The sequence below is a fragment of the Eschscholzia californica genome, unplaced genomic scaffold, assembly GCF_041429995.1.
Source record: "Eschscholzia californica isolate CP2 unplaced genomic scaffold, dmEscCali1.0.p SCAF_5, whole genome shotgun sequence".
Taxonomy (NCBI): domain Eukaryota; kingdom Viridiplantae; phylum Streptophyta; class Magnoliopsida; order Ranunculales; family Papaveraceae; genus Eschscholzia; species Eschscholzia californica.
The window spans coordinates 12,778,717-12,850,805 of NW_028238472.1; the positions used below are offsets into that span (position 1 = coordinate 12,778,717).

At 35.1% G+C, this 72,089-nt stretch overlaps 4 protein-coding genes and 1 pseudogene across 5 annotated transcripts; all 5 read right to left on the reverse strand.

The window, feature by feature from the left end:
* Positions 1 to 19,336: 19,336 nt before the first annotated feature.
* Positions 19,337 to 22,587, reverse strand: LOC147537188 (serine/threonine-protein kinase PBL36-like). The gene is made up of 6 exons (XM_086640577.1): positions 22,128 to 22,587; positions 21,199 to 21,518; positions 20,969 to 21,104; positions 20,409 to 20,542; positions 20,203 to 20,326; positions 19,337 to 19,944 (listed from the first exon to the last, which is right to left on the reverse strand). The coding sequence occupies exons 1-6, from the start codon at positions 22,246 to 22,248 to the stop codon at positions 19,490 to 19,492; spliced, it is 1,290 nt and encodes a 429-aa protein (XP_086496703.1). The 5' UTR covers positions 22,249 to 22,587; the 3' UTR covers positions 19,337 to 19,489.
* Positions 22,588 to 31,668: 9,081 nt separating this feature from the next.
* LOC147537189 (serine/threonine-protein kinase PBL34-like) lies at positions 31,669 to 34,853 on the reverse strand. Of its 2 annotated transcripts, XM_086640578.1 has the most exons (5): positions 34,615 to 34,853; positions 33,694 to 34,013; positions 33,470 to 33,605; positions 32,613 to 32,917; positions 31,669 to 32,209 (listed from the first exon to the last, which is right to left on the reverse strand). In XM_086640578.1, exons 1-5 carry the CDS (start codon positions 34,745 to 34,747, stop codon positions 32,201 to 32,203), a joined length of 903 nt encoding a protein of 300 aa, XP_086496704.1. In that variant the 5' UTR covers positions 34,748 to 34,853; the 3' UTR covers positions 31,669 to 32,200. The 2 variants fall into 2 exon arrangements, with proteins under 2 accessions (XP_086496704.1, XP_086496705.1); XM_086640579.1 differs by lacking the exon at positions 31,669 to 32,209 and having other exon boundaries at positions 32,699 to 32,952.
* A 7,494-nt stretch (positions 34,854 to 42,347) lies between these two features.
* Positions 42,348 to 43,746, reverse strand: LOC147537190 (uncharacterized; annotated as a pseudogene).
* Positions 43,152 to 46,536, reverse strand: LOC147537191 (uncharacterized). Its single transcript, XM_086641763.1, has 4 exons — positions 46,084 to 46,536; positions 45,514 to 45,788; positions 43,900 to 45,313; positions 43,152 to 43,602 (listed from the first exon to the last, which is right to left on the reverse strand). Exons 1-3 carry the CDS (start codon positions 46,319 to 46,321, stop codon positions 44,057 to 44,059), a joined length of 1,770 nt encoding a protein of 589 aa, XP_086497889.1. The 5' UTR covers positions 46,322 to 46,536; the 3' UTR covers positions 43,152 to 43,602; positions 43,900 to 44,056.
* Positions 46,537 to 49,727: 3,191 nt separating this feature from the next.
* On the reverse strand, positions 49,728 to 57,645 carry LOC147537192 (phragmoplastin DRP1C). Its single transcript, XM_086639781.1, has 16 exons — positions 57,136 to 57,645; positions 56,968 to 57,031; positions 56,319 to 56,426; positions 55,519 to 55,620; positions 54,127 to 54,177; positions 53,947 to 54,008; positions 53,541 to 53,631; positions 53,348 to 53,412; positions 53,039 to 53,233; positions 52,809 to 52,928; positions 52,629 to 52,699; positions 52,090 to 52,315; positions 51,850 to 51,900; positions 50,969 to 51,200; positions 50,695 to 50,834; positions 49,728 to 50,130 (listed from the first exon to the last, which is right to left on the reverse strand). The coding sequence occupies exons 1-16, from the start codon at positions 57,265 to 57,267 to the stop codon at positions 50,005 to 50,007; spliced, it is 1,836 nt and encodes a 611-aa protein (XP_086495907.1). The 5' UTR covers positions 57,268 to 57,645; the 3' UTR covers positions 49,728 to 50,004.
* Between the last annotated feature and the right edge of the window lie 14,444 nt (positions 57,646 to 72,089).

Genomic DNA, 72,089 nt, shown 5'->3' on the forward strand with positions numbered 1-72,089 from the left:
GGTTGGTGAACTTTAAAAGTTATAGGATAGAGATTATTCACCATGGGACCCTCATTCAGAACCTTCTCAGACCATAAATCCCTTACTTTATAACCCCATGGTGAGAATTGGATTATACATTGATTATCTCTTGTAAACTGAGAGATAAAAAGTAAGTTCCTTTAAATATGAGGAACTAGTAGGACATTTTGCAAATGAAAATTATGTGAAGAGGTGTTAAGATTAGCATCTCTAGTGCTCTTGATAGGAATACACATTCCACTACCCACCATGACTGAATCCTTTCCATTGTACTCTTCCTATTTGACATTGTTGTAATATCGTGTGTCATATGACTAGAGGCACCTGTATCAGCTAGCCAAACTGATTCAGAAGTGAGCTCAGAAGAAGAAGAGGTATCCCCATGATTTGAATGGACTACAAAGGCCATATGAGCTTCTTCATGCTCAAATTCTTCAGCCATAGTACCAAAATTTACCCCATATATATCTTCCTCAGTATTTGAGAATGGATTCAAATCAATTTTATGATGATTTTTATCTGAACATTCTCCTTCTTCAAACAAATGAAGACCAGCAAAGTTTTGCTTATTCTGATTGCTATAGACCATTGCCTTCTTGAATTGAGTTTGATCATTGCTATCATGATTATTAGACTGAACATTGTTGTATTGATTATGATTATTGTTGTATTGGTTATGATTTTTGTTGTATTGGTTATGATTATGGCTATTTATGATTATATTTAATATATGGATTATGGCTATTTGGTGTTTCATCAGAAGTTGCATACCTAAATCTGCACTTTGAAGCAGAATTCCCCCACTTTCGACAAATCCCACAAGGTATGGTTGTGAAATTAAATTCACCAGCCTTAAAACCAGGCTGATATGATTTAGAAGCTGAAGTATTCATATAGGATTGATTAGGAGGAAGAAATTGCTGAGATTGAGAGAAATTACCTCTATGAACTGAAGGTGATCGACCTAATGGTTGAGAGTGAGAATAATTGCCTCTTTGACCTGAGTATCTCATTTGTTCTTTCTTAGCAAAATAGGCAGAATTCACTTCACCTCCTTCTTGTAAAGTTAGCCATTGTTCATGATGAAGAAGTCTAGTTCGTAATTCAGCAAAGGATATCTTCGAATCTCTATTATGCATGATGATTACAAACTGATTATATTCTTTACTTAAGCCTTAAAGAGCAATTCTACATAATTCTTTGTCTGACATCATTTCATTTACTGCCATTAGAGCATCAGAAAGAGATTTAATTCGTCGAAGATACTCATTAATGGATGAATCTCCTTTTCTAACATTTTGAATTTGATGTCTCAAAGTTGTAATCTTCGATTCATACTCTTCAACAAATGAAGAAGCAAGAAAATTCCAAATCTCATGAGCAGTTTCAAGTCTAAGAACATCACCTGAAACGGATCGGCTGAAAGTGGATTTGAGACATGATTTCACATAACTATCAGTCTTTCACCACAAGAAAAACTCAGGATTAGGTATTTCTCTTCCACCTTCAATCAGAGTTGGTGATGGAGCAACAACAGAGCCATCAACATAACCAAATAGATCAGCTCCTATCAAAATTGAAATAAACTGATCTTTCCAGATAAGATAGTTTGAGCTATCAAGTTTTTCTGATACGTAATTTGAAAGATGAGTAATTGAGGAAGTTGAACTTGACGAAGATGATGAATATGCCATGATAGAATTTTAGAGAGAGAGAGAATTACAGTAGAGAGAGAAAATTGAAGAAGATGACTAATTAAATTCCCGCTCTGATACCATGAAAGGTAAAATGAAATGAAATTCTCATTAGTCTGAACTATTACAAGACATTGAGTATTTATAGACTTTGAGGGAGCTAAACCAGAAAAGTAACTAACTTCTAACAACATTCTAACAGACTTGCTTTCATAACAAAATTCCTAACAGAAAACTTCTAAAGGCGCCCTCCATTTCTATTTTCCCTTCTCAGTGTATATTCATTATTTGTAAACTAACACCACAGTTACATCACTTGAATCAACTACTCTAACATCCCCCCTCAAGATCAGGAACCGAGAGGGACATGAGCTTGGTGCGAAGGAATACAAACTGACTTGGAAGAAGACCCTTAGTGAACAAGTCAGCAGGTTGATCCTCAGTCGGAATGTATTTGATAAAAAAAAAAAAGACAAAGAGGAGAGAGAGAGTGGACACAAGAACAAAAGAATAGTAGTATAAAATATGGCCAACGTTTTAGGGAAAGCAGAAAAGTTTCCGGGGAAGACGGTGGAAACCCTAAAAAATCAAACCAAACACTCCTCTATCTGCCTCTCTCTCTCTCTCTCTCTCTCTCTCTCTCTCTCTTCTTCCCCTTCCCCCTTTTTTTTTTTACATTTCCGGCAAGGGGGTTTCCCTTTGCCGGAACCCTTCGTCTGGTTTCCAGACAAAGGCGGGGTTCCTTCTCCATCATTAGGTCTCCATCTCCATTTCAGATATTCATCGTCAGGTCTACCATTTCCTTGACAGTTAAAAGCTTCATCAACATAAGGACAAGAACCAGGTTGATAGATCAGATACTCTTCATCCCTTACCCATTTCCCTTTAAAAAATCACATTTATTCAACATACTCATTTCCCCATAAACCCCCATTAAGAAACCATTCTTATGTTGTGTCTCAATATCAGAAATCAAATTAATTGATGTTGTTCCAAAATCAGAAAAGAAAGTGGGGGTTTGTTTCTGTTGTTGTAGTTAGAGGTGGTGGTGGTGGTGATGAAGGTGGGTTTGGAGATTGGTTAGAGATGGGATTAGGTTATCTTCATAGAGTATAAGAGAGGGTTGATAAGTTTTTTTGTTGAAGAAGAAGATACAAATGAGTAAAAATAAAAGTAGTGATGATAAGAAAAGGGTTAATGCTAATGAGTCTCTATTGATGTTGAGAGAGGGAGAGGAATAGGGAGAGTGGATAAGAGGGGAGAGGAGAGAGAGAAGAAAGGAGATAAAAGAGAGAGGAAAGAATAATGTTGATGGTGATTGCCGGTATTAGTGGTTGAAGTCGCCGGAATCCGGTAGAGGTCGCCGGAGTTCTAGTTGAGATGACAGGAGAAGAAGAAAGAATAAAAAATTAAAAGGGTGATGTTTGGAAGTAACAAAAAAATTTTGTTTCCACCCAAAACATATTGACCCAGAAACTTTGCTTATTTCCCCAAAACACTGGCCTAAAATATCAAAGCCACAGTTTCTAAACAAACAAACCCATAACTTTCCTAAGAATCTACTTCTCTCTTTAAGACGCACATATACTTTCTCTTTCTAGTGAAAACATCCAAAAGCTTCTTCGGACCTTCAACAATTTCAGAAAAGAAATATTGAAGTTGTCAAATAATAGTTTCACTATTAGATTTCAGAATTTCAACAATGCTTCAATCTTATTTACTAATTCATAACCAATTAGCCCTTAATTACTAAAAAATAAAATTGTCTTTTAACTCTAATCTTAATTAATCCATGGCATTCTATCTGTTTTTAATTCTTAAAGCAAAAAACGGATAACTCACTTCTTCTTTACATGTTAGGAAATAAAGTTTAAAGATCTAGCTAACTAATTGGTGATGATCGTGATTCTAGCTCCTGCATCTTACGTAAATGAGTTAGAGTTGGACATCTTGGATCTTTACTAGAATATCTTATCTAAGGAGCGATTCACGGTTTCTTATTCTAGTAACATACTAAGGTATCGTTCAACGCGATATGTTTCCAAAACGTTCAAATTAATTTGTATTAGATTTGTTCATGCAATCCTAAGTACCAAGTGTTAGATGTCTAACAGTTGAAATTCCGCTAATAGTTGTACATTATGTTGGAAAAGGAGCCGATTTTGACTCGACCCGGCTCGTCAAACTTAGAAACGGAATGTACCATTGGGTTCGTCTCGTCGAACTCTTCAATTTAAAGTGAAGAATCACTCAAATCCGATTCTGGATGAATGAGAAATTCAAGGTTAAAGTTTGGACGAAGATCGGTTGAAATAGGGACTAAATCGTCAAACAGGACAAGTCAGATTGGGGACCGTTTGGGCAAAGCACGCGCGTCCACATCTGGACGGCTGGCGTTCGGTCCACGGGAATTCGCGAGAGTTGACGGCCACGCATTATGAGTAGTGGGACCGTGTCGGTATGACGCTAGGCGCGTTGGATCAGCAAGATCCAACGACTTGCGATTACTCCGTGTCGGGACAGATTCGGGATTTCGCGAGATCCCTCATCTAACGACCATCTGGCTTGCGCCGTGGGCAAATTTCGGGATTGATCTAACGGATCACGTCCTGGTCGAGTTTTTTAGCGAAATCTGATGGCCCAGAACTCAGGCAAAAATTCCAGTTAATTAACCAACTCTTCTCAAAGAGTTGTGTCCCAAAAATTAAGGGTTTTGTCCCCAAAAGTCAAGAGATGTGTCCCAAACTAATGTGCCTACTCGATTCCTATATAAATCACCTAAACACATTTCATTTCTCATCAATTCAATTCATTCTCCTCTTCTCTTCTCTTCTAACAATTAGTATTCTGTGTGTCTGGAATACTTATTGGGAAGTAATTCTAGTATAATCTAGAAAAATGAAGAAAGAAGTTCGAGTGAAGTTTGAATTTCCAAAGCGTCTAGAAGATCATCCGCATTAGTCCAAGAACTCATAATATTTACAAAGGTTCGTCCGCTTTCAGAATATAGAAGTACCATCTTAAAACTCTGAAAGGAAAGTCGTTGTATCTGAAGGCATACACCTTAACGTTTGGTACGGTTACATGGGTGTAAAATGTCTTAAGGAAAGAGAACTTATTCTCGCCTCGACTCCATTACACTTGTCTATCTCAGTTAATCCAAAAGAAGGAATATTGATAAATTATTATTCTCTAATAGTCTATCTTTCTATACTTTAGAGAAAGGAAACTCTGTCTAAATCAAGCCAAGACATAGAGAAATCGACTTATCAATTGATAACCAGATGAACAACACATTACACCATAACCTAACATATATTGGGTAGTGACTTAAGGAATGATAAAGTGTTTTGTGTGGTTAGCACCACGCATATCGTGCACATGCACGTGTGGTGTGTGTGTGTGAATGAACCTTTATGGCGCATTGGACGCTTATGGGGCATTGGACGTTTTAGTGGCGCACTTTGCATCGACGAGAGGAGTGATTTGAGCATTTTTCGTTTCGAAACTGAGATTTTATCAAACGGTATATAGATGAGGAGGGATCAAGGCCCGAGGTGGTTAGGGTCACGCGATCCGACCGTCCAAATCACGGATGCCATTCACATAGATACGTTAGAGATCCAACAGTGTAGATGGTGGTTGTTGTTCTCGAAACTCGTTTTTTCAAATATTATTTCATTCGAGAACCGTCCGTTTTCTTCATAACTTTTTTTTCGAGAATCATTTTTTCAATTTTTTTCGTAAATGATATATATATATATATATATATATATATTAAATAGTTTTTCCCCAAAAGCTGTTTTCCCGAAATCATTTTTTTTCAGTAACTGAAATTTCATTAATCTTTTTTTTTTCACGAAAATCGTTTTTTTTTCGAAAACCGATTTTTTTTTTCGATACCCATTTTTTGAAGAAAAAATAATTCAGGAAAAACAGTCTTCATGAAGTAAAAAGGTTTTCAGTTATCTAAAAACGATTTTCGAGAACAAAAAACTATTTTTCAGTGAATAAAAGGGCTTGGAGAATAAAAAAAATTTCAAAGAAAAATATGTCTTCGGCAAAATAATTTGATTTCGGGGAAAATAGTTATTTGGAGAAGCATTGATTTTCGGGGGGAAAAAACAGTTTTCGGAAAAATCGGGTTTTGGGAAAAAAAGGCTTTTCAGGAAAAATGATTTTAAGGAAAAACATTTTTTTGAATAAAATCAATTATTTTGTAGAAGAAAATATTTTTTGTTGATTTTAAGTTTGAAATATAGATTTATTAATCCAAAATCCTAGCAAATTCTAGGGGGTAGGGTGAGATTTTAGTCCAATACAAAATTTTGAATTAAGAATCCTTTGGATTCAAGAGCTCTAGGATTCTTGGTAGTCAAATAGACAAAGAATTCTGGAATCCTACCAAATCTTACTTTTGATAGGAAACCTACTTAGGAATCCTTCAACCAAACACACCATCTTCTATGTTGTTTCAACAAAAAAAAAAAAAAAAAAACACCATCTTCTATGTTTTTGGATAGAAGTGCATTTAAGTATTTGAGAGTTCGTTCACACCTTTTTTTTTTTTTTTGTTCACGCCACCTATTTGAAGTCCTCCCCGAAATAAACCTCTAGCTCATTAAGTAACATGAGTAGATTAATTATCTAATAGGGTTTCACTAGTGAACTTACATAGAGGTTAAAAATGAAAAGAAGGGGATTGAAGAATGGACCCACCAGGAGTAAACTAGTCCTGTTTATAAAGCATTGATGTCTCTTTGTCTACCTTCTCAGTAATCCAAAATTTGACCTAGCTTTCCATTCACTCTCTTTTTCTCTCTCTCATAAGAGTGAGTTCGAGTCTCCTAGGATCTGGTGAGGAAGGAAAAGAAAGCAGAAGAGGGGAATTGAAAATGAAAGAGTGGGAGGGGTGGGTCTTGAGGCGTGGGAGAATCTATTTGGGTCATGGGCACGCCAACTGAGCCATGTAAATCATAAGAGAGAGATGGAGCAAATGAAACTTTATTTATTAAAAGCAAGTTCAAAGGCAGTGTTTTGAATCAAATATATAAACTTGGTCATTAATAACATAATAGAATTACCATAAATGTTATGTTATTTTTGTAAAATAACAACTATAACTGACAACATCAAACTGTTAGAACTCGTTGAGATAACTAATTAGACTGGCACAGAAATGACTATTTGAGGAACTTATTTTTACAATGTATCCAGACGATGTTGAATAATAAACATAAAACAATTATTATAAGGTAGTAGTTAAAACTTTTGATTAGCCGTTATGCAATAGAAGTATCATTTTCATGTTGCAACATTATGTCTTGTTTGAAATGTTATTTGAAATTTGACCGGAGTCTGACGAAGACGTCTAGATTTCGCCCAAGAGACAGAGAACATTTGAGCTATATTTAGCCGTTTAAGGTTTATGTGTTGGGTTGGATTTTGATTATAAGTGGAGTAACATTTTTTTTTATATTGTGATATCATTTTGGAAGTTTTTTCAAGGGTAGAAGAAGAGGAGGAAAAAAGAGTAATTAAAAGTGGAGTTTTGGGGGTTCACAAAATGACCTTTGATCGAGAAAGGCTTGAATAAATTGAAGGGGAAGCCCTTAAAGAAAGAAAGTAAAAGTGGAAGTAAAGAAAACCAATGTGTATGTTCCCTAGTGCAGATTCAAGGCAGAGCTCTTTTAACTCCGGTGTCTCCGCCTTGGGTTCGACATAATCAATTGCATATAGAGATAGAGAGAGAGAGAGACAGAAAGCAAGGAAATATTATCTAGAGAGAGAAAGAGAGAGTTGCATCCATCCACTTGTGGGTTTGTATACAGGTGAGAGAGAGAGAGGGAAGAGGAGATGGACGTTCGTTCCCAAACTTCCTTCAAGACAATCCCTTCCCTAAAGCTGACATTCTGCGTTTCTGTTCCCAAGATTCTCCCACTTACCCACTTTTTATTTCTTTTTGTTCGTCTCTTTCAATATTAATCTTTCTGCTTTGTCTAGGGGAAAAAGAAAATACATATTACCCCCAAAAATCATAGTATATAGTTTAATACCATGAAATTTGCTTGAGGGTCAAATTTTAAGTTTGTTTTAAGTTAGAAAAAATAAATTATATTTTGATTGGTTAAATATTGAACATCTGTATTTTGTGTACAATTCTTTTTGCAAGTAGTTGAAGTAATCGTTTCTGTAAACTTGTAATACTCCTCTTGCAAACCGTTAAAATTTTTGGTAATAAGTTGCAAATTACAACTTAAGGAACTGAAGACTAGATAAAACCAAATTTAAATGATCTGTTCGTCAAAACAAGAAATATATAACGAATTTTGACCAGATTTTCATATACATATCACCACACCTGAAGTTCATAAACTTATAGGATATACTGAGGTAGGGTTCGTGGTGCACTCGGCAAACTCATGATAATGATGATAATTAAACCGTTGATACACTGTGTCCAGTAGTAGGATGTCGATTGCCCCCTTGGGCAATTTCTTTGTTGGAATAGGTTGGCTGAATGGCTAGGATACAAGCTATAACAACTACCGGGCAGGGGTGGATTCCGGGGGTGCGACTGTGACATATTTACGTATATTAAGTATTATATTGTAGAAGAAAAAAAAAGTGAAAAATACCTATTTTTGTGGTAAAGCAATTCCACATCAGTGGGGAGACGGAGTATGGTGCTCCTCTTAAGAAGTTAAACATCCCTAGTGAAACCTTTTAAAACTATGAATCTCAGGTGTGCCGAAGCAGACAATATCACTAGCAACCCAGAAGCCGCATCATCTTATAACACGTTATCAGCACGATTTGCTCTTTTGTGATGTGGTCTTGAGAGGGTGTGTTGTAAAGCAATCCGACATCAGTGGTGAGACGGAGTGTGGTGCTCCTCCTAAGAGGTTAAGCACTATTTCCTAGTGAGGCCTTTAAAAACCATGAGGTCAATTCAAGGTGTGCCAAAGCGGGCAATATCACTAGCAGCACACGAGGCTGGTCCGCATTATCTTATAACATTTTCTTATTTTTCTTCTCGCTGTTTAAACTTCTTCCCTTTTTTGTTTATTTATTTTCGGTTGCTTGTTTATAGATACTTTATTTTCTTTATCGGTTATCATCCTAGCTTGTCTAACTATCAATTAATGTTTTCAAGTAACATGATTTTAAACAAAGTTATGAAGTAAAATCTTGGCTCTACCCTTAATGTAACATACATCCATAATACTCTATATTATATAATGTATCAGTGTTGATAACTTTCTTTTGTTAATCATTGTGTCTGCGAATTTTTTTCGATTCAGTACATAACTTCGCTTCTCCTAAGTCGAAATTTTGGATCTGCTACTGGAAGGGACTCAAATGTGTACTTAGAGCATCTCCAATGGGACACTCTAACCAACACTATAAATCCTAATTGTCAAGTGTCAATAGAGATTCTCTTTCTTAAATGTTAATATAAAGACACTCTAATTTTTGTTGGTCTCCAATGGAGATCTCTAAAGTCTCTATACTTAATGCACACGTCCTTCTTCAATCCAATAGATAAAAAGTAGTTGAAAAACAAAGTCTTCTATTGGTTGGAATTTTATAGTAACACTTAGAGAGTCTCAAGTAGACACTCTCATTTTAGAGTTTCTCTCTCTAGACACTCTCATTTAGAGTGTCTAACAAAGTGTTCCATTAGGGATGGTTTTTTAACAAAAATTTCAAAAAGTCATATGTGGCACTCTAAGTGTTGAAAATTGAGTGTCCCATTGGAGATGCTCTTAACATCCCGATACTTTGGCCAGACCTGATAAAATAGACTGACCTATCAGGCAAGGGGAGCTCGGACTTTTTTCTTTTGTTCACAAAGGGGAGCTTGGACTTGAAAAATTAAATAAGCCCAAACTAAACGTGGCTCACAATTAATATACAATAATATGTAGAAAAATGTGAAATGCATGAAAGTAAGAGAGAACAATGAAAAGGGGATGGTGTTTCAATAAAATTTAGAGGGTTAGTTTTAGTGGGAGAATATTGCAGGTGCATGCGCAAGAGCAAAGTGTAGTTAGTTTTTATGAGTACAAATTAAGCATGAGAACAACCCCAAAAACCCTTCACTAAAAGTAACTCTTTTTTCTTGTTCCCTCTTGACATCATTTCACTCACCATCTTCACCTTACCATCCCGAGACAACCCTTTCCTTCTACCTCATTATTAGCAACCCTAAAATCTCATACCTGCTTAACCTTATATATATACTCTTTCCATTTCATCTAGAGTGAGAATGTCAGATTTTCTTCTACCTATATCTCCACTCCATCTACAAGTTGATGAAATCTTAGCTAGCTAGCTAGTTTTCTTCATATACTTGGAACTCTAAAAAACCAAACCCTTGAATATCATCTTTTAGAAATCCTAGTTTCCATACAGCAAGATTGGAAACCCTAGTCTTTCACTGTATGCATTTAGTATACATTACATCACTAGAACCCATTGATAGATAATGTGTATGTACATACATAAAATGTAGAATTAGGTCATCCTAATATCTCTTTATTTTCATATGCTCATTTACCTTGTCATCTTCCTCCAGAAATCAAGATGGCTGGAGATAGAGAAATAGAGGTGAGTTATTTACCATTAGGCCATATAATATATCGCGACGGTTTTGTATAAGTGCGCCGTAAACGTAAAAGGTTTTGATTTTGGTTTGTTTGCAGAAGTTTCTTCTCATTGACTGATCCGAAGAATGTAATTGATGAAAGCGATATTGGTGAGGTTCAATTTGAATATGACTTTACATATTATATGTAAATTTGCTATCTGATTGAGCCGTGCCAATATCACTTTCTACGAGGACTTGCAATGGCTTCATCCTGCCTCTAAACATAAGGTGGTTTCTCAAACTTCATATATTATTATACATCTTCTTACTGAATTTTAGTTAGTTTTTTTACATATTATGTGTGTCATGGTGCAACTGTTGCCAATTAACCTGGCAAAATGGTTTGATAAAAAGAATGTAATGAATCAACGATGTCGGACCCTTTCTGTTCTTGGTCTACTGATGAAGGAGAAGCTATAGCCACCCTGAAACCACTGAATGTGCCATAGCTTTGTGAACTAGTGGTAGAACAATTCAACATGTTAGAAAATCTTTTTATTTATCAGTTGAACTCTTTCTTAGCCTTTCCTTCTAACTTGTTACCATCAGTTCTCGAATATCTAATCCTGGAAATACACTTACAAATATTTATCTCTTTATTTGACTAGCGAATGCGTTTGTCTTCTTCTTTGAAGTCAAATTCCTCTTCCTCTGAATTTCTTCCTGCTTTTGGATACTCGTGCCTTATTACCCTCCCACAAATTGAACAGGGAATCGTGGAGATACTCTTCATCGCGACGACCATGAAATTGGTTGTTAACAAGTTTTTGTTTGGTGACGAAAGTAACTAATTACTTTAGGACAAAAATGAAGAACAAACATCGGTAATAATATGACCAACTGGCTTAAAAAATCTACAGCAAACTGGCTTTCGAATAAATTGCACTCAGAAATTTAAATTGGATATAAATAGGGGTGTACACGAGTCGAGCTCTTAACGAGCTGCTCGAGCTTGGCTCGACTATTGCTCGTGCTCGACTCGAATATTGACGAGCACGAGTTTAACACGAGCCCAAAATCATGCTCGTTTATGTAAACGAGCCGAGCTTGATCATCCTTTAGTGTATCACGAGCTACTCGTGAACAACTCGTTTAACATACTCTTAAAATATTGTAGTACATAATTACGTATTAGTATTGAAACTTGTACATGAAATATCAACCATTAAAAAATATCAGAATATGAATCATTAATCATTATTATTGTATGTGGCAAATGATCATTGAAGTATTTTGATAATTTAGAAAGTTTTCATTTGAAGTATTTTGATAAACGAGCTTAAAAGAACGCGAGCTCAAGCTCTTTCTGTTGGGAAAAACGGGCACTTAGGCGCAGCGGAATATAAGAGTTTTTCCCTTTGTGCTAGTTACGAGGATACAAAAGAATATGTGAGAGCAATAAACAAAGAACTGAAAGTAAATAAAACAACGATTTTTAACGTGGAAAACCTCCTCAATGTGAGAAGTAAAAACCACGGGACTCGTAGTCCAACCAAATCAACTATAATAAGCAAAGTAGTTACAGACTACGTCCACCCGAGACTCAGACTCTTCCAAAAGAATCAATCTCAAACACGAAGAAACACGGAGAAACCCTCACAAGAAAGAACAAAACAGCCCAGAAATCTGCAGTCCAAAACGACCCTAAATTCACTAGGATTCCGGCGACCAATCAACGATCCCTGCGTACAAATATTAGATGAATATGTCAAGAACAGTTCTGCCAAATTTCAGCTTAATCGGAGAAGAACTCACCGTCGAATTTTCCGAACAACGAAGACTGCGCGTGCTGAAAAAGTTCTGCCCCGCTCTTCTCGGCAACCTCCTTCTCGCCCCTCTTCTCTTGTGCGTTTCTAATTGTGTTGCCCCCTTTGGTGCTCCTCACACACATCTAAATTTGGTTAAGGTAGTATTTATAGACTCCCCCTTAATCCTAATTCCACCGTCATAAGTAACCGACCAAAGAAACTCGACTCGGGCCCGGGTTTGGTTTCCTAATCCAAACCCAACAAGGTTTCCCCACTAGGAGGAAAACCCAACACTTTCAAACTTATACGAACCGAGCTTGAACAAGTGGACAATTACTCGAACGAGCTCGAGCTCGACAGTCAAATACACGAACAGAGCTTGAACATCTTACTACTCGGCTCGGCTCGACTCGACTAAACCCCTAGATATAATCACATTGGATTCAAAGGTCAGTTGCACTTGGTGAGCTTGATCACACTTGATGCAGAGGCTCATGTCATGGTAACAAAAATATTGGCGTCGAGACTAAGGTGATAATCGGCGATAGAGATGATCTCCCAGCCAACAGCGAATGAACAAAATAATTGCTCACACGTAAACTATCCCTTTGCGGATATGGATCTTTTGTGATTTTACACCAAAACCGAAGTAAGTTTAACAATGGTTCAATATATACCCTTCTTATAAGCCATAGATAATCCACCGAAGCACCAATCAAGTCCAAAAGGACAGTGTATGCCTTCATAACTAAAGCAAGGACACAAAAAACATAATCGGATTTTCCCAATCCGTCTGATTTCATGTCGAACAAGCATGAAAGAAGGAAATTTAATTCAACAAGGGTGGTCAGTGAGAGGAGAAATCACTTATAACGGGGAGGAGCAAAAGCACCAATATAAAAACCAGCAAGGCTGCATCTGATTTCGATTTACTATGGGAGTATAGTAATAGCATAAGATCATAATAAGAAGTAAAACCAATTTCAATCCGATGAGAATTTTCTAATTATATAAATTGATGATTGTAATGATGCTTAACTGGATATTACGATAACACAAAACCAAGGTTTTAAAAATATTATTATATAACTAAAAGTAGAAAAAGGTAAAATGTGAAAACAAATCTAATTGTAGTTCCGACATTCAATAATCATTGAAGGAGATGTCCTTCGACCAAAGATCCAATACAGGAAATTTGTCCGATAGGAACCAAGGAGTTAAATTTCGGTTTCGGTGGAAATTTTGGTCAGCCCAAAAGTGGAAACGTTTTGGTCTGTGTGAAAATCTTACAAATCTGCGAAAATGCTATTATTTGCTTAGTATGAAGTGTCAATAAGGTAAGGGCCTAATATGCAATAAAATAGTTAAGTTAGGGGCCTAAATTGAAAATTTCAACCCTAATAAACTTAAAACAGTTAAGTTAGAGGCTAATCTGCAATAACATAGTTATTTTAAGGGGTAAAATGCATTATATTTTAACCATTCTGTTAGTTTGGGGGGCTACATTGATGTAGGTTATTGCGGAAGCGTAAAAGTAATGGAATAAAATAACGATAAAACGATAAACTTTAACAAACTTGATTGATAATCCTTGCTCTAAATAACAAGGACATACCTGACTTCCTTTCGTAGGAACTTAGACACTTCTAGATAGACTCAAACTAGGATTCTTAAATATCAAAGATACTCAAACATAGAAACTTCTAAACTCTAACCCTAATAGACTCGGCCTCATCGCTAACTTGTTCGGTCGTCAGACCCATGGCTTAGCCGTGAGGCCCATGTTGATGGTCTCCATCATATATTCATTTAAGAAATTGTTTAATTAGGAATTAAGTAAGAAAGATAATTTTAAAGAAATAAAAACCAGTAAGAAAGATAATATTAAAGAAATAAAAATCAGTTTCTATAGGTTCTAAAGGTGCCCCCTCAAAAGTATTACTAGCACCCGAGAAGGGCAATGGGAATGGGTGACAATAACCTTTCGGGGGAGTGCTTTTAGATATTCTTTTAAAATATCAGAAACCCTAGCCTTATCCCATCCTTTCTTCTTCTTCTTCAGCCACCACTCCCTTTCTCTCTCTAGGGTTTCAAGTTGATCTAGATATCTCGCAACGTTTTGCCTAATGTTCATAAGATTTCTATGGTGAAGACGAAAATTAGTGAAGTCAACAAGAAATTTGGAATCGAGTCTCGGTGGAAGCAGTAGCTATCCAGATTTATCCCATGTAATTTAGGCAATAAATAAAGTAAATATTGTAATAAATTTGTCGGGCTTTAGGCCTCTTTCATATTACTGGGCTTTAGGCCTTTTTCATTATCGTTTAAATTAGGCGGTTATCGTGCTCATCACATCTTCATGGTGTATCAATGCCTTGTAACGACTAACGTAGATTGTAATCGATTTCTCAAAAACAAAATGGAAGAAATAAACTAGGAATTTGAAAATTACGGTATTTATTAAATTTGAAGATTAGGGTTTCTGTTTTTACCTTATTCATGTTTGTATTAGAGGTAAGTTTTGGATTTCGGACAAATTTCGGCCGAAATCTTGCAAGAAATCTATGTAAGTTGCATTTCGTATCGGACCTTGCTAATAAAAAATTCGTCAATTTCGGTCTAAATATTTCGACATTTTATTCCTTGATAGAAACATATTTGTTTTTTACGTAACACAACTAAGTTGCATGAAATTAAACAGAAAAAGACGTAGAGTTATTTATGGTGCATCTAAAAATTTGTTTGGTGCATCTAAATATTTGCAAAGTTTTAGACTTTTGGGTTATTTTCCTAGAGGCTCTCTACTTTGTGACCAGGTTCCCGTGAAGACCGAGAAAACTCCCTTTTTTTCGTTACAGTTAATATCTGTTCCTCTCTCTCCTTCATCTCATCACCTCTCTCTGCCACGTCATCTATCACGCCACATCATCATCTTCTCCGATAGGTCGTCGACCGACCAAAAATTTTGGAGACCTTCATACTAAAAAAAATTAAGATTAAATTTTTTTCCTCTCCTCTCTCTTCCTCTAAACACTCCGACGAAGGGAAGTCCTTCGCCAGAGGTTTGGTTCACCGGATCCAGAAGATCTGGTGAACCAGATCTTGGGTTTGTTCTCAAACAAACCTTCAAGGTCTGTTCGTGAACAGACCAGATCTTAGGTCTGTTCGAGAACATACCAGATCTTAGGTCTGTTCGTGAACAGACCTTGATGGTATGTTCGTGAACAGACCTTCAAGGCCTGTTCAACCAACATACCTAAGATTCGGTGAACCAGTCCTCCGGCGAAGGGATTTCCCTTCGTCGGAGTGTTCAGAGAGAGAGAAAAAAATTTTGTTTTTTTTTTTAAGTGTGAAGGTCGCCGACCGGTTTACGGGATGTTTGACCGGCCGGCGACCCTATACGAGAAGATGATGATGTGGCGAGAGAGTTGAAGTGGCAGAGAAAGGTGATGAGATGGAGGAGAGAGAGTAACGGACAGCTAACGGAAAGAGGGGCCTTCTCGATATTATTGATGAAGTAGGGGGCTATGCGGGAAACTAGTCACAAAGTAGGGGGCCTCTTGAAAAATAAGCCTAGACTTTTTTAAAATTTTGAACTTATGGTGTTAATAAGATCCATTTTAGGAATTTTAGGACCTTTCAGCAAAAAATTTTGCCCCCATCCCAAACTGTCTTTATTTTTCCTATGATTGTCAACATTTGGTAGCCCAAGTGGTTCCAAGGTGTTGACATAAACTTCAGAAACCCCTAAAGGTCCCAGGTTTGAATCCCAGAGAAGGTGAAATCTTTGGTTATTTGAATGGGGATTATTAGGGTATAAATAATGTAGTGTAGTTGGGCTTTAGGCCTTTATCTAGTTGGGCTATAGGCCTTAAGAGTTTGAGTGAACTATAGACCAGGTCATGTAAGAGTTTGAGTGGGCGGGTAGCAAGCTTATCACATCTTTGATGTATTCAATGTCAATTGTACGACAATGTAATCGGTTTCCAAAAAAAAAAAAAAAAAAGATTGTCAACCTCAAAGCAATTCAACAAAAAAAAAACCTCAAAGCAATACCACAATTTTTTTTTTGTTGAAAAAATAGGCCGCGGCTTTGGCGAATAAAGAAAAATCTTCGGGGAATAAAAACTTAAGGAACATATTCATTTTCAGTCCAAAAATTAGTTCTTTTGATTTTTGCCCCTAAATCTTCATCTCCTTCTCTCATCCTCTCTCTCCTTCTCGTCCTCTCTATCTCTCTTTTATACTCTCTCTCTCTCTCTCACTAGTCCTATCTCTTGGTCATAAGGATCATTCAAGTGCATTCTCCAACTCGTGTTAAAAATTAGTTCTACCACTTAGTTTATGTCATACAATCTCCATCTTAATGATTATGACCAAGAGATAGGAACAGTGAGAGAGAAAAAATGAGAGAGAGAGAGAGAGAGAGAGAGAAAGAATATAAAAGAAAAAGGTAGAGAAGACGAGCAAGAGGGAGAGGATGAGAGAAGGAGATGAAGATTTAGGAGTAAAAATCAAAAGAACTAATTTTTGGACTAAAAATGAATGAATTTTTGGGCTTATAGCCCAAAAAACGGGTCCTAATAGTAGATATAATCCTCTCTAATCCTATAAAGGGTTTTAAAACCAAAAAAATAATATAAATGGATATCTAGTCCATTTGGTCTCATCTAGAGAGAAAACACAAATCTCTAGAATAAATATTATTTCATAAACCCTAATCTAACCTTTCCATATTTTATAACTAATTTACCTTCGAAATAAATGCATATCTTTTTCCATATTTATCTCTCATATTTATCTCAAATCATGTTTCTATTCAAAGTAAGGATATCTTCATTATTTTCAGTAACGGAAACTCTTTATTTGATCTCTCTAAAACCGATTCTATGCATATCTTTTTCCATATTTATCTCTCATATTTCTCTCCAAACATGTTTCTATTCAAAGTAAAGATATCTTCATTATTTTCAGTAACGGAAACTCTTTATTTGATCTCTCTAAAACCGATTCAGTTGACAAACCTCCATTAAACTCAGAAAATCTTCTTCTTCTACATTATATTGTTGTCCAAATTCAACATTTATCAGGTTTAATACTTTCGAAATCTTTATAAACACCATTGTTAATATCTAATATTTCTTCTTATAACTAAAACCCTAATTATTTTTCTCTATTATAAAACGTATCAGTTTTATGATACATATCTATAAGATCTGTTTACTAATTCATTAACTTCGAATGTATCATGTTGATTTTCTCTCTCTAAAATTTTCATAACTGTTTAAGATCTTTATGTTTATTCCTTATTCAATGATTCATAACTAAAACCCTAAAATTTTTATAACTGTTTAAGATCTTTATGTTTATTCCTTATTTAATGATTTCTTCAAAGTTAGTATGTTATGTTTGCATCCAGTGATAATATCATATTTATTTAGATCTATGATTAATCTTCTGTTGTTTCTGATATTTCGTGAGATCAGATTATCAATCATCAATCGAATGTTTGATGTTTATGTTCTTTCTCTCTCTTAAAATTTCATTTATGTTTTTGATCTTGATGTTTAATCCTTCAACTCGAGTTTGACATTATTGTAATCAATCATCATAGCAAGTATCTTTAGATTTGTAGTTTAAACTTAATGATATTCTCATTTTTTTCTTCAGATCTGGTCTTCAATCCGTACGGATTTATGAAACATTTGTTCTTTCGTACGGTTACTCATAACAGAATTTACAGTACATGTACTTTATCGTAAATTACCAACATTTATAGTAAATTATGGATATTTTATAGAACATTACCCGTGCTTTAACACCAAAACAGTACTCATTTCATTAGTAGAAATACTTTGCTTTACTATCAAATCTCCTGTACTTTTCAATAAAGTACATATAATTTACGTATATCTTCATGTTCTTACCATTATGTATATAATTTACGTATAAGTGCACATAAATTATGTATTATTTATTTACCATTACGTGTACTTTTCATCCAAAACAGTAGCCTTGATAAGTTTACCAAACTACTCAAAACCTTCAAATGTTGTCAAAATTTGACAAACATTATATATAATTTACGAAACTGTACATGCAGTTTATAATACAATATATGATTTTTTTTCTTTAATGTATGTGTATTTATGTGTGTAGATTTAATATACCAGATGAAATTTCAAAGAGAATCATCAAATCAAAGTGAGTCAACGAAACTAATGGAGAGTACATGGATGGGCACCATTTTTTAACCAAAGAAGATTTTGTATTTTTTTTTGTAACAGAATGTAAAGGATGTGTAATGTAAAAGAAATTATGTGTAATTTATTGAACAAGACCCACATACATTTGATAAATTATGTTGTATACTTGACAAATGATGGTTTCCTCGTCATAAATAATACATAATTTACGTATTTGTTTCATAATTTGTATTCTATGTGTATTTATGTATGAGTAAAAACGAAAACATATGTTGCTTTAATGTTCCCAGAAAAATATACTATTTCCAAATCTGAAAGTTATGTGAGAGAAAGTGATATATATGTTTTGTATATTAGTCCCCAAATCACGCTAAATCGATCCTAGAAAATATACTATTTCCAAATCTGAAAGTTAAGTGAGAGAAAATTGATTTGAATCAAAAAAAAATTACATAGTAAGAGAGAGAAAATTGATTTGGTTTCCAAATCTGTAAAGAGAGAGAAAATTGATTTGATTACGATTTTTGTTTTGAATTGATTTGGAAATAGATTTGCTTTCCAAAACGGTTAGAAGATAGAGAAAAATCAATTTCGAATTTATACGTTAGCTGCTTTACATCCCCTAAATCACGCCCACATTAGAAACATTCCAAATTCACTCTGGAAAATTAAAAATCCCGTGATTTTTGTAGGAGGGACATGGACGGTAGTTATCTCATAAAGAATGGGTTATTATATCTATAATGTAAAAGGACAAAATTTCCATATTTTGGGAAGATTGGATCATAAACCTTTTTTGAATATTATTTTTGTCTATATACCCACGGACCCAAAATGAATATGCTCCTTAAGTCTTTATTCCCCAGAGATTTTTCTTTATTCCCCAAAGCCGCAGCCAAAAAATACCACAAAAAATTGGTTCATATGATTGTTAACTTCAGCACAGACCCCTGAATCCTGATAGACAAGGGACGAAGAAAAACTGGGTTATCCAAGAAAATAAAAGACTACTCGTGCACAAACCATCTCCAAACTTCTCCAGCAACATGAAAACTCAACAAACTTAATCCCATTATTTGGTATAGGTAGGAGAATAGGGATATAATTACAAGTATGAACATCTCTATAAACTCAAAAATTCAAACGATATATAAGATTCAATCGATGTTATTTTTTACCAGATCGCAACGGAGAGTTGCTATTCTTGACGAGTTTTGATTGGGTATAGTTCAGTTGCCAGTTTCCTTCTGACTTCTTCTTTCGACGAGATTGCTGAGATGATGAACGGGAGTTATAAGATAAGATAGCAAAGTCTTTAAGATCTTGTAATGGAGTTAAGCCTTTCACAACTTCATCCATTGTTGGGCGGACTTTCGAGTCTCTGCTAAGGCAATAATAAGCTATCTGAGCAACCTTATATACACCTTTAATGGAGTAATTGAGTTCTAACCGAGGATCAACTAGTTGGAAAATCTTTCTTTTGTCACTTAAATATGGTCTTGCCCAAGATACGAGATTTTGTTCACCACTTGGTCTTCTCTTGTCTACTGATCTTCGACCGGTTAATAGTTCAAGTAACACAACACCGAAACCATAGACGTCGCTCTTAGATGTCAAGTGACCTGCCCAAAAAAAAATAGTACCCCAAATGTAATTGCAGTTTACATATATAACACAAAAGTATCGGTTTAGTGACACGTTTTGTCACTGAATGGGCTACTGTTGGAAACCGGTCAGAAGTTGGATTTTGGATAGGTAAAATCACTGTTCCCAACGGTGAAAAACAGTAAAGAAACAGAATGTATTTTAGCAATTCTGTCAATTCCTAAGGCTATTAAAATCTATTATGATTCTTCGGGTATTCTATATGTCTTTCTTACCTGTCATCACATACTCTGGTGCAGCATAACCATATGTCCCGACCACCCTAGTAGAAACATGTGTTTTATCACCTTGGGGACCAGCTTTTGCCAAACCAAAATCTGAAAGTTTTGCATTATACTCCTACAAATAGAAAATTTTGAACTTGAATAAAGTGAACACAAACCAAAGGAGGATTGAAGGTTAAAATGTTTAGGTTCCGTACCGGATCAAGCAAAATATTAGATGTTTTAAAATCTCGATAAATGACGGGCTTAGAACCTTCATGGAGAAATGCCAATCCTTTAGCTGCACCAAGTGCAATCTTCATCCTATTGGACCATGGAAGAGGAAGGACCCCTTCAAAAATTGCAGCATATTTAAGAATTCAACAATATCACATGGGAACTAAGATTTATCAGTATATATTATCCGATTAAAAACATTGGACCTGTGGTAAGAAAGAGTTCCACGTTGTTAAGTCAAAATCGGGACAATTATTTTTCTCAAATAGAATAATTATTACCATTGTACCATAATGTGATTAAATCTCGTACAAATTTTCACAGAGAACATTTTCTTTCTACGTTAGTACTAACTAACTAGGTAAGATTAGAAGATTCAACTCTCAAAACCGACTACCTTATTCTTGGACTACTGCATTTGGAATTTTAACTTGTAGAAACAAGAACAGACAACTCAAGCAAAGAAGGAAAAATGAAAACCGGGGAAATAAACCAAAGGAAAATAGTAAAGAACAATAAAGAAATGAAGCTTTTTACTCACTTCTGAAAAGATGGTTCTCAAGACTACCTCGTGCCATAAATTCGTAAACAAGAAGTCTCTGATCATCTTCGATACAATATCCAATAAGTTTAACAAGGTTAGGATGATGAAGCTGTCCAAGGAAGTCAACCTCGGCCTACAAGTATATTATCAGACATAATAATCAAATACTTCATAGTCAAAAATCAATCGACAGAAAAAAAAAAGAAAAAGAAATTAGCAACACTAACCACCCATTCTCTATGGCCCTGAAGAGCATCTTCTTTAAGGCTTTTGACAGCAACCGTTAAGCCCGTGCCAGGTTTTGCTGGGGAAGTTCCACTCTCCTCAATCCATCCTTTAAAAACATATCCAAATCCACCTTCGCCAAGAATACTATCGGGTCTGAAATTTCCAGTTGCGGATTTGAGTTCTTGAAACGTAAATTGAAGCAATTCACGGTTATCTTTCTTTTCGGATGATAATTGATCAGGATTCTTGAAAGAAGGTAGAGTTTCATGTGATGTAGATAACTCCCTATTACTAGCATTGAGGTGTCTGGTCTCAGTAGCTGCATTAACAAAATCGGATTACAAAATATCTTAACTCATATCCAGATGACAATAGTTGGAAAACACAGCAATACATCTCAAACCCTAGAATTTCTTCATGTGGGTCAGTGGGTCAGTGGGTCAGAAACTCATATCCAGTTATCAGCACAACAATCTTGTTCTACTACAACTCTTTCAAGAAATTATGAACTTAAGATGAAAACCCATTTCAGGAAATCACCTACTTGACATATTTATTGCAACTTAACTTAAATAGAAATCAAAGTACTTTTTTTTTTTGAAGAGGAATAGAAATCAAAGTACTTTAAAAGCAAATTAGGGTTTGTCCAAATAACAACTTCAACTAGGCAAAGTTCAATAAACAAAATTAGGGCAAAAAGTTAAAATCGACAGAGCTAAATTTGGCTGAAAAAAGAAAAATAGTTAAATGAATCAAAGAATTGAATAAATCAGGTTTGCAAATCAAACAGCAACAGTATAGGAATTTCAATTAAGGAACAAGTTAGGATTAAATTAAGCAAAACCCCAATAAGAGAAATTCTAATTAGAAAGTTTAATTGATGACCCAAAAAGTAAAAAAAAAAAAAAAAAAAAAACCCATGAATTACCTGCTTCATAAATTGGATTGGTTCTAGGGAGAGGATTAACAGACTCTATTGAAGAAGATAATTTGTGGGTTCCTTTAATCCTTTGAATAAGTGCTCCCCAACACCCATCCTTACTTTTCATGTCTACCAACTATTTTTTGTATTCATTAACTAACTTTTCTTAAGAACTAGTTCAACTGAAAGAGGTGGTGATCTTCAATGGAGGAAGAGAGAGATAGAGAGAGTTTTAGAGAGAGAAAGAGGTATTGTTGTTGTTGTTCTTAATGGTAAGGGTGGTAGTGGTTTATCTATGAGAAAGAAGTTGTAGACATCATAATCACCACCATTGAACCAATATGAACAAAAAGAACTTTTCTTCACCATCTTTTCTCTCTCTCATTTGTTGTTTAATCTAGAGAGCCCACCTTTCTCTCACAAAATTATTTTTTCTTAAACAAAAAGAGTTTACTTTTTCTTCTACAAAAATAAAATATCTTATTATAATATACAGTGGAATATGATGAAGTGATATAATCGAATATGCTACAGTGACCATGTCTCCGAGTGAAAAGTACATTTATTAGGTACGGTTTGGTATGTATGAAAAATCAGGCGGTGGAGTAGATTTTCCTACAAAAATTGATTTCCTGGAGTTTGATTGAAAGACAAATTGTATTATCCTATTGTGACGGTACTTTTTGATAATTGATTTCATAATTTATTTAAATTTTCTTTTGTTTGAGATAGAAGAATTATGGTAGATATATAGAATAGAAAACCTTCCAAATGATTTATGGGACATCATTAAAGATGATAACTTGGAGTGATTGGATTTTGGGTCATTTTACATGTATTTATTTGCCTGAGATCCTACTCCTCCCTTGGGTTCAGTAGGATTGTCAATCAGGAATTAAGATAGACATGTCTTGTTGCCTACTGTCCACTGAGAGCTACTTTAGAATCCCCTTTTGTTGACTTTCTTTTATAGATAGAATAATAATAATAATAATAATAACAATAATCTCCCATAAATAGCAACAAAGACCATACTTTTTTTTTTCCATGAGAATACAAAGACCATACTTGATCTTCCATTAGAGCTATTTATGTGTAGGGGTGGGGTGAGAATCAGACCCAAGGACAGGAAAGTGATTTTATCAATCTAGGGGGACTTAACAAATTTGGAAGTTGACTGTTCTGACAACTGAAAATAACGGTAGAAGTTTTCCGGTAAATGTGTCTCTATCTTTTTCTTTGACATTTTTTTGACAGGGTGCGGTCGGACACCGACGGTAATGTCTTTACCACGAGCAAAGAAAATTAACAATTTCACTATATTTGGAACTTTGAAGTAACAACATACATTCAAAAGAATTAATAAGTCACTAACTACAAACTAAAAAGCAAAAAGATAAAAAGATCATCACCTGGCCTCTAACTGAAGGCATTGGAGGAGGAACATAAAGGCTAGCAGAAAGTGGAGCATGATGATCTAAATATTAGTCATTGATCAGTTAACCAAGTCAACAAATCAAGTAAAGACTAAAGACTAAGCGGGTCAACCACGACCAAGTCGCTAGGAAGGTGAAATACGAAGGGACCTTGTCAACTAAGCTCGAAATTAGGAGTTCGACATGTGTTTCTAAGGTGCCTCAAGCTCTGCTATGACTCTGAACCCAATCAAGTCAGCCTCGATCTTAAGTCTGTTCAGGGTCTTGAAACAATGAGGGAGGTCTGCGGAAACCAGCTCGACCCTTAAGCCTGTCAGACCTGAAGGCATGGGAAGGCGAATTCGAATCCCGGTTTAACCTGTCTAAGCCTTCAACTAACCTAAGGTATAAGGTGGAGAAGTCCATCAAATCCAAGTAACGTGGACGACAAGAATACTCTGGGAGACAAATTTTCACAAATATCTAAAAAACCGGCAAAAAGATCTATCAAATTCAAAGTATATGCAAATAAGGAAACCTATCCTTGTTACAATCACAAAATCGTGGTTTTATCTAAGCCGATCCTCGACCGTCGGCTAACCAAGCCTATATGTAGCAAAAAAGTTGGCCCTAATCAACACAACAATGTTTAATCTCCAAATTCAGACTTTCAATTCAGTTCTTTAAACTGCAAAAACTACCTTCTGACTTGAGTTTCTGAGCGGTTTCTGAGTTTCCCTCAGATCAAATTTAATCCCAGAATCACGAAGAGTTATTTATTGTTTGGCCAGTTAAATCTTCATATCCTGAATGATAAAACTAAAAGTCAGTTTTAGACATCATTAGAGCAAAAGGTAGGTTTCCAGACGTTGTTCTCATACTTATTTTCATCAACAACGTTGAAGGGCTCACACATGTTTGTAGTTAGTCATCCACCAATCTTAAAGAATGACACAGTAGTCTAATATATCTGGCATCAAGTTAATTATTACAATATTCTTCGAGCATATGTTTCTACATAAAAAATGTCAACTCCGAAGCAACAATAGACACAAGAACATCTCGTGCAATAAATCAGGGTCGTGCCTGACAATTTAGGGGCCCGGTGCTAAATTTGAAGTGGCGCCTTTTTATATAAAAAAAACAAGAGAGTTTTTTTTTATCTGAATATTTTTGTTTTCAAATGATTTAACGATAAAATTAAGATTGAATCATTAACGAACCCAAACTCAATGTATAATGTTATTATATGATTGTCGTGACACTTTTTATGTAAAACTTCTCTGTTTTGATGAGAGTTTTATTTTTATAAAACATTCGTTTGAAATTTAAAAAAAAATTAAACTATGGAAACAAAGAATTAACATTTAGGCGTGTTTGCTTTTTTTCCTTCATAACAAAATAACTTTTTCTTGAAATAATCAAATGTTAGTGTCTAGTAAGATTCTAGAAAAATTAAATTATTCATCTTGTCAATGTGTGACTGTCCATTATGATTTTAACTTGGAACAGATTTAAAAGTGAAGCGAGATCCATAAACAAGAGAAAGACACATTTTCAAGAAAAGTATACGCTAGAGACTGATGAAGGGGGATTTCAAATTTATAGTCTTTAATCCTTATTTCATGAACAAAAGCTATACGAAACAACTAGCTAGCCAAGCACACAAGTGGTTTGCTCTTAAAAAAGAAGCAATAAAACACATGTCATAAAAAAAAATGCAAATTGTCATCCATGTGACTTGAACTTGGGACTTCCAAGTATTGATAATGAAGCATCAAACCAACTCCGCTACTTCCATTTAGATGTTTAAACCATGACATTTTCTTTACTTAATCACTTCTCACTACACCTCTCAAAGCTAAAAATAGGCCCCATGTGGTGGGGGTGCCCTGGGCGGGCGGGCACGGCCCGCACCCCCCACCACACGGCCCTGGCAATAATGGAGAGAATGAAATGTCTTCTCATTTTCTCTCAACCATTATATGGAAATTGTACCTAAATTTTAATTAATTTGACTTATCTCCGGCTAAGACATCCTTTAACCATACCTCTAACCTAAAGAAAAATAAGGGCGAGCCCATATTTCAACAGGATTTCTCTTGTATCATTGGTAGTTTAATGTGTATAACAAAATGCACTAGGTTGGATGTAGCATATGTTACACATGAAATCCTGACCAAACACACTGGGATGCTCTAATCAGAGTGTTTACATACTTAAGGTATATGCTTCCCCCATTCTTTTCTTTATTCCTGGTATCTTGCAATTGTAGAAGGATATAGAGACGCAAACTAAATCTTTGACTTATAAAAATTCAAACCGAGAAGTGGATATGTTTTTACACTGGATGGTGTCCTTATCACATGAAATTTACTAAGAAGACGGGTACAGCAAAATCTACCGTGGAATCGTTATTTATTGCATTAGACAAAATCACAGAAGAAGTTGTGTGATTGTAAACCTTCTTTGTTGATATTCCACTTTGGTGTAAATGAGTGCCTTCGAATTCTTATCCACTTTGATTCGCAAATTGCGATAGATAAGGCTAAGTATGACATTTCCAATGGAAAGTCTAGACATATTTCTCAAAGACATGACTCTGTGAAGCAATAATTATCTAATTGAGTAATATACATATATTTGACGATGGTCTAAGGAAAACAATGGAAATCGATTATAGAAGTTGTACATGAAACGCGAGGATGATGGTGTCAGATCCCATTAGGAAAAAATCCTTGATGGATAACCAACCTTGGAATTGAAGACCCTATGAATATGCTTGAATGAGACAACGAAGTTGTAGATGGTACGACCAGACCACTCTAAGAAGCTTAGTCTTTTCCATCCTTATTATAAAATAATAAGAGTGTTGGATGTTCAATGTGGAGACGAGATATGTAGAATGGAGATGCAAAGAGGGGAACAACATGACACCCTTGACAGACTCGCCTATATTAATGTAGAAGTGAGGCCACTTTCTGTGAGAATTTGGGTTGATCCCCTCAATCGCTCACAAATATTAATTGGTTCACCGTTGACACGAGCATAACCACTAGATCTTCATAGATATTTGTATCTACAATATGAAAGGGCAGTTCAAGATATCGCGTTTACTAACCAACCTGTAGTATTGACGAATTCTCACTACGTGAAGGTTCAAGTCCAAAAGACACCTTCACTGGAACATAACAATTCTTGTTTTTTTTTCCTCAACGTAGTTTTACCATTATTTCATTCATGTGAGGGATAGTTATACTCAATTTTTTGAAGCTAAATTTATTTTACTTTCAAGAGATTTATTAATATGATTAAGATGAAAGAAATTTTGAAGAAAAAGTTCTTTCGGAGGGAATTTAAAATGCAAAAGAAAAAAGTTTTCTACTTTCACCAAAATGGAAATTCTTCTGGAAGAAAGTACTGTGTTCTTGTGAAATTTTCTTTACTGACTTGTTGCTTCCACGTTCTTTAATACCACACTGCAAAAGCACAATGAAATGGTCATACTCTTGGGGTATTAAATTCTTTTGTGAAGGAGGTAGGATGGGCAGTTGGTTAGTTCTAGTATGGATTGTACATGGACAGTAGTTGGAGTCGGCGACTCACTTACGGCTTCCTCCTCAGGGATCATTGGGAAAGAGAATCAAGTTGACCTTTGCGAACAGCTTGATGCACTATCTTTCTTCAACCCTTTAAACAAAATGCGACAAAAAGAAGGACAATTGATGGACTCGTGCCCGGGCTTTCGTCTTGTGCTGGGCTCGTGATTGGTTGGTTAGGGCTGGCCTCGTGCTAGTGCTCGAGCTCGGGCTTTCATCTTGTGCTTAAATACGATATTCAAAGTTTAAATCCACACTAAACTATTATAGATATTTGATTTTCTTTTGATGTATTTTCCTTTAATAAAATGTTTATTTGCTTTAGCTACAAATGAAATAAAATATACTCACTTTTTTCAACTGTCAGATCAGAGGTTTCAATGTGAAGATAGTTGTTTGATTTGTAATGTTTTGTGTTCGAATCTCGAAAGTTCTATTATGTTACTTTTGCTAGTTGTCGTCGTCATATGACACGATTGTTTGAGTCCCAATGCTATATAACAAGGTCTCTCTCGTCTGTCTTGCCTTCTTCTCTTATATGTTCTAAGTCTTCTCCAAGTGTTCGTTTCAAGTTGTTTGTTATGTTTTCTCTGAGAAATACTGTCAGGACCTTACAGATAAAAAACATTGAGTGTTACTGAATCTTTAATTGTAACATCCCTGAGTATTATAAGGGGTGCCTATAGAAAGGCACCACCCATATGCCCACGTTGTTGTCCAGATTTGTTTTAGGGATCACTTCTCCTAAAGCAAAAACTAGAAATCCCTATACCATAACACCCACTTACAAACTCAAACAACAACTCACTTCGTTTTCTCTTTGCATTATCAGTTGCAGTCGTGAGTTTGCGGAGAGGGAATACCCTAGAGAGAGAAAGTGATTTCTAGAGAGAAAAAGTGATTTCTAGAGAGAAGAAGAGAGAAAAAGTGATTTCTAGAGAGAAGAAGAGAGGGAAAGAGAAGGAACTTCAAAGGGATTTACATAGCCCTCTTCAATTTTAAACCTTGTTTGGTATAGTTAGAACTACAATAGCTTTAAACTATCAATTGTTGCTAGGTTATCATCAATTAATTTAGATTTAATTAGTGATACAATAGACATATACTATGATTTTAAAGTAGTTCCAACAACAATAGTATAACCCTAGAACATTATGGTTATATTAATGGAGTATATACATATCCGGACAACAACCTAGACTATTAGGGTTATATAAATATAGTATAAATACACCCAGACAACAGCCTAGACGTTAAGGATTATTTGTGTTTATGTGATTGATGTTGATAATTGATGTTTGTGATCAATTAGATGTAGTATGTTGCACCTCTAAACATATTTATGAAAGTAAACTCATCGCGATAGGTTATAGTGATGTATAACCAATACTTATCATGTTTGACTCGTTTGATTGTATGAGATGATATGTATGAGAATTAGAGCATAAATGCTATCAATATATATGTGTAATATATTGCTTTAGGTTGTATCCTAGAAAGAATAATCTAGTCGGAACTAAGAATGGTTGGCTCGACATGTGGGTTTGATTGCGAGCACTAGTTATTGATGTGATATTCGATAACTTAGTGGACCATGATCTCGAGTTCTATTAATGGATTGGACTAAGACTGGTTGGCTCGACATGTGGGTCGATGCAAACACGGGTTTGTCAATATGATATTGGACAACCTAGTGGACCAGGGACTTGAGTTCTAATATAGATTGACGGTCCTAATCCATAAGTAATCGGTGGTTGGCTCGACAAGGTGATCGATGCAAATATGAATTTCATTCTTGTGAACCACATACTTCTAGTTTGAGAAGTAATTTACCAACTAGAGGTTGGCTCGCTTCCTGCTCATATGTGAAGTGCTCGTGTTGCACGGATCCCCTTTTGGGTGGTATCCCTTGTCTATTGAGAGGTTTAAGTCGATGCAAACACGGATGGCAAGTGAAGCTGTCTTGTGGACCTTGAAATTGGTTATACCCCTTCAAAAGGGAAGTTGTATTTTATGGATTGCTTCGACTATGTAATAGGTTGACTTTAGTGGTGTTGGCACGAAAGGTGTAACACAATAGACTATGTTATTGTCTTTCTTTTGTTCGATACTTGGCTTCTATTTAGACCTTAGGTTATTGGAAATCTACTAGTTGGGATCTGACCCAGCCTACTATATTTCAGGTGAAAGAGATCGGGGAGCGCCACCAGTTTGATCTCAGTTCCTCAGCTCAGAGTTGCTTTCGTAGTTTTTCCTTTCGAGATTAGGTAGTTGTTTGGATTTCTTTTCTTCAATTCGTTGTATTTCCTTTCAGACTCATTTACCATTGATGTAATCGGATACTCTAAAGATTATTATTCAATCTATTATTCATTAGTTTGATTTGTGATTTCTTATGAGCTCCATAATGTATTGGTTTGTCAGTTATTTGGCTTTCATGTTTATTATGTTACAATTCCATGGCGGGATGCTCCATATCTTGGTTTGCATGACGGTCGACGTGAAAGCTGGGACGTGGTGTGTTACATTAATACACTATTGAATCCTAAAGACAATCGTCCAATAAATTACATAGTATTTTCAAAATGAGAGCACAAACGAGTTTCGTCTTAAGGACAAAGTGTTTAACACGTGCATCGATTGGTTCACTTGTGATGATGCATAAAATGTTCAGACGTTGATCAACGTCTAAAGAGTCAAAGGTCAGACCAGAAGTCTGGTCTCTCGGAACAACTCGGGTTAAGGCAGCAGGACAGCTAAAACCCCTGATGGTCTACCACACATTCCCATAACCGGGAGGTCGGTCAGAAGAAACCAGCTCTGCATAAAATACCCTTGGCATGGATAGACCAGCCCTGTGATCTCTAAAGGAATAAGGGGGGTCTCCACAGGTTCGGCCCATATCTTACGCCCGGAACTGAGAAGATATCAGCGCTGCAACCTAAAGACTTAATCCCGAACCTTCCAGAAAGATCTCAGTCGGTCACACATCTTGAAGTGTTTAAGCCGTTTGGACTCCACGTATCTAAAGGAGGAAACTTCTCCTTTAGAGTCTATCACTCCGGCAAGATATCAACGAAGTATCCTAGAACTTAGGAACTTTCACTTATCAAAGATCCGAGATAGACTCGAAGAGAAACCCTAAATACGCAAAAGAGGTAACTTCTATTACGGTTTGACGGCCACCGCCTCAACAACCGCCACTAAGGACAGTCGGCCTACCTTCACCTATAAAAGGCCCCCCACATCGTCCTTCTAAGGACACGATCTCTGAAGAACAAACACATCATCTCTCCCAAATATAAGATCTCTTCATACCAGAAGGATCACCCCCAAAATAGAGTTCTCATAACTCGCCCCCCAAAAGGATCAATCAATATTCATTCTTTTACTGCAAAGAGCACCCTGACTGTCTTGAGCGTCGGAGCGGTTTTCGAACCCTTTGCAGGTTTTTCCCCCTCGGGAACAGACGAACAGGAGCAAGGAATCAGGAGCTGGAGCAAGGAGCAGAGAAGCAGAGCAAAGGGGCGGAGTAGAGCGGAGAAGCAGAGCTGAACAGAGGAATCTCACCTCTCAAAACAGAATATACCATCATAACGGAGGCTGTCATGCATCAACTCCCTTTTTCATGCTGATTTAATCGGGAGCCAATTTTCGACATCAGCAACTTGTTTATCTGATTAGTAGTTCACTTGTTTATCTGATTAGTAGTTCACTTGTTGTCTTCAACTGAATAGATAACTTTGCCCAACACCTAGACCAGTGGAGTCCGATAGGCTTCGCTAGACATGCAAAATTTAGAGAGAGAAACAAATCTTCTTTTTTGTTTTATAAAATTTTTGACCATCTACCTAAGTGGTTAGAATTCGAGACTGCCTTAAATCTGGCTCCATTTTTTCGTCTAGAGTTTTTTTTTTTCTGTTGAAATTTTTTTTTTCGTCTAGAGTTAGTATTGCCCAACTTTTTTTTTTTTTTTTTTTTTGATGAGATAGTATTGCCCAAGTTAGATCATAATCCAAAATATAATTTTGACAATCTCTACTTTGCTTGCTTGGTAAGTTGTGACATAAAGTTTGACTAAATTATGTGGCTGGTACCCATCATAAACGCCATCTTTTCTTTTTATTTTATTTTATTTTATTGCAATGTCATCTTTGGTCAAACAGAATTCACTTTCAATATTGTAATAGAAAATTATCTCAAATAAAATTGTTTAATTTCCCATGCTTCATTTTCTTCTTTAGTCTCCCAGTAGCATAAATAAACCATAAAAGATCCTTAGAGTTTTATTGTAAAGTAGTTCTGATATACTACTACATTACGATGATATTATCGTACGATAGTGCATGAATAGGTTGGCTACCTCATATGACTACAGAAAAGAGTGGGATTTAGCTTCGTCTAAATGAAAATTCCATATAAAAGAAGTCCACAAAAGATTTGCAAGACGCTACGACATCTCAGAAGTCTTCCTCGCAGGACAACTTTGCAACAAAAAGAAGCCCAAATTGCAAGTTTTGCCTTGTCGGCCCATTTTCGGACAAATTTTAAAATATAAGGGATGCAAGATATTAACAAGTATAAACATTGGTACACTCGAAAAATTTAAAATACAAAATGTCGGATTTATATCAGTTGTCAGTACGCAATGAAGAGTTGTTGTTTATGATGTTTTGGTTGAGTTTACTTCAGTTGTCAGTTCCTTTCTTATTTCTTCTTTCTACGAGACTGTTGAGATGAAGGAGATTGATAAGATAAAACAACCAAGTCCTCGAGTTCCCGCAACGGAGTTAAGACTTTCACAACTTCATCCATCGTCGGCCGAGCCTTTGAGTTTATTTTAAGGCAATGGTTATCTGAGCTACCTTATATACCCCTTTAATGGAGTAATTGAGTTCTAACCGAGAATCGACCAGCTGAGGAATCTTTCTATTATCACTTAAATATGGCCTTGCCCAAGATACAAGATTTTCTTCACCACTTTCTTGTCTCATGTCCACAGCTCTTTGGCCCGTCAGCAGTTCAAGTAACATAACACCAAAACCATAGACGTCGCTCTTAGATGTCAAGTAACCTTCTCAAACGAAAATTGTAAACCAAACACAGTGTATTAATTAATCTTCGTATATGAAATAAAGTGTAAAAAAAGGGACTCAAAATGGAAAGATTCTACTTATGAATTGCAGATATCGGACAAAAGAAGTTCCATGGAAGAAGATGAACAATTATGAAAATGTAACAGTGTCGGCTCATAGCTCTTACCGTTGTAATGAGAAAAAAATGGTCGTTATGACTTTTTCGTCGAATGGCTAATGGTGAAAAAAAGTAAAAAAAAAAAAAAAAATGAATCCTTAAAGCGTAAAATATTGGTTATAAACCATTAATGCAGAACCTTTTTTTAGCAATTATCTCAACTCCTAAGGCTATTAGAACTTATTATGATCTTCTTCGGTCTTTTAAGATCATGTCTTTCTTACCTGTGATGAAACACTCTGGTGCGGCATAAACAAAAGTCTCAATACCCCTGTTAAAAGCATGATTGTGCTCATTTTGTCTACCAGACTTTGCCGAACCAAAATCAGAAAGTTTTGCATTATAAGAACACAAATTTTAGGAACATTTAAGGTTGAAATCGTTAGGTTTTCTACCGAATCAAGCAAAATACAGGATGTCTTAAAACATCGATAAATGGTGGGCTCAGAGCCTCCATGGAGAAACGCTAATCCTTTAGCTGCACCAAGGGCAATCTTTATTCTCCTTGACCACGGAAGAGGCAGAGGTCCTTCAAAAATTGTAGCACGATCGTTAAGATTTCACCTAAATCACATGGTAATTAAGAAATAATAGAGTAAATATTATTACCAGATTGCTTAAAAAGTCAGTCCTACTATTTTCTTAAACTTGGAAAATAGTTACTTTTTTTCTAGCAGCAAGTTTTCGGCGCTACTCTCAGCACCAAAGAGACACACGTTTTACCACCCAACCAAATTGGGGTTCACTTATCAAAATGTTTACATAGAATTCATTCTTACCACTGACCACATACTCGAATTCGTTGACATTTGTTTTTTCAGTCTATCATAAATAAGGCTGAACCTTATACAAATTTGCGTGCACTTCCATTTTCCGAGAAACCCATTTAAGAATTTGTTGGAAGACTCGCTCGACTTTCAAACGAGAAACGACCACCCTAATTTTGTAGATAAACGTCTGGTACTTCAACTTATCAAAACAAGAACGGAAAACTCATTTAAGCAAGGAAAAAAAGAGTGAACGGAATGACAAAAACTGTTAAGAACATACAACAAACAAAAGGATTTTAATCAATACTCACTTCCGAAAAGATGGTATTCGAGACTACCACCTGCCATAAATTCGTAGACAATAAGCCTCTGATCATCTTCGCTACAATATCCAATAAGTTTAACAAGGTTACGATGATGAAGTTGACCAAGGAAGTCAACCTCAGCCTGCAAGTATATTATTAGACATATAACCAGATATCACATTTAGTTAAAATCAACCGACGGAAATCAGGAAGGAAATAACTATACTTACCACCCATTCTCGTTCGCCTTGAAGAGCATCTCCCTTAAGCCTTTTGACAGCAACCATTAGGCCCGTGCCAGGTTCTGCCGGAGAAGTTCCATTCTCCTCAATCCATCCTTTATAAACATACCCAAGTCCACCTTCGCCAAGAACACTATCGGGTCCAAAATTTCCAGTTGCAGATTTGAGTTCTTCAAATGTAAACTGAAGCAATTGACGAATATCGTTCTTTCCGGATGATAATTGATCAGGATTCTCAAAAGGAAGTAGAGTTTCAGGTAATGCAGATGACTCTTTGTTACTAGCATTCGGGTTTCGGGTCTCAGTAGCTGCATTGACAAAATCGGTTTGTAAAATATCTTATTCGGGTATTATTGGAGATCTTCAATAAAAAATTTAATGTAATCGATCAAAACAGAGATGTTATAGAGATGAAATTGAAGTGAAAAGCACAGAAAAACATATCAAACCCTAGAATTTCTACATGTAGTTTAAAGGTTAAAACAGGCAAAAAAGAATCACCTAAAAATGGAGAATCTATTAAATTTCCTTCTTCAGATTACAAGCACAAAAGTCTTGCTCTACTATGATAATTTGAAGAACCCTGATCTTAAAATGATAATCCATTTCAGGAAATTGACCTATTTGATATATATTTCTTGCAACCTTATAGTAACAGAAATCAAAGTACTATGAAAATAGATTAGGGTTTGCCCCAATAACAACTTCAATTAGGCAAACTCAATAAGTAAAAGTAGCTTAAAAGTAATGATAAGCATAGCTAAATTTGATTGGAAATGAAAAGTAAAAAGGGTAGATCAATCAAGGAACAAATCAATAAATCATGATTAAATTAAGCAAAAACCCATAAGAGAATTTTAATCAGAAAGTTTAATTGATGATGAAATGATTATAGAACCCATGAAGTACCTAGTTCATAAGGGAAAGGATTAGCAGAATCTTGTGAAGAAGATGATTTGGAAACTCCTTTAATCCTTTGAGTAAGTGCTCCCAAAAACCCACACTTGTTTTCCATGTCTATCAATTTTTTTTTAGCATTCATAGATTAACTAGTACTACAATTAAAATTGTATTTATATTTATACCTTATAATTCTCCTTTAGCTCAAAGAACTTTTTTTTTTTTGTTGAACTTAGCTCAAGTACTTGTTAGAGAGTCAATTCCACTGGGTCACAACCGAGTGGGTTGGTCTTCATTAATCCTAATTCTATTAGGATTACATTAGATAAAGATAGAGTTTTAGTTTTTAGTTTTTATAAGACTCCTAAGTTATAAACCTATAAATATGTATCTCCATAGACAATGTAATCAATCAAGTTGTAGTATTAATAAATAAGGTATTTACCTAGCTCTCTCTCTCCCTCTCTCACGATCAACTGTTCACTAATCATCATCAATCATCCTCGGTTACAACCGAGAGCTCCATTCTTCTCTCTCTCGGTTATACCCGGGTATTCATACTATCACACTCGGCTTCACCCGAGAGTCGTCACATATCATCTCGGTTATACCCGAGACCATCATCCCTTCTCCATCTCTCTCGGTTATCAACGAGACGATCATCTTCTTCACCTCCACTCGGTTATATTCGAGTGTGTTTATCGTTCAAAGGTTTAACCTTTTCACATGGTATCAGAGCCATTATTTTTTTTTTATCATGACTACTCCCGAAGCTTCCGAAACTTCTCAAGTTCACGATACCACTAAAGACCCCCACGTCAATCTTACAAGTAAGTACTATTCTTCTTTTCACCCTCCTTGGGTTATTGATTCCGGTGCCGCTAAACACATATGTTCCGTTTTATCACGGTTTTCTTCCTATTCTCTTGCTCCTCCGGATTTATTTGTTAGATTACCCGATGGATCAAGAGTTAAGGTTCTCCATATTGGTTCGGTCTATTTTTCCAATAGATTTTATTTACAAGATGTGCTTCATATTCCATCTTTTCAATTTAATCTCATATCTATATCTCAAATTTCTAAATCTCTTCGTTGTACCGTCTTATTTGACAATGACTTATGTCTTTTTCGGGACCGAACAACGAAGATGGAGATTGGGCATGGTAGTCTTCATGACGACCTTTACTTCCTTCGCACGGAGCGTCAAATTCTTTCCGTTTCCAATTTAGTTCGAGATACATCTAGTCATGAGTCTTTTTCTTTATGGCATTGCCGTTTAGGCCATCCATCTTTTTCTCGTTTTCAGTTTTTTAATTCTAGACTTCCATGTATGAATTTTAAATTCTTATCGAAAAAAGTGTCGTGCGATATATGCCCGCTTTCTAAGCAATGTCGATTGCCTTTTCCTACTAGCACTACTTCTTCCACTCATATATTTGAGTTAGTTCATGCCGATATATGGGGTCCTTTTCCGGTTCCCTCCACCTCCGGGTGTCGTTATTTTTTGACCCTTGTTGACGATTTTTCTCGTTGTACTTGGATATTCCTTCTAAGTTCTAAATCGGATTCTACTATGCTAATTAGGAATTTTTCTAATTACGTTCATACACAATTTAATTGTGTGATAAAAACAATTAGATCGGACAATGGTTCTGAGTTTATGAATCATTCTCTCCAAAGTTGGTTTCTTGAAAAAGGGATTACCCACCAACGTAGTTGCACTTATACGCCTCAACAAAACGGTGTTGTTGAGCGAAAACATCGCCACATTCTTGAAGTCGCAAGATCTTTACGACTTCAAGCTCACCTCCCTCTTTCCTTTTGGGGAGAATGCGTTTTAACCGCCGTCTATCTCATAAATAAATTACCCACACCAATTCTTGATGGGAAATCCCCTCATGAAATTCTCATGGGTGCTCCTCCGAATCTTTCACACTTACGTGTATTCGGATGCCTTTGCTATGCCCGTATCCCTTTGGTAAAAACCAAGATGGACGCCCGGTCCTCCGCCGGCATCTTTCTTGGCTATCCAAGTGGACAGAAGGGTTACCGTATCTACGATATCTCTACTCAACGTATCTTTATCTCACGAGATGTGTCATTCTTCGAGAACCGCTTTCCGATGGCCTCTCCGCCTCCGGCACAACCTCCTCTCACCGATCCATCCCCGTCCCTCTCTATCGATGACGACGGTAGTTTTAATTTTCCGGTGATTAACGAGTCTGCTCCCAACTCACTGTCCGACAGCAGCAGGTTCACCGGTGAACCTACTGTTCCTGTCGTCCCTGCTACCGACTCTGTTTCAGGGGTGCCTCCAGACACCCCTGCTGACCCGTCTTCGGAAGCCCGGCCTCTTAATTCCCCTTCGGGGGTGCCGACAGAAAATTCTGACGGACTCCCCACTTCAGGGGTGCCGTCAGAACCTCCTGTCATCAATCCCAGCTCGGTCCCTTCGCTGCCCCTGCCCGCGACCGATGTTCCCGCTTCCGACTCTTCCGTTATTGATTCCGGCAGACCGGTTCGGTCACGCCATCCACCTAGTCACCTCAAAGACTATGTTTGCTCCAATACCACCACCGTCAAGTACCCACTTGAAAACTACTTTTCCATCAACTCTTTTTCTACTTCTCATCAACAATTTCTTTCCTCGGTCTTGTCCTCAACCGAACCCACTTCTTTCACCCAGGCAATGAAATCTTCTCATTGGAAGGATGCAATGGCCAAGGAAATTTCTGCCTTGGAAGAAAACAAAACATGGACTCTTACTAACTTACCACTCGGCAAGAAGCCTATCGGTTGTAAATGGGTGTATAAAATAAAATTCAAGCCCGATGGCTCCATAGAGCGCTATAAAGCTCGCTTAGTGGCTAAAGGCTACACCCAAATAGAGGGGTTAGATTACAATGACACTTTTGCTCCAGTTGCTAAACTAGTAACCGTTCGAGTTCTTCTTTCTCTCGCCGCCATTAAAGGCTGGTCTCTCCATCAGTTGGATGTTAATAATGCCTTCCTCCAAGGCGACCTACATGAGGAGGTTTACATGAAACTTCCCCCCGGATTTTCGTCTAAGGGGGAGTCTAAAGTATGCCGCCTTCATAAATCCCTTTATGGTCTCAAACAGGCTTCCCGTCAGTGGTTTTCCAAATTTTCCTCCGTTCTAATCGAACGTGGTTTCTCTCAATCTAAGAGCGATTATTCGCTTTTTACTTTTCGTTCCCACTCCACTCAGATTTATGTTTTAGTCTATGTGGATGATATCATTATCACAGGAAATAATAATCATGCTATTTCCCAGTTAAAATCATTCCTAAACAATGCTTTCTCACTAAAAGATTTAGGACGTCTCCAGTACTTTCTTGGTATTGAAGTATCTCGTTCTTCACAAGGCATTTTTCTATGTCAACGAAAATATGCACTTGACATTCTAAAAGATTCTGGACTGACCGCTGCACGTCCTTCGGAGTTTCCTATGGAACAAAAACTCCGCCTTCGTCCCACTGACGGTACACCATTGTCAGATCCGTCAGTTTACCGTCGCCTTATTGGCCGGCTTCTCTACTTAACAGTTACACGGCCAGATATCGCTTTTGCTGTGAATAACCTTAGTCAATTCATGCAAACACCTAGTCAGGTACACCTAGACGCCGCTCATCGCGTTCTACGATACTTGAAAGGTACCCTTGATAAAGGAGTATTTTTATCCGCAAACAGCTCTCTCCATATTACAGGTTACTGTGATTCAGACTGGGCTGGTTGTCCTTCGACCCGTAGATCAACTACAGGATATTTTACAATGTTGGGATCTAGCCCACTTTCATGGAAATCAAAGAAGCAACCCACCGTTGCCAAATCTTCGGCAGAAGCAGAATATCGAGCTTTATCCATCCTCACATGCGAATTACAATGGCTCAAGTATTTATTACTTGATTTTGGAATCGATCACTCAGACCCGATGACAGTTTACTGCGACAACAAAGCCGCTCTCCACATTGCTGATAATCCCGTTTTTCACGAGCGTACCAAACACATTGAGATCGATTGCCACATCGTTCGTGAGAAGATCAAAGATAACGTCATTGCCACGCGCTTTACAAGTTCAGATACTCAGCTAGCAGATATCTTCACAAAACCACTCGGGGCAGAACCGTTCAAGAACATTATTGGCAAGTTAGGCGTTACTTCCATTCCCGCTCTAACTTGAGGGGGAGTGTTAGAGAGTCAATTCCACTCGGTCACAACCGAGTGGGTTGGTCTTCATTAATCCTAATTCTATTAGGATTACATTAGATAATCCTAATTCTATTAGGATTACATTAGATAAAGATAGAGTTTTAGTTTTTAGTTTTTATAAGACTCCTAAGTTATAAACCTATAAATATGTATCTCCATAGACAATGTAATCAATCAAGTTGTAGTATTAATAAATAAGGTATTTACCTAGCTCTCTCTCTCCCTCTCTCACGATCAACTGTTCACTAATCATCATCAATCATCCTCGGTTACAACCGAGAGCTCCATTCTTCTCTCTCTCGGTTATACCCGGGTATTCATACTATCACACTCGGCTTCACCCGAGAGTCGTCACATATCATCTCGGTTATACCCGAGACCATCATCCCTTCTCCATCTCTCTCGGTTATCAACGAGACGATCATCTTCTTCACCTCCACTCGGTTATATTCGAGTGTGTTTATCGTTCAAAGGTTTAACCTTTTCACAGTACTTGACCTAAGTCAGCACATTTGTTCAATTCAGCACACATATTTTATACCACAATCTTGTTCCAAATTTCGACTTTTTTTTCATTAAAATTTAGACTTTTTACGAATAAAATAGTATTTATGAATCTAAAACTAATTGTAAAAAGCTGTTGTTTTTAAAATTTAATCGTTTGAATTCAAATTATCTTTAGTTTTAAAAATTATTACGAGTATCGTATCCCATCTTTTTTTTTTTGTTGAAAGATATTGGATCCTATCTAATAAAATTATGTCTAAGATAAGGTATTAGATGTGAAAAAGGATATTTTGTTTGGAAACTAAATGGATTAAAGGCTGATGCTATGCCCAGCAAGTATCTCGACCGAATCCTGACCGATGCAGATCTAGTGAGAGAAAGTTATTGACTTTCTCAAAATTAAGCATTTTCGTTATGTGATTGTTTTAGAATTTTTAAGCATTTTGGTTTTATGTGATGTACATCAAGTTCAAAATTAAGGGAGTAAAATTAAAATGGAATTTCAAACTTCTCTACAACATTTTTTATGTACTGTTTTGTTTTCCTTAGGTTAGATATTTAAAGACGTGTAATTAACAAGAGTTACTGAAAGATTGATGTCTTTGATGTTGGAATCTCGCAGAGCACTAGAGCGTTACCAAAATGTGAAGGATTGAAGAAAGAGTTGTCAAAAGTGCGAAATTGACATTTAACGAACTTCGACAAGATTTAGTTTGTCACTGTTTTTAATGTTCATTTGCTTAAACATATGATATGATGCAAGAGTCAAGACTAAAAAACATTACATTCTCCTCTTCCAATTTCTGCCATACTTTTTGAGCAAAGACCATAAAGACCGTTTCAATTAGAGCATGAATATTTTCAATTACAAGAACGAAGAGAATAACCAAATCCATGTGATTAAACCAAAACAAGTTTGGAGATAAAAATACTCAATGTCAAAGATCATATACAAAAAAAAAAAATGAACTGCATCTCATAAATATTGGACCGCATTTCATAAAAATATAATCATGATTAAGTAGAAACCGATACTATTATGCTCTTTTTCTCGTGACACAAAAATGTTATGCCACTTGGACGTCGAATTATGTGAGACTGAAGATATTTCTTTCACCGTTGATGGTTGCAAAACCGTTTATCTTCTCGGATATTACCCCAGGTTGATACAAATATTCATACATATATCAACCTAGGATAATAACTGATAAGATAAACGATTCCACAAACATGAACGGCGAAAGAAACACATTCAACCTCACATAATTCGACTTCCAACTGACATGACACCTTTGTGTGAAGAGAAGGGAACATAATACTACCGATTTCTGCTTAACCATGATTAAATTCTTATAAAATGGGGTTCATCTCTTACTTTAATGATTTCTTTGCTTTTAGCTCTAGAACCCAAATCCAAACTAATCTCCTTCGTTTGACCAACATTAACAACTCATGTTCCTCTAAACCTTTAATCGATCCAAAACAACATCTCTCTTACACATTCTGCCAATAATGCATCTTTGAGTTTCTTGATCTGAAATGGATTAAACTTAAAAATTTTAGTCATAAATATGATCCTAACTCATCGAATATGGATATAATTGATTGAACAATGAAGAATAAGATTTTTCAGATAATCAACTCTGTTGTAACAAGGGGAAAACCAGTTTGATGTTTATGACTGCAACCCATGACTCACACAAAATGATGTTTAAGATTATGCAGTAATTACCAAGTAACAATGGAGTTGATAATTTCAATATCTCATCTTCTAGGAATTCAAAGTTTCTTAACAGAAGTCTTAGATATATGTATTTTATCATAAACAAAGTGTAAAAAAAAGTAGAATAACTATAGCAAATAACCCCTAAAACTAGGGAAATAAATGAAGTACTGGACTGAAACAGGAAAGTATCATGCTTTGAAGAAGAAGAAGAATACACTTACTTGAAAGGGGCTGGAAATCGAAGAAGAGGATAAAAAATGGCTGCCTCTGATTCTGAAATGCTTCTTAGGGTTTCATTCTTGAAGAGAAAGAAGGCATAATCTAACAAATAAATAGCTTCCAAAGAGAGGAAGTTATTATAGCCTAGGTCATGTGAAACGTTCATTTTAAGAGGAGACATGTTGGAGAAGGCGGAAAGTTGGTCAAGGTTTAAACTCTGTTTTGTGCTCTTTTAATCCAACCCCCTTATATGGATATTGATCTAGACTGTTGAATTTAAATCAAGGGTCCAGATGATACCATTTCTAAGAGCCCAAAACCTCAACTAAAATGGCAACAGACTCTTTTCTTTCTTTTCTAAAAAAAACAACCCACACAACCAGCCAAAATGAAGAATGTACTTGTGATCTTAAACTTGCCTAAGGTGCCGTTTGTTTTTTTTTCAAATCTGAATCTGAAATCTAGATTAGTTTTATGTGTAATTTTAGTTATTTTGCATGTTTTTATCTTAAGATCTTGAAATAAATATATGTATCCAATGCATATATTTTCAGCTTATAAAACAAGTCTTAATTTGATGAAGAAGAGTTGTTTTAAGGTCTGAATTCATCTGAGAAGTATACAAATGCGAAGACTCAAACTATACATGTAAAGAACACATAGTTTGGTTCAGATTTCAGATTCAGACCTGGGAAAAAACAAACAGCACCTATCAAAGAAATAAATCTCACCTCATTAATGGTGTAAACATTTTTCTTTCTAGCAGCAAGTTATCGGCGCTACTCTCAGCACCAAAGTGACACACGTATTACCACCCCAACCAAATTGAGTTTCATTTCTCAAAATGTTTACTTAGAACTTCGATTAATAGCACTCCTTACAGCTGACGACATACTCGAATTCATTGATATTTGTTTTTTCAGCCTATCATAAATAAGGCTGCAACTCGTACAAATTTTTGTACACTTCCATTTTCCGAGAAACCCATTTGAGAACTTGTTGGAAGACTCGACTTTCAAACGAGAAACGACCACCTTAATTTTGGAGATAAACATCTGGTACGTCAACTTATCAAAACAAGAACGGAAAACTCTTTTAAGCAAGGAAAGAAAGAGTGAACGAAATGACAAAAACTGTTAAGAACATAAAACAAACAAAAGGATTTTACTCACTTCTGAAAAGATGGTATTTGAGACTACCACCTGCCATAAATTCGTAGACAAGAAGTCTCTGATCATCTTCGACACAATATCCAATAAGTTTAACAAGGTTAGGATGACGAAGTTGTCCAAGGAAGTCAACCTCAGCCTGCAAGTATATTATTAGACATATAACCAAACATTACATATAGTTAAAATCAACCGACGGAAATAAGGAAGGAACTACCGATGCTTACAACCCATTCTCGTTGGCCCTGAAGAGCATCTCCCTTAAGCCTTTTGACAGCAACCGTTAGGCCCGTGCCAGGTTCTGCCGTAGATGTTCTGTTCTCCCCAATCCATCCTTTATAAACATACCCAAATCCACCTTCGCAAAGAATACTATCTGGTCCAAAATTTCCAGTTGCAGATTAGAGTTCTTCAAATGTAAATTGAAGCAATTGACGAATATTGTTCTTTGCGGATGATAATTGATCAAGATTCTCAAAAAGGAAGTAGAGTTTCAGGTAATGCAGAGAACTCTTTGTTACTAGCATTCGGGTGTCGGGTTCCAGTAGCTGCATTGACAAAATCGATTTGTAAAATATGGGTATTATCGGCGATCTTCGATAAAAGTTTTAATTTAATTGATCAAAATAGAGATGTTTTAGAGATGAAATTGAAGTGAATAGCACAGAAAAAAAAACACCAAAAGTGAGAATCTATCAAGACAAAAGTTGATTAGGGTCTCGCGTAAAAATCGTTATGCAGATCTTGAATGTTGCTTCTAAGATACAATAGTCACTCCTTTAAAAAAACACTTCACAGTAACTCTCATGCTTTAAAAGTGATCTAAAGATAAATATGAAAAGCTTGAAAACATAGATGATGTAGAGAAGATAAGAGAAAGAGAACCAATTTCTATGTGTATAAAAGAGAAAGAGTATTTTATATAGTGCTCAAAGCGAACTGTCAAACTTATACCATTTTCATCGTCTCTGGATTGTTCAAGATCATTCCGTCTGAATTTATACCATTTTCATCTGAATTGATCGAGTTGTTCACCTCATAGTTGAAGTAATTCTCATGATCAGAAGCAACATTATCCTTCGCCCTATTTGGAGCTGCACTTGTCATCCGACGACATAAAACTACATTTCTCACCCCATTGTCCAACTTCATTGTACGATTTAAAGCTTCGTTTGTCATCAGCCGACTTAAAGCTACATTCGTCACCCAATTGTCCAACTTCATCGGATTTGGAGCTGCAATTTTCACCTGACTTGAAGCCGCAACTGTCACTGGACTGAAGGAGTTCATACTTCATCCGATTTGCAGTGAGGCAAATTGAATAAAAGTCCACCTCAGTCTATTTTGACCCCTTTTTTATTGGGAGAGTTTTGTTTTGTACGTGTAACACGCATAGTCATGGACATATCTCAAGTGGAAAGACATAATAATACGAAAGAGAACATCATAGCCAAAATGTTACTATTTTCCATTACCCAACTAACTAAACTGTATCTCATCAAAAAAAAAACTAACTAAACTGTTTTCAACACAAATAAAAAAAATACTAACTAAATTGAGCAAAATTTAACAGTCCACCTTAGTCTATTTTGACCACTTTTTAGGGCACAGTATTTATAATATATTTTTCTTCGTGAAGACGGAGCATGTCTTCTAAATCTTTTCTCCACGAATCATCATTGCTATTTAATGAATCTCCATTAAGAGAGGAGATGGGATCATTATTGTTATTGTTCGCCACCTTCACCACATCGTTTACTGCTGGATGAGCTTCTTCATTCTTCATCATTGACTCTGGATTGTTCAAGATCATTCCATCTGAACTTATACCATTTTCATTTGTCACTGGATTGTCCAAGTTCATCCCAGTTGAAGTTGAATTGATCGAGTTGTTCACCTCATAGTTGAAGTAATTCATTGAACGATTTAAAGTTGTCCCCTGATTATACAAGTTCATCGGATTTGGAACTGCACTTGTCATCCGACGATTTAAAGCAGCTGCATTTGTCATCCGACTACTAAAAGCTGCATTTGTAATCCGACGATTTAAAGCTGCATTTGTCATCCGACTACTTAAAGCTGCATTTGTCATCCGATGACTTAAAGCTGCATTTGTCATCCGATGACTTAAAGCTGCATTTGCAACCCGACTTGAAGCAGCAACTGTCACTGGACTGTAGGAGTTCATCCGATTTGCAGTGAAACTGATCGGACTAAAAGCTACGTTGTTCACCGGATTGTTGAAGTGACTCTCATTAGTAGTAGCAACATTGTTGTTCACCGGATACCCAGCATAGGACATATAAGAGGTCGCAACATGGTTGTTCACCGGATTGTATGTCGAATTGTTAAAGTTCGTCCTATCAGATGCAACATGGTTGTTCACTGGAATCCCAACATTCACCTGATTATTATAGTGCATAAGAAGCTGCTGGTAACTGTTTACTGGATCATTCGCATTCATGAGATCTTCAACATTCCCCGTCTGATTGTTGAACAACCCATTCACCACGACGTTTACTGAACGAGTCGTCTCTTGATTGTTCCCCACATACATTGGAGCAGATGGCAAGTTGTTCGTCGAATAATTGGAGCGAGTATGATCAGAAGCAACATTATCGTTCACCCGATATTTGACATGGGACATGTTAGGAGCCAAATTGTATGTCGAATTGTTAAAGTTGGTGGGATCAGAAACAACATTGTCATTCATTCGATCTTCAACAGGGACGTTCACCTCAGCTTCAACCTCCATTGACGGATGAGGTAATTTTTCCACTACTGGTTCTTCATCTTCAACATCAGCTTCAACATTATTAGATTTCTTATAAATCTTACAAAGAGCTATGCTCTCAAACTGCACAAGAAAACATTATAGATCTAAGCATTAAAATCAGACAAAAACCATTCTTTATACAAAAATCTAAAATCGAAAAAGATCTTTACATGTATATTTTAATAAAGACTAAAGCGAAATTGAATCTTTGCTGCAAATTCATGTAAGTTAATAAAAAAAAAAAGTAATCAATAATAAGAGCTAGAGACTTGATTATATACCTTGGGCTTGTCATTCTTGTCATTCGTGTCATCTTCGTTAGAGAGCACATATTCATGCATAACCCAATCAGTCTTATCGCGTCGATGTTCTCCTCTATGAAAAACTAAAACTTTCTTAAGACCACTTTGGGTGCCATGTACACAATCTATGATCGTGTCCGTTCCAGTAGCTTTCCACCGACCATCTCCAGCATTTCTTCTTGGCCTCTTTCCATTCGGATATTTTCTTTTTCTTGGTGTAAAGAAATACATCTCCGAACAACCTTCGTACTTACCTAAAACCAATATAATTACAACATCACCCTCCTAACAAAATTTATAACCAATATAATTACAACATCACCCTCCTAACAAAATTTATTAAATATTACAAATTCAAAAACAAATCTTCTCTACTGGTGCTTCTGTCTAATTACTTAAAAACACTAGTATTGTTTCAATTCAACCTAATTTTATGACAGAGTGATTATCTTCTTGATTGTCAGTAATTAATTAGGTCATGAATTACCAAAATTAAAAAAAAAGAAGAGAGAAAGAGAGAGAGAAGCATATATATATAATAGTAATTACCTGATGAAGACAACTGCTCAGGAGAAACAGAGTAGACATCGAATTCATAGATTTTATTAAATGGTAATGGAAGATTATTAACCTTCCTATAAAGATAATATGTAACCAGTTCTTCATCTGAAGGTTTAAAGTAAATTCCTCTCGGAACCCTAGACCAGAAATCATCCATAGCTTTATTATATTCTGCATTACTACTACTACTACTACTTCCTTGTGACGCTTTCTCCATATTCATCATTCCATCAAATTACGTTACGATGAATATAATACCAACTGATTAATTAGTATCGTAACCCTAGAGAGAGACTAGAGAGAGAGAGTATGTAATTTCCAGTCCATTAAATAGATGAGTTCGAAACCGAGTTAGAAGAGGAAGAGAAGTTTTCGAGACCGAGTTATAAAAGAAAATGGTTTACTGACAGAAGATGAGAAGAGGGGGCGATTTTTTAGGGTCTTAAGAGGATTTTTGAGTGAGAGGCCCAACAAATGGAGGGTAAATAAGTATTACCCCCAGCCTAAAACAAAAATGAGAACCCAGTCTAAATTGTCAAGACAGCTCACACTTTTCTGGTTTTTATTTTATTTATCCCTCTTTTACCCCTTTACGGGAAATTTCCATGTTTTCTGACAATCTGACGGATGACAGCGAAGCAATTAATTCTCCGTATATGACGTAATGTCAGAGAAACATTCAGATTTTTTGAAAATTCAAAAATGGCGCCATTTTTTGACGAAATTTCATGCAATTTTTTTGGATCCTGCCCACTGTATTTTCTGTTCTTTCTCTCATTATTTTTGAAAACATTCACATTTTATCTTCTTCATCTCTTTCAATCTCCAAGAACATAAATTTTAAGTTCTTTCTCTCTCTAAAAGTTTTATGTTCTTATTTTTGGATGTTCATCATTCTTATTTTGCTCTCCTTTATATCTTCTTCATCTCTTTCAATCTCTAAAAACATCAAAGTTTCCTGTGTTTCTCTCTCTAAAAGTTTTATGTTCTTATTTTTCTTCTTCATCATTCTTATTTGTTTCACATTTTATCTTCTTCATCTCTAAAAACATCAAAGTACATAACCAAATGGTCAGTGCACAGAACCATTCCCGGTACAGAAGAAAATTCCCAGTTCAAAAGTGTCCAGTATTCAACCAAATGGCCAGTACACGGAACAATTTCAGGTGCACAAGAAAATTTCCAGTACAAAAATGTCTAGTACATAGTCGAATGGCGAGTACACAGAACAATTCCCGGTAGACAAGAAAATTCTCACTACAAAAATGTCTAGTACATAACCAAATGACCAGCACACAGAACAATTCCCGGTACACAAGAAAATTCCCAGTACAAAAACGTATAGTACATATCCAAAAAATGGCCAGTACACTAAATATTTCCCGGTACACAAGAAAATTTCCTTGTACAAATTCAAGAAAAACTACCAAAAATGAAGAAATTTGTTGAGATTAGAAAGAGATAAGAAATAAATCTGGAAAAAATAACGAAATTTATTGAGATTGGAGAGAGAAATTTAAAAAGATTGGAGAGATAAATATGTGTGGGAGAAAATAAAAAAGAAATAAGAAATAAATCTGGAAAAAAGAACGAAAATGGCAAGTTGGTAAATTTTGTAATGGCAATTCTGTAAATTCGTGGACAGTACAAGGTTTAATGTCAGGTGCATCAGACTATTTTTCAAAAAATTTCGCATTTCCCGAGAATTTTTCGGTGGCAATTTTGTAAATTTATGGAAAGTACACTGTATGATGGGAGGCGTGTCAGATTATTTCTCAGAAATTTGAGAGTTTCCCGGAAATTTTTCGATGGTCGTTTCGTAAATTTCGAAAAGAAGAAGGGTGTTTCGGAAATTCCACCCCCACCTCCTGACCATTGGATCTGCCTCTTATTCTCTTCCTGCAGTGGACCTGCTTCTTGTTTTGGGTCAAGGATTGGGCCTTTTGCCCAACCCCTCTAATTTTTATCTATTGTGACAAGTTTGTATTTTGCCCCCTCTATATCAGCTGAGTTAAGAAAGGGGCTACTAGAATTTTTTTTCTTCAAACTTTAACCCTTCCCTTTCTTCCATTGAAAACCAAATAAATAAAGTCCAAAAAAAAACGACTAAAAAATAGATTATTGTAAATATTATTACTTGTTCTTATCGGCGAATTGAACTCCTATTTTTTCGGGTCTCCACCATTGTTTTAACGGACTTTATAGTGATACGACTTAAAAAAGAATACGGCTAAGAAATAGATTATTATTATTATTATATTAGAAAGTGTTTGACCAAAAAATTTAATATTTTTTATATCACACATATAAAAAGTAAAAATAAATAAATAACTGCACATATTCAATTATATAAAAACGTATTTCATCAAATGTATAAACGGTATAGATTCAATAACTATTACACAACTACAATAACGTTTTGTAGCATTAGTACAAGGATAATTTTCAGATGTCTAGTAATTTTTTCAAAGAAGTTAACAAATTTACGAATTTAGCAAAATTTGAACTATATTTCTATGTTCTTAGGTCTACAACCTTGTTTTCACGCCATTAGATTGAGCATGTTCCCAATAACTTCGTAGAAATCAAATATGACGAGGGATAATAATTATCAACCTAAACACCATTGTAGAACAAATTAACAATATCGAAAAAGATTACTGACTAAGAAACAGGTTATTCCAAACATTATTTTTGCGTCACCACCTATCTTTTTAGGGACTTTATAGGAATACAACCTAAGAAAAATAAATAAGAGAGATGCAATACGAGGACTTCCCAAGAGATCTCTCTTAAACACGCTTAACTTTGGAGTTCAGATGGGATTTGGTGCACCAGTTAGTAGTTTGCAACGATTATTCCTTGTTCCCGTCGACAAACTTCTACCTTTTCGCGTCTCCACCTATCTTTTTATTCACTTTATAGAGATAGGACCTAAGACATAAAGAAAGAATACGACTATGAAATACGTTATTTTAAGCATAATGAAAAGAAATAATATAACGCTCTACTAATAGTGATAGCATGTTGAAGAACTTCAAGTCCAAATTATTAGTAATCAGAAGATGATATTCATTAATTATATTAATACATCAAAGATCACAAGTACTTGTGACAATTCATTTGATATTCCTAACAAAACTTTCATTCAACCAATTTTTTGAATGAGATTTTCATTCAACCACTTATCAAGTACTCGTTGATTTCTCATTTTCTTGTAATAACTGAATTTCTTATGTAGGCAAAATTATTGGGTAAATACGATTAATTATTTTCCACATTAGAAATCCATTGCCCATATAGTGGCAACCAAAGAATTATACAGGGTTTACCTAAGATATTACCATTTAAATTTCATGATTTCCAATAAATTCAGACTTCGAAACCTAATAAACCAAAATGACGGTATTACTGTTTACTTTTTTCGAAAAGTTCTCCACCAATTTACTCGCAACTTCTTTTTTATTTTGAGAAAGCTCTACATTCTTTAAAGGGTATAACTCTGTGTCTCGAACCCTTAACTAGATGGGGTGAAAACCAACTTAGATAACTACTCCAACCAAAAGTTGTTAACAAATTTACTCATAGCTGAAGCTTGAGATCTATAAAGAGCGTGAAATAAACCAAGAGAATCAATCAACCAAAGACTATAAGTTCATTTATCGTTTTTACATGTTCCACAAACACATTATAGATATCAAAGTTACTACAGTGAAAATCCAAACATATGCTTTTATAACTCCTTAGCATCTCTCCCCCAAAAATTTTTGATACCCAATTTTAAGTTTAATACAAAAAGAATATTCAGATAATCAATTAATATATTACTTCCCAATTACAGTGAGAGAGGGGGGAGATGCATGTAAAAGGTTGTAGGGTTACAGAGAGGAGTGTGTATCAGTGTTCAGATCATTTCCATGCAACAGAATCGATCTCGTCCCTCGCAGACTTGTATAGCTCAAGCCTTTTAGCAATGCCTTCCCTTTTCTCCATTAGTTGTGGATCCTCATCTAACATTGCACCAAGCTGCTTTTTCTGTATCCATAACATTAACACATATTTTGATCATATAAAGATTGCTAACCTCCCAACCCTTAAACTGGTAATTGATAATAGGATAAATTTTCAACCAGTTTTTCACGGGATTAATCTTGCAACGTTTTTCAGAATGATCTACTAGCAAATAGGTCTCGGCATTTCAGGAGACAACTAAGCATTAGTCTAGAGACATGTCTGGCTTGACTAGGCCTGAGACATGGGTGACTTTGTGACAACACAAATTCTAGTAGTTATTGATATCGTTCCCGTTTTGCCACCAAGGCCTAAACCCTATTCTACAGGGTTTCATTATAGGAGAAGGCACAAAGAGCCCACCGAAAAGGCCTTGGCAATTACTAAATTAGAGCTTGCACTTATAGCCCAGTCTTCAGACGCTCCCCAAGCTATCCGGATATTACAGGACATTTCTAACTTCTACTCACAGAGTCACAACATAGTGAAAGAGTTTCATGGATCAATCCCTTTCTAGCATATGTTGTGTTTCAATATGTGAAAAAAAAAAAAAACATTTCGTTAGATAAATTCAAGGAAGATGTGTACCTCTCTCCTCCCAACTTGAGCGTAGAAATGATTGAGCAATGCACGCTTTGCTTCTCGGACTTGACAGTAAACAACAGCTTTAGGTATGGTATTCCTCAATGTATCACAGACCATGCCCACATAAGCTGATACATTTGATCCTAAAATCAAATAAATAGAAACTCTGTAAGTATATCAGCATAGGATGAGAGCGAGTAAAAAAGATACGGGTCATAAGAAAAGATAAAAGAAAGAAAAATCATTCTAAGAGGGAAAAAGGGATAGTATCTCCTACCAATTCTTCGGAGGTGATTTTCTGAGTACCGGTCACTAGTTGGGGCGGTGGTATTTGGGCCAGCTTTTTCTGGTTCCAGGGGGAGCTTGCGGAAGAAGTCCACTGTCAGGTAGCTAGATTCCATCTCTACTAGTCGTAGAACTGTTTTTCGACCATCTTCGCGAAATCTTTCCAAAGCTTCATTTGCTGCTGCTGCTATGTCAGATTGAAGTGTTGGGAACCGCTTCAATTCCTATGAATGTAAATTAGCATGAAGATGCATCAAATTACCTTCTATTTAGGATAATAAAGTTCTGTATGATGTTATATAGTAAAGTCGAACTGGTTTTCATGCGCCATATACCATGTATTTAGTATAATAGTATTCATTACTTTAGACTATTTTAAAATTTACAACCAAATTGACCACCACATTCCTTAAACCACTCTCACAGGACTAGGAGTTAGGAGTCACTTGGTCACTCGTGTAAGCATATATTTATATATCTAACTGTATACTCGTATATACATAGATTGGAAAAAATATACATACTTTTTTCCATCCAAAAGTTCTGCACAAAATAAAACAAACTGAAGAAAGAAACAAAAAAAAAGTACAAATGGCAGGGAACCCAGCCAAGATCCCAAAACCTGTATAAGCTACCTCGAGCACAACGATACAGAACCAGAAGTGTCTAACAATTATCGAGTAGACACATCGTAGTAAGTGCAGAGGGTATGTCATGCCTGCCTATTATCAATATATGACTACTATTTTACGATTCATCAGGCAAAGACTGAACACTGTAAATGTCATGGGCTGCAGTTTCTGATAAGCATTTTAGAGCATGGGAATAGGAAACCAAAAGGAAAAGAGATATCGCCAAAAACAGATTGTTTACCTCTGTCTCTGATATAGACTTTCTAACAAGTTCTTTCAAGACGAAATGTACCTGAAAAAACACAAATACAAATATACAATCACCAAGTGTTGTAAAAATGATACAAAATGCAAACACAAATTGTGGCATAAGTATGATGTATTAACTAAACTATAAATCCTTAACATGGCTTTAGGTTAGATTTTAAACAAAAATAAATGACTAGTGCAGACAAAATTAGGAAAAGACATAGAACATTACTGCATCAACCGAGGCTTCAGCAGGGCCCTTAAAGTAGCTGAGAGAGCTGTCAATTAGTCTTCTGTAACCTTGTTCTGGAGCAATTAAATGGGGCTGATAACCATCTGCTTCTGATACAACTTTTCGGACATTTTGTAGAGAAAGATGGCGATCAAAAGGAAGCTTTTTCAGTGCAGCTGGTAGTTGGTTATCAAAGACCAAATATACACGATCTCCACCAGGTCGCCTATATCAACAAACTCTTCGTGAGTTATGCAATAAGATAAGATAAGTCTACAATGAAAATAATTAATTAGCTAAAGCATCACATGCAATTGACGAAAACTTGAAACAATTGAAATTTGAAAACCAAGTAAACAAGGATCTGAGCAAAATATAGAACAAAGATCCAAGACAAGAAACCTCACAAGAGAAAGAGACTTATATTCAAATAATCAACCAATTAAGTATTTCAAGTTTATAACTTAACCATTTAACCAGGAAAGAAAACAAAACTTCAGATATCATATCCTATGTATAAGAAGATTGATGTATATTACCCTCCATCCAGATGCTCTCTAAATACACGGTCAAATGCACGACACATTTCTAAAATTGTGTACAGCTGAGCCTGTAGATCCATAAAAATAAATTCTTTAAGTGAATAACAATAGAACATCAAACCAGCTTATTATGAACAAGAGAAAGTATCACCAAGAAGGTCGTAAATAATTGTTTACCCCTGCATCTACTCCAATAGGCCTGCCGAGACGGTCCAGCTCTGCTTCAAGCTCATCGATTGTCTTATTAATTAAAGCTATAATACTTGGTATCCGCTGCCTGATGACAACCTCCAAATGCTGATGAAAAATGTATACTGGATTAAGGAGGACTTTAAAATTCAAAGAAAAACAAAAACAAAAATGAAATGATAAAGCAAATAATTAAATGTAGTGATGTACCATTATACCTGGGATAGAAGTTTTGCAAGATACTCTGAACCCATTTTACTTGTCAAGTGTCCATAATCAGGGCTACTCTCGAAATATTCACGTTCCCTTCGTCGTGCAGCAATCATATCAACACTTTTATTGATATCAGCTTGTGAACGGTTGACAACTCCAACCCAGGGATGTTGCAGTCTGTATGATCTTCCTTCAAGGACCTTGAAAAAAAAATTTAAACAACATCAGATTACGCTTTAGTTTCTTATTCTATACTGGCTTATAGAATTTTTGGTATATCTACATAATTGTAAGGTGACTAGGTGAGTCCTTACATCAAGAGCATTGGTACCCTTGTCCATCAGATCTAGCTTTGTTAATACTCCAAATGTCCTTTCACCTGGAAAAGATAATAAAACAATAAAGATATGGATCTTTATAATAATAGGGTGTGAACCATATGATTTAAAGGACAGAGAACGCTTTCGTTACTATGTAGATAAAGAAGGTAAAGTAATATAGCTGCACCTGAAGGATCAACCTCTTTAGCGAGCTTTATAGCATCTGACGTGGCGATATCTTGATTGGCAGGAGAAATGGCCAAGATAATGCAATTTGGCTACAAAACCAAGGTTAGACACTCAATAAATTAAAGCACAGGCAGTTAACAACATATTGAGTATCTATAGAATTTTGTACAATTGCAGATGAAGATTGGAAAATTGACTCAGCTATGAATTAGCTGAACTAAATACATCAAAAACATAAATTTTGGATATGTGAAAGATAAATGCAAGTTACCCAACAAAGGCACAGAAAAGGGAACAAAAGAAGTAGTTAGGAAGCCTAAGAAGAAGACAAGAACAATGACTATAACTAGAGGAGAAAGCTAACGTCCAAAAGAGGCAAACAAAGAAGCAGGCAGTGGACTCACCTTTTCAACATATGAGCGGACCATGTTGTCAATATCTTCAACAATGCTGTCGGGCTGTCCCTCTGCAAATGCCAAAAGTATCAGTTTAGAAAGAGAAGCATATACTTAGCTTCAATAATGGGATAACATAGGTCTGATTATAAGTCACATAACAAAACGAAATTTTGGAGAAAAAATTACCTACGGCAACCTTTGTCATTCCAGGTAGATCTATTAGTGTTAAGTTCACAACTGCCAGAAAAGGAAACTGCATTAGTTAGTACATGAACAAGTTATTGTCGTCATCAACTCTACATCTTGTACAAAAACATGATCCTATTACTTCATTCAATTCTAACTGGAACTACGTAAACTATTACGCAACAAAAGTTTGGCGTAAGATATATAATATATTTACCAAAAAAGGATAGCTCATTTGGGCTTTTATATGCTTTTTCTAGTAAGAATTCTTAAAATTAAAAAGAGTAAGCTTTTAACTATCGGAAGATTATCCTGTCAAATTTATATAAAAAAACGCACTAAACTAGTTAAGTTATATTTACCAAAAAAAAGTTATTAGTCTACACATGCATTTTGGAGTTAGAAAGCTATTCTTCACCTTTTGATATGATCCTACTTTTTCTTCCGGCTACTTAGAAGAACAAAGAGCTTCGTAGTTTATATTACATTGTCGATGTATCTAGTGTTTTTTGTGAAATGAATAATACTTTTTGACCTAGAACCGTTGAAATGTTTAAATCTTACATCATTTTAACAAAATAGAGCAATATCATTTGCATACTGAAAAGATTAAGAAATGGGTGACTTTTGTTTCATGTTAATTAGTTACAGAAATTGTAGTTTGCAAACTACAAAAGAAAAGAACGAAACTAAAAAGCGATTGGAATCAGTCTTTGATAATATTTCACTTTAACAAGATAAAACGGGAACGATTTCGTAACACCGAAAATGAAAAAAAAAACAAACAAAATTTACGTGATACTTGTAAAAGGAACTAATTTGCTCAAAAAAAAGAACAAATGTTTACGGAAGTTGGACGTGCTAATATGGTCACTGAGGTACCCCATATGTGCATAGATCTAGCTACAACTGGTTTTAGACTAAAATAATTAAAACTGTGAAAAGAAACTTATTTAGTGCCATTGCACAGTAAAAAAAAAGGTGGAGGGAGGGGATCTAGACATAAGTCGATTTAGGCGTTAAGGACAATGCCACTACCTCATTGATGTTTTATTTTAAAACTACGAAATATAATTTTCTAAACAATGCTAGAGGAACTATTGGGTCCTTTGAGGCCTTGGGGCCCAAAGGGACTGCTTTGGGCAAGGGCTGGATGTGTTTGTAATTCAATGTCTCTATTTTACAAACACTCTATCATGTTGAATGTTGACCTAAGGTACTTGGCATATGCTGAGTAAATATCACATTCTAATGTAATATGCAACGCAAAGATATAATTTGTACTTGCATAAAATAACTATTATTTCTCACAGGTGACAACAAGTTGTAACATGAGAATCCAAATGTAGCAAATAAATTAAGACTTAAGACGAAGAGGTCTTGAATACAAACCATTGGGTGAATAAATGCTTAAATGGATTGGGATGTTAGAGATGTGCTTCGTTTTCCCAGTAATACGATCAGTTTCATCCTGAATCTCCTTGCGCACAGAAGCTACACAAGGAAGAAGCAATTGTTATTGCTTTTTACTAACTCCAGTAACATGTCTATTGTTTATGCAAAATGACATGATTACATCCATGGTTTTCCATGAGTAGGTATGTACGATATGCAGTAAATATGATCGACCCCTTGGAGATAAGATTTACAGTAGGGCAGTTCCTCTATAAAATATGAAGTTCTTGATCACATTAGTAAGGTTACCACCCGAATGAAAAAAGGAACATCATCATAATGTGTCCTTTGTACCTAGAAATGGTTGTTTCGGAATCCATAAATGAATCTTTACCTATCTGAATTCAGAGTTCAATGTGCTTCACAAGGGTAGCAATTCGAAAGAAATTGGACAGGAAACTTCTTTAAGTAAGACTCTCGCCTGTAACGTGGAGGTTGATACTTGATAATTTGATATGTTCATATTGCCTATTTTGTTTATCACTCTTAGATTACATTAATTGTAACAGGTGACGAAGATAATCCCAGGTGTTAAACTCACTATCTTAAGAAGGCAAAGATATCAATTACTCGCGACAAGTAAAAACCTGCTAAATTCAAACAATTTTTTTCTATTACAATGCAGTACAACTATTGGCCCCTCATAAATTTATTGACTATTGTACAAGATAAGGCCACCGATATCATAGTCGAATTCAATATGAACATGAAAGTTCTTATTAGTGAAATACACGTACCAAAATCATTAAACCTCTTTCTTGGTGCATGAAGAAACTCTGCATACTCCGCCTTCCCATCATCTATCTTGTGTAGTTGTAGCACCAAAGGCCGTCTAGTCACAATACCTTATTTTCAGGACAAGTAGAATTAAAAAGAAATGAAGCTTTTGAACTCTGAGTAATCTATCCAAGTACACACAAAGTAATAAAACCAAAAACATTTAGGCCATGTTTGATGCGCGGGAAAGTAACGTCACTAACAGTAATAGCAATCAGCTAATGTGATTTCTAGTAATCGCAATACCTTACTATATTGTTTGGTTAGGCCAGGGATAGGATTGGTGAGGTTTGATTTTGTCAATGGACTATTTAGTTGAAGATTTCAAGGAAAAGAGAATCGCAAACCCATCGACGCTTGGGTTTAGGGTTCCTCCCACCCATGGGAAATTCCATTACACTAGAAAATGTGATTCCTAATGTATTCCCGTGCCACAAACACCATTGGGGAAGCACATTGCACCAAACATGGCCTTGTAGTGGTAATGTAGACAAGTTTATAACCTAAATTAACAAAATTTTGGCTTAAAACAAGTAATTAAGATATCAAAATCTTGAAGATAGATCATTTAAAACCACATCTAAAGAAACTAATCTTGAATATATATACCAGATCCTCGTGGTAGAAAATCTCTTCCAACAATGCTTTCTAACACCGAAGATTTTCCTGAACTCTAATTTCAAAAAAAAAACAGCAAAAATGGATTCCAATTAAAATCTGAACAGATTAAGAGAGATTATCTAGAGAGAGAAAGAGGGGGAGAGAGGGAATGAAAACCTGGCCACCAACGACAGCAACAGTAGGAAGAGCTTCCCAAAGAGACAAACCTTCACCTCCATGGTCACCTAAAACAGTACAAGCTCGTTGGATTCTGTTAACTAATCCAATCAAACTCTCTAATGACGCCATTTAGGACTAAGATCGTTGAAATCAAAACTCTGATTCCAAGTAAAAGACTTTCCAAATTAATAGATTTGAGAAAACAAAATTAGTAAATGAGATGAAGAAGAAGAAGAGAAAGGAATCAAAATGCTCTCGAAATGGGGGGAGAGCTCTTTGAAGAGGTTAGATCTGAGAAAATTTAATTTCGTGTTTTTTACAGGAAAACGTGTACAGAGAGGGGTTGGGTGCTTTACATAAATGAAAGATTCAAATTAGTAAATTGGTTAATTCTAAATTGCACCTACTTTGCGAGCAATTGGAAAATTTGGTCCCTTTATTTGTTCAACTTTGCCCCTAACACCATGCTTTTGTTAGTCAAACTTAACAATCGGGATTTCGTTTCCCTTTTGTTTCTATCATTTTTTTTCTCTATCTCTCTCCTTTTGTCAACACACTAGATATTCTCAAAAGCACTTCAGTCATGGAAACTTTGCAATAGGTTATGATTTTTCCTACTTTTCTTTCTCACTTTAAGGTTTCCACTTAAAGGTGTTCTTCCACCTCTTCTATCAGTGAAACCCTCGCCCAGAAAAGGGAAAGGGTTTCTTGATTCAGTTAAACGTTCCGTCTGTTGAAGCTTTAGTCGATATATGGAAAATTTTCTCGAGAATAAGCTTCAGTCAATCGACTAAGGCTTCAATCAGTTGAACAGGAAAAGAGAGTAGTTGTGGTGGAGATTGTATTTGTAGTACTAAAAAAGGTTTTTTTTTCGAGATGGAGGTCGTCGGTAGATTGTCGGTGATCATTTTCGACGAGGATAATGGACGAGGGAAACCTTTTGAAATGAAAGGTAAAAAGGAAAATAAATTCCTAATAACTAAGTTTGAGTGACAAAATTATGGCCTTGTGGACCAAATTAGAATGTTGGACAATATGGAAGTCAAAGATTGGGAGCCAAATTGAACTTAAGACGTAACCCATTGTTTCAAGTACATGGTTTGCTAAGTTTTGATGTTTTGAGTTAGCTCAGTGGTTTGTCAAGTGATGTAAATCGGCTTTTGATTTGCTCCAAATCCACCTGACTATATGTTAGGTTATGTGGTCTTCTAGTGTCGGTAGCGGAATCTCAGACATCTAACATGTCTAAAACTAGTATCTCCAGGATCTCATGCATAAGCTAATAATCATAACTAAGTTAACTAGTTCGATAAATACCTTAATCGCTAGTTTTCTCTCGAACCTTTCTAATCGCTTTTGAGAAGACAAAGAGCTCCAATTGTAGCTCCTCTACTTGGGACACCGATCAATCACCTTGATCTCCCACCTTGTTGTTAGCTAGAACTCCAACGGTGGTTAGATTAAAGAACACCTTCTTCTTTGACAAGATAGATAATTGAGTATTTTTTCTATTTCTTTCTCTACTTGATGTCGTAGAGATTGAAAGCTCCTTAAGAATTTTCCACACCTTATTCAAGTCTCAAGAGGCATTATATAGAACCCTTAGAGTACAACCCTAATTAGGTTTCCTAAAAGACCCTTTTGAATAAGATTAAGGAAACCCTTGAAAATAACAACTAGTTGCTATTTACTTGTTCCCCATAGCTTGGCCGACCACATCATGCCCATCTTGGATAGATTTGGCCGACCCCTGTAAGGGAACATGCCCAAGCTTGGTCGTCCCCTTCTGGGCCCTAAAATATCTCGTTTGGTACCCGACCCAAATACCCTTCTTTGGGCCTTTTGTATTATCTTTGTCTAAACTTCTTTTAGGCCTTTAGGACATATCTATGGGTCTCACTTAACCATATATGTCTCATCCCTCTAGTCATATCTTCTGATCAAGTTGATAGTCTTTGTGTAGCCAGATGTAGGATTCAGACGAAGTTCGCCGCGAATCACTTTGTGATTAGATGATCGTACGTAGTTGGTTTTACAGCTAAACACTACGACTCCTAAATCATCCGGACTTGATGATCTTCTTCATCAATTGTCCTATCCGACAAATTGCTCGCATTGCATCTCTGGTCGAAGGACATCTCCTTCACTATATGGGCCCATTTATGTTTTGATCTACAAATCACATAAAGCGAAATTTAGTCACACCACACATTTGTTTTATCCACATTGCAAAAGCACTTGACATGGTCAATTACTAGGAAAAATCAAGTGTTAAGTCCCTGAAATCAATGACTCACCGGTAGGGTGACTGATAGCATCTTAAAGACGAGTTTCCTTAGGGTTTCGGTAGTTGGTTATTGAAACCCTAAAATGATCGCTAGCAGACAACAACCGGTGGCTCCACTAATTCTACAATGACAAGCTTGCCAATAACGAACCCTAATAGATTCGCTTTAGCTTCTCCAATAATCTCTAAATCATTATCATGATCTCCACTATCGTAACCCTATGTTTCATAAAACGGTTAATCTCATTATGTTCTTATTTACCATACATGTTAAATTCATGATTATGTGATAATCGGGGATAGACATTGAAGTAATTAACACGATAATTTAACGTGGTTCGGTCGGATATCGTGACCTACATCCACGAAGAATAATTTCTTTGTTAATAATCACCACATACAATTGTAGGGTTGATCGGTTACATTGGTCAGACATAACTCAATGATTTCATCTCTAGCACCCTCTCCTATTTATAGATAACTTAGAAGAGACATTATGAATTTCATATATCTTGAATTATTCCTGATCGTCGGATCTCGTCTTCTCGATCTGTCACGTACATACACGTGTTACACACATATTTCTTTTCTTGAACTCATCATGATCGTCGGACATCTTATTTCGATCCTCGAACTAATCGACAAACACTGTTATTGTTGGTTTTGGATCGGTGCAGGGAGTAGATTTGAGACTAATGATATTGTTCATATTCGAATTTTTAAGAGAGATACAAAAAGTTGATTGTACAAGAGATAGAGAAAGTTGATTTCTGGAGAGACAGACAGACAAACGTGAGAGAGAAAGAGACGAACTATGAGGGAGAGAAATACGATTTCGATTTCCGGTGAGTTTTTTTTTTTTAACCAGTTTTGGGGAATGACATGGTTTGTGTATAACCTTGAAGTGTGGTTAGTGATTACTGATTTCGGGTGGTGTGTGTATAACCAACGGTGTGTATAACAAAAAGATGTTGTGTGTATAAATTTGGTATATAAATACCTCTGATTTGGCTATAGACACCGTGTGGCATGAAAATGCATGTAAGGTTCAGTTTTTTTTCTTGTCCATGTTAAGCACTCGTTTTAATACGCATCAAGGACAACCACTTTAAGAGAGCCTCAAAAAAAGGTGAGAAAATGATTATAAATCAGTTCTAAACGGTTTATCATGGCTTTTGTACTATGGAGCACTCTTTGAATCTGTTTATCTGTTTTGACAAGCCCATTAATAGAGCGTGAGGGGAAAAAAGTGAGAAAATGACTATAAATCGTTTCTGAGTTATTCATCGATCAAGGCTTTTGTCCTACCCAACACTCTTTCAACCCGTTTGTATAGATTGTATAGTAGATATCATAAATGAAAGATAAAGAGATGAGGATTGGAGGAATGGAGGTGGGAGGGAGTAAAGAGAAGACTAAGAACATCTCGTAAGCAAAACTCAAAATAATATCTATTAGTCCCATGCTTGTCAAGTTTCAAATGATGTTATCATTCATAAGTGGCGAAAATAGAGACCCTTAATTATTTATTTATTTTTGTGTCTGATGCAATATCTAAAGTTGTTTTACTTATAGTTACTTTTGTCAAGAGATCGTTATTTAAATTTAAATGTTGATAAGTTTGACAATTAGAGATATCTCAAGATGACACTCTATAAATAGAGTATTTTATTGAGATGTTTACTGTTTAACTACCGCCAATAATCTTCGAGATCCAAATTAAGTTTGCATTGGAGGACGGACTTCAATAAAATTAAAAACACTAAAATCTTATGTGACACTAGTGAGAACTTCTAAAATTGAGAAATGCGTTCGAGATAGATAGGAGATGGGGGCGCTTGTGTCTGTTTGTTACGGGATGGGCCTTAGTTGAAAAACACCAATTTTGTAGTAAAGCTTATAGGCGCCTATTTGAAAAAGCCGCCCTAAAGTTTAGTGGCGCCGAGCAAAACTCTTGTTTTGGGTCAGGCCAGCCCAAAGCTCATTGGTACATAATATATGGCGTTCGACTATCATTTTATACCTTTGTTTTCTTGACCTATACACATATCCAACTATAAGTATTGATATTGTTTTTCATCTCATAACAATTTCATGAGATGAATGAGTATGTTTTTCAAACAAGATAGAGATTATTATATTGATAATTTTTTAACACTATCCGTCATTAGTTACGTAGTTGTTATTTACCTTGACATCTTTTCATAGTACTCCATTTCCATTGCGAAGAATAAACCAATTTAATCCGTTTTTTTCCTGCTACAACTTACCAAGATAACTCGATAACTATATATAATGGATTGGTGTAGCTACTTTTTTTAACATTAGTTGATAAAGAACCGGTTAAATTTCAAAAAAAAATAATATTGATGAAACAACAACTCTTAAAGTAGTATACTTTCTTCAAGTGTCTATTAACACTCCTAGATAAAATGGTAACTAATCCTTTTTAAAAAGATCACTCTATGTTGGTGTTCTATAATTTTTTTCTTTTTTTTTAAAGAATGTTTTCTATAATTAGGGTTTGCTTAGTAGATGCAATTGTGAAGGGTCGGGTGATTCATGCTTTATTGGAACAAATGACAGAGTAAGAGAAAAAGGAAAAGAGCGAGATCCAATGAAAGATCCAAGGGGAGATGATAGATGGATTTGTCCCCTAGGGATAGGGTTGATTCAGCATTATTAACTTTAAATAAGTTTCTTGATTTCTAGGTGTTGGGACATCAAAATCTTTGGAAGATTTGTGAAATGGGTCCTTTTGGATATTAAATTAGGGCAAAATTTGTTGTAACTTTTTGTTACTTTTCATTTCCACTTTTTGAAGTTTATATAATTTCATATAACAAGGAAAATTCATATTTTGATTATTAAAATGAAACGATAATGAATCTAAAAGTGCATAATAGACCGTTGGTTTATTTTAAATTTCATAGTATTATGTAATTGTTGACCACTTATACTCAACAAACCACACAACCACATACTTTCGTGAAAGAAAAATGTAGACAATGATTTTTTCTCCGAAGTAGCAAAAAGAGATACCAGTAAAAAGAAGTAGAGGGAAGGTCTATACTATATAATAAGATTACGAAAAAAATTAACTACAAAATTTAAAAGGAAAAATAAAGAATCAAGCCAGAAAGTACAAATCTCAAGTCTTAGTTAAAAAGATATCAGTAAAAGTGAATGAGGTAAAAGACCAAAAACTCAGATTCGGGTGTAAATGTCGCATTTCCGCTGTTAAAAGAAAAAATATGTTATGATACTGTCTGTAAATGTCTGATGCACATGGTCCATTCAGATACATAATTTCAGATGACATGACACATTTTAAAAGAAGCAGCATATACCAAAATTTTGTTTGATAAAACGAAATTTTTTAACTGTTATCATAAATGTTAGATGTTAATAAACAAAAGTCGAAAACATCAATGACATTTATGTTAATTGTGTACAATGTAAAATATATCATGTTGGCTATTTATTGTTTTTTTACTTTGAATCTCTACCTTATTTACCCCATACTTTTTTGTGACTTTGGCCCAAACAGACATGCCCAAACTTCAATTTAATAGTTTTACAAAATTCAAGGTTAGATTCAAGTAAAACAGATGATTATGCCTAAAACAAATCAGACAAACCTAACTTCTTCAGGCTAGAAATTGACCTTGGGTACATTTGAAAAATCGAGGGTCTCCCAAATTAGGCTTTTCGATTCTTGTTTTCTAGAAAGAATTACTCTTGACTTTCAACTGCAAATAGGATTAGAAAACTTACCAAGTGAAAATTTTGAAAATTAAATAGGAAAGGAAGAAACATGATTTGAAAACTTAAATACAAAAAAAGTGGTAAAACCCAAAAGGGGAAAAGGATGAATAAAAAAAGACAAAAATAGGTATTGAGATCTATAGACAAACACAGAATCATGTTGGACATGTTAGAAAAGTTTTTCATAAATTAATGTCTAAAGGTGATTTAATTAGTGGAAGACAGCCCTAATCCCATTGAACTAAAATAACTATTTTATAATTTTGAATATAAATCAAATTATAAATAAATGTGTCTCTATATAATATTATTATATTTACATATATATATAGAGATTATGTGGATAATTGTTTATGCTAGACCAACATAGTTTCCTGGAGAACGGGTAAATGCTTCTGCTACGAAGGGTTATGATAAAAAAAAACACTCAATTTTTCCTACTCTCGTTGTGGTTAAATGATCTTCTTCAGATAATTCGTCCAAACCAATGATAGTTGTAAAATCCTCCTGACGACTAAGAAGATGTTAGAAAAATTGTCTTCGATAAACAAATAAGAGGGATGGAGATTATAGGCTTGAAATGTGTACTAGGTACACTTTCCTTAAAGCATTATTTGCCCCCTCTCGACCGAGATTACGTGAAGGTTAAAGGGAAAATTGTTTCCCAAGATATGACAAGCCTTTGTGAAACTACACCAAGTAATTTGTGGAGATTTCACTTAAGGAGCATTAGAACACATTGAAGATGACAAAGGAGATTCCAACATAATTTCTACATAGTTTTTACAACCACTTAAAATCTGTTTAGAGAAGATCTAATTTATAGAAAATAAAAAGACACTTTTCAAGTAAAATTTTTTCACAAAAAAGTATATCTATCCATATATGTTTATCAACAGATATAACTATTAGTAAGTAAACTCGAATTCAATTATTATAAAACTGATTTTTAATTTCAGAAAATATTTTAATTAATAACTGTCAAAAAATTCAAATAGAAGAAGTCCAAGTTTGTAAGGATCTACAAGATACCTTCTATAATATTTTGTTTTTCGTATTATTGTTAGAATATCTTGTGATTATCTACTACTTTTACTAGATAGATAATATCTTATTTCGTAAACTAATCAGGAGTTTTAGGAAACGAGGAAACTCCTGGTCACTATATAAGCAACAGTAAAAAATGAAAACTTAATTAGGTCCTTTTTAAAGAATAAGCAACAATAAAAATATCAGTAGAAAAAGAATTATTGTAAATGAATGAGAAAAAACCAGCTTCTTCATCTCTAAAATCCCTGCAAATTCAAACATAAGTAAAAAACAAAACAAAAAGGAAAAATATGTAAAAGAAGAATAAGGATTGTGGAACTTTGAAAAAATTAAGAACAATAATACCAAGCAGAGATAATAGGAACGAAATAAGAATTATGAGTTGTTATTTAAGAAAAATGTAGAGGGAGGGAGATAGAATCGGTTGATCTACCATCTTTTGCAACCTGCAAAATTAAAAAAGAAAACATAATTAGTACACCACTAAGAAACTAACCAATTCCTTTATCTCCCACGATGCTCTCCCTTAAATAAGTAAATCGGAAAAAAAAAATTAACAATTTTATTTGTCTCCGGCGATTTTATGGCGAAAACAGCAATTACATTATTTACCTTTTAATGTACTTGTGGTAGTTAAATCCAATGTGTTATTTTCAAAGAATGTGAGGGTATAAAAATAAAAAGTAATTTGGTGAGCTAAGGAATTTAGAATATTTTCATGACTAAAATAGCCTATGTCAGAGAACTTAATTACTCAATTTTTAAAACGTATGGAATTTAGAATATTTTCATCCATCAGATGCAAAATCTGCTCAAATAATGGACAACCAGACTTATACCCTGAATAACTAACTGAGTTGTTTCGATATATAGGATAAGTAACTCTGAGGGATTTAACGAGCTACTTTAATGAAGCAAACATAAGTACCGAGTAATGATTTGAGGCATAAATATATAGCATTGAGCGACTTTGACTAACTTACCATCTAAAAAATAAAGCATTTAACAATCCTTCTTGTTAATTAAGTTTTTCATAGTCCAAAAACATGAGATGCCTCAAACGATGATTTTTTTTTTACTTTTGATGCCATAAACACTAGGTTTTCCATTTTTTTTTTAGAAGTATTTTAAATAAAAAAAATTACACTAAACACACTCATAGAATATATTCATGTAAACTTACATACTATTGCTCCATAAATTCATGACCCTCGTGGACAAACCTATATATCGCATAAAAAGTAAAAAGTAACTACAAATTTTGTTATGTGCATTCATTCATCCATTCATTTATACACATATTGATGTTAAAAAAAATAAACATATATGAGCGTTCACTTGGTCATAAGTGTTTAAGAAGTTAAAATTTTGATTTTATGCATTCAAGATCTTGGATGGGCAGCTAGTAACAATAAAAAATTCATTCACTTGAAAAGTGACAACCTGGAGACATCATCAAGCATCTTCAAAACTCGAGCATATCAATTCAATGACAATCAAATTCTCTCACATCCCTCGCAAAAGAAACATGCATGCAGACAGTTTAGTAATTAAATGGGTTAAAATTCATAACTATAATAATATTTGGGAAGTAGTCCCACGTTTTCTCCTTTATTTGTATTGTAATAACTCCTTTATATATTAATATTACTAGGGTATATCATGTGTCCTATGCCACAGACAGTTGTATCAATCAAATGTGACGAAATTTTATTGTTATACTCTGGATATCCTCATTTTGTTGTATTATTTTTTTGTTTCATTTTCTTTAAATTAGTTATTATTTTATTGAGAGAGAGAGAGACATTTTGATTTCTTTTTTTAACTATTGAAATTTATTTTGTTTCTTTTTTTTTCCTTAAATTAGTTATTTTATTTCTAAGAAGGATACGGTTAATATTTTTTTTAAATGGGTAACTTTATCTCTACGAAGGACTATATTTTAAATTTCGAGAAAGACTTCTAGACAATATCCTTTATTTAAAAAAGGTGTTTGTTCCAGTCATCGTTTTCTCTTCTGTTTTATTATATAGACTAGGGTATATCCCGTGCCCTAGGACACGGGCACTTGTATCAATCAAATGTTACGAAATTTATTGTTATATTTTATTGAGAGAGAGAGAGATTTTTATTAGTTATTATTTTTTGTATTATTTTTTTGTTTTTTTTCTCTTAAATTAGTTATTTTTGGGTTTTGGTATAAGAAGAGCATTTTTTAGCAAAGGCAGTGCATTAGATAGGGAGAGCACTCTCTTTAGAATAGGGAGGGATAAACATATTATTTTTTAAATATCTCAAATTTATACTTTGGTCCCTCCCATCAAACTATTTTGGACCAAAAGAGAGAGAAGAGAGTATCTTCCTGGTCGACTAAAAACCTTCGAGAGAGAAGAGAGAATTCTGTTCGACCTAAAACCTTCGATCAAATCAAAGAGAGATGAGAGATAAACATCCTGAAAAATCCTAAATCTGTTTGATTCTATCAAAAAGAGAGATATAGAGATAGGAACCTAAACCCTAAATGACTAACACAACACTCATCTCTATAGAGAGGTTGTAATTCTTGTTATTGCTTAATTTCTCCATAGATTTTTAGGGTTTTAACACTAATTAAAGTAATTTTGAAGATTTCAAGTATCAATATTTTTTTTGTTGAAATTTCAAGTATCAATATTGCAATGAAGAATACAAACAAGGATGTAACTTGAAAAATATATAAGCGGCTATATATTAAATGATCCTTATAACGCCCTCCTTAAACTAATTTGGTAAAGGAAGAGCAACTACATAAATTGACTTTTCTAACGCACTGCCTTTACTAAATAGTGTTCTTCCTAAACCAAAAGCCTTATTTTTTTTATTGAGAGAGAGATATTTTAATGGCTGCGGCTTTGGGGAATAAAGAATGATCTCTGGGGAATAAAATCTCAAGGGAATCCGTATTCTTTTGTACATTCTCGGGGGAATATTTTATTTTAGTCCAAAAACTCGCATGATCAAACATTGGCCCTAATCTTCATCTTTTCTATCAGCTTCACCACCACAACTTCCCACCACCATCATTCCGGCCACCATTGCCAGCTCTTCTCTCTCCTCTCTTCTCCTCTCACACTCATTGTCACCCTCTCTCTCTCTCTTGAATCACAAAGTTAACGAATCAATATTGTTGAGAAAGCATCATGAGTCTAAATCCAGCCATTTGGCAAATCTGAGCCATGGTAATTCTTGCAATTCTTCTACCAAAATTATCACTGCCACTAGCTTGTAGTTTTCATTTTTGGTTTTCTTTTCCATTCTCCCCACCTCCATCACTCATATCCAAAACCCCTCATTTCAATTTACCCAAAACTAGGGTTCCCAGAAACACCATTTCCCCCAATCCACTAGGACTTTTGCCGGGATAACATTTTCCTATCTTCAATTGCTAACAGGATTACTCGGAAAGATAATCTACTATTTAAAGGACAAAAACTCCTGTAGATAAAGATTCAAATGTTGGAATTGCATTTCAAGAGAAGTTCACAAAGGAAATAACTAAGAACGAAAGAAATTTCAGATGTTAGAAGAACTCTAACCAATAAGCAGTAATAGCTAGAGGTCATAGCCAAATCAAACTCGTCAATTCAGCAAAGAAAAAGCTTCCCAACTGTAACTGAGAGAAGATATTCGGATCAAGAAACCCTAATTACGGATTTTTCTAAATTTTGAATCGATGGAGTTAACGAATCACAAAGAAAGTTGGTGTTCCTAAAGATAATGAGAAGATTGGATCTAAAACTGGTTATAAGACCCCCCCCGATAGAAACCCTTGAAGAAACGAATCAAAGAGGAGAGGGAGACATTATGGGGAGAGATAAGATGAAGACCAGGGAGCAATATTTGATCAAATTATTTTTTGGGTTAAAAAGAAAATATGTTCCTAATCAATATTTATTGACTAAATTTTTATTCCCTAGAGATTATTCTTTATTCCCTAAAGTCGCGACCATTTTAATTTCTTTTTTTAACCCTTGAAATTTATTTTGTTTCTTTTTTTCTTAAATTAGAAATTTTATTTCTAAGAAGGAAAGGATTATTATTTTTTAAATAGGTAATTTTATTTCTACGAAGGACTATGTTTTAAATTTTGAGAAAGGCTTCTAGACAATATCCTTTATTAAAAAAAGATTTCTATTTCTAAGACGGAAATGATTATTGTTTTTTAAATAGTAACTTTATTTCTACGAAGGATTATATTTTAAATTTTGGGAATGACTTCTAGACAATATCCCTTATTAAAAAAGGATGTTTGTCCCAATCATCATTTTTTCCTTCTGTCTTATTATATAGATTATCATTCCTTGCAAGATAAAAAAAAAGGGATATTTTGCGAAAGGGTCGTAGATAAGTACTGTGTTTTGTGAAAGGGTCATGACCGTTTATCATTTTGCAAAGGGGTCGTGGACTATGATTGACCAGTTAAATTTTAACGTCGTTAAGTTTTGACACTGTTAAATATTAACACCGTTAGTACTAACTACATTACTTAATAAGTTGTGGTTATATTTAAATAAAGTTGTCTAATCTGACATAAGCCGTAAAACAAAGTAATAAACCCTAAAACACAAAGTAAAAAAAAACCCTAAAATACAGAGAAAATCAAAGTACAAACTCTAAGATACAAAGTAATAAACCCTAAAACACAAAATAAAAAACCCTAAAATACGAAGCAAAAAACTCTTACGTACTTACTGATTTCGGCCAAGAAAGATGCTGACTTTTTTGAAGAAAGAAAATCAAGAATTAAGCAAGATCAATCCGCAACACCTCTTTATTATCCAATGAAAATCAAAGGTTGGAGAAATAAAAAAAAAGGAAGAAGATGAACAGAATAAGATATATTCGTGTAAAACAAATGTCAGATTAGGCAACTTTACTTAAATAAAACCATAACTTTTTAAGTAATGTAGTTAGAGTTAACGGTGTTAAAACTTAACTGGTCAATCTTAGTCCACGACCCCTTTGCAAAATAATAAGCGGTCAGGTCCTTATTCAAAAACACGGTACTTATCTACGACCCTTTCGCAAAATAGCCCCAAAAAAAAAATCTCGTGGGGGCAGAGGTGGAGCTGTTAGTGGACTGACTCGGGCTGCAATGCGGGTCAATCTACTCATATTTGCAAAGAAACCTATTTTTAACATGCACTATGATTTGGCTCAGTGGTCAAATCTTGGTTAAAGGAAGTGGTGGCCATGGGTTTAACTCCCTAGTGTCTCCCCTTTTATTGTTTTTGAATAAGGACCTTGAGGGTTTATTCAATTTTAGGGGTGTTTAGTTTTGGATAATATGAATATGTTCTTTTTGAGAGGGCAAATTTTATTTTAACCCGACACAAATCTTCTTTAGAGTAGTTTTTCTTTTCCCAAATATCAAACATAATTTACATGAAAGTTTATTTAAAGGTTTTCGAAAAAAAATATTTCTTTATTTCAATTTTGCATATATCAAATTTAAAAAGCTATCTTACTATGGATATATTTGAATTACGACAGTTAGAGTTCAACAACAACAACTATCTAATGTCTTTGTTTAGTTTGTCCAATTTAAATGATTTCGTATTCTCGTCGGATTTATGATTATACGCGTCAACTTTCAATAAATGCCAAGAAAAATTCACATTTTCTTAATATTAAATATAATAGCCATTTTTTGGACCTTGAGGGTTTATTCAATTTTAGGAGTGTTTAGTTTTGGATAATATGAATATGTTCTTTTTGAGAGGGCAAATTTTATTTTAACCCGACACAAATCTTCTTTAGAGTAGTTTTTCTTTTCCCAAATATCAAACATAATTTACATGAAAGTTTATTTAAAGGTTTTTGAAAAAAAATATTTCTTTATTTCAATTTTGCATATATCAAATTTAAAAAGCTATCTTACTATGGATATATTTGAATCACGACAGTTAGAGTTCAACAACAACAACTATCTAATGTCTTTGTTTAGTTTGTCCAATTTAAATGATTTCGTATTCTCGTCGGATTTATGATTATACGCGTCAACTTTCAATAAATGCCAAGAAAAATTCACATTTTCTTAATATTAAATATAATAGCCATTTTTTGGACATCGACTTCCCCCCCCCCCCCCCCCCCCCCCCCAATTATCTCCCTGTTATTTCATTGTTTTGCCGAATGGAAAAGTTTCTTTTGCTAAAATTCTTATGATGAAGGAAAGGGTTTCCGACTAAACCTTCAATCGAGAATTTCAGAACTCTAAAAAATTATATTGTCCCACCTAAAACTCTTATCCGTTATTGAGAAAATGAGATGAGTGAGGAGACAGAAAGACAGAGAGGAATCGATAAAAATGATGGCAGTGGTCAAAAGTAAAAGAGAGAGATAAAGAGGAGAGGAGACGCTCTCTTTTTAGCATCACCAAAATAATGGTAGTTTGTCGTGACGGTGTTTGTATAGATGTCTTTCCACCCTAAATTGTAGTAAAGATCGTGAACATAGTTATATTAACGAAGAAGATTGAACCAAGTAGACACTCAATCATGGCTATCAAGAAGTTGGTCACCTAATAAAACTGACAGCTCAAATGCCGTAGTGGACCCGCTGCTGAGATGACTTGGCGAGAAGAGTCAGCAAAGTGCGTGAAGGTAAGTAACGTGGGTAGTTGTTGGATTTGGTTTAAGGAGCGCGTGAAAGTGGTAATTGTCTTGGAGAGGAAAATCCGACAGACAGTCAGAACAGAGAGACCTTCTTCCGGAAATAACGGGCTGTGATTTTTGTCATATCCAACACATGCACATATACGCGCACACGCTCCAACCCAACCCTATCTGGGACCCACTGCCACCACTATACTCACATGCATACATCTTATGGCTCATGCCATTTTTTTTTTTTGTTGAACTATAGGCTCATGCCATCTTCAAATCCAACTGAAGTAGTATTTAGAGCCTCCCTCTGGACACTGTGTCTTTATTTTGTTCAAGCTGGAAGTATCGTAATCACATTTAACAATACCTAAAGTTGTGCTTTGATTTGTTATAAGTACTATAAGTGTTAATTTCACTTTTGCGTGCATATACTAACCTTACACATTGTCACACTGGGAGCTGAAACGAAAATTAATTGTATATTGTGTCTTACATTGTAAAAATCAGTACATACAAGTTAAGTCTATTTTAGATAAGATGACCGTTTTAGTATTAGATGTTGTTTATCCACATGCACAATTTTAAGCTAAACATTTAACTAGGTTGAGACTTTGAGAGTATTCTATTTCATTTTGGACAGAAAGCTAGATATGTTATACGATTTTTTTTTCTTGAATAATATTTCATATCATTATAAACCAACTTAAAAGAAGTGCTTCATGTCATTATGAACTAACTTAAAAGAGGATATACTAGAAATGATTTTATTGTTTAGGGACAACCGATCACCTTGTATTATACAGTTTTTTCTTTTGGGAAGTCTTGTATTATACAGTTGGTGCGACAGTCGAACCCATAATTATATAACAATACAATAGTAATGAATTATTGTTTTACTAATACAAATTTGCTTTGCACCATACTAGATGGATCCAATATATACTAAAAAATTCAAGTTGGGTCTGGTTATTAGTAATCAATAGGCCGTCTATTAGTTACAGCTAAGCCAGCAAACCTAACACGATTATTTGAAAAGATAAATTAAGTGGATCCCACCTTCTCCTATATTAACAACCATCACCCTTGGATCTTTAATGCATTTGGGCTACTTTTTTATTGTTGAAAGTATCTGGGTTACTCAACAGAAATGATTTCCTACTCCTGGTAAGCGTATAACTAGAGAAAGACAAAATGTTGAG

Excerpts from the sequence above, each read along its gene's own strand:
- LOC147537188 (XM_086640577.1), bottom strand. The coding sequence starts at position 22,248 with ATGAAAAGTAAGGATGGGTGTTGGGGAGCACTTATTCAAAGGATTAAA. Across the intron at positions 21,519-22,127 it reads CAATCCAATTTATGAAGCAG|CTACTGAGACCAGACACCTC; the intron begins GTAATTCATGGG and ends TTGTTAATGCAG. Across the intron at positions 21,105-21,198 it reads AGGGCCATAGAGAATGGGTG|GCCGAGGTTGACTTCCTTGG; the intron begins GTTAGTGTTGCT and ends ATATACTTGTAG.
- LOC147537189 (XM_086640578.1), bottom strand. The coding sequence starts at position 34,747 with ATGAATGCTAAAAAAAAATTGATAGACATGGAAAACAAGTGTGGGTTT. Across the intron at positions 34,014-34,614 it reads TCCTTTCCCTTATGAACTAG|CTACTGAGACCCGAAACCCG; the intron begins GTACTTCATGGG and ends TTGTCAATGCAG. Across the intron at positions 33,606-33,693 it reads AAGGCGAACGAGAATGGGTG|GCTGAGGTTGACTTCCTTGG; the intron begins GTAAGTATAGTT and ends ATATACTTGCAG.
- LOC147537191 (XM_086641763.1), bottom strand. The coding sequence starts at position 46,321 with ATGATGAATATGGAGAAAGCGTCACAAGGAAGTAGTAGTAGTAGTAGT. Across the intron at positions 45,789-46,083 it reads TGAGCAGTTGTCTTCATCAG|GTAAGTACGAAGGTTGTTCG; the intron begins GTAATTACTATT and ends TATTGGTTTTAG. Across the intron at positions 45,314-45,513 it reads ACAAGAATGACAAGCCCAAG|TTTGAGAGCATAGCTCTTTG; the intron begins GTATATAATCAA and ends TTTCTTGTGCAG.
- LOC147537192 (XM_086639781.1), bottom strand. The coding sequence starts at position 57,267 with ATGGCGTCATTAGAGAGTTTGATTGGATTAGTTAACAGAATCCAACGA. Across the intron at positions 57,032-57,135 it reads TTGCTGTCGTTGGTGGCCAG|AGTTCAGGAAAATCTTCGGT; the intron begins GTTTTCATTCCC and ends TTTTGAAATTAG. Across the intron at positions 52,316-52,628 it reads AGAGAGCATCTGGATGGAGG|GCGACCTGGTGGAGATCGTG; the intron begins GTAATATACATC and ends TTGTTGATATAG.